Source organism: Hypomesus transpacificus, unplaced genomic scaffold, assembly GCF_021917145.1.
Source record: "Hypomesus transpacificus isolate Combined female unplaced genomic scaffold, fHypTra1 scaffold_227, whole genome shotgun sequence".
Lineage (NCBI taxonomy): Eukaryota > Metazoa > Chordata > Actinopteri > Osmeriformes > Osmeridae > Hypomesus > Hypomesus transpacificus.
Genome location: NW_025813762.1, coordinates 138287 through 206766, shown reverse-complemented (window position 1 = coordinate 206766; position 68480 = coordinate 138287). Strand labels below are relative to the sequence as shown.

At 46.1% G+C, this 68480-nt stretch overlaps 6 protein-coding genes across 11 annotated transcripts in view; 2 read left to right on the top strand and 4 right to left on the bottom strand.

The window, feature by feature from the left end:
- The first annotated feature begins 16644 nt into the window (after positions 1–16644).
- LOC124462601 (aquaporin-3-like) lies at positions 16645–21385 on the top strand. The gene is made up of 6 exons (XM_047014231.1): positions 16645–16782; positions 17959–18085; positions 18866–19003; positions 19151–19269; positions 19436–19653; positions 19877–21385. Exons 1-6 carry the CDS (start codon positions 16675–16677, stop codon positions 20067–20069), a joined length of 903 nt encoding a protein of 300 aa, XP_046870187.1. The 5' UTR covers positions 16645–16674; the 3' UTR covers positions 20070–21385.
- A 995-nt stretch (positions 21386–22380) lies between these two features.
- LOC124462600 (uncharacterized protein C2orf81 homolog) lies at positions 22381–28955 on the bottom strand. The gene is made up of 4 exons (XM_047014229.1): positions 28784–28955; positions 24253–24511; positions 23941–24150; positions 22381–23822 (listed from the first exon to the last, which is right to left on the bottom strand). The coding sequence occupies exons 2-4, from the start codon at positions 24490–24492 to the stop codon at positions 23031–23033; spliced, it is 1242 nt and encodes a 413-aa protein (XP_046870185.1). The 5' UTR covers positions 24493–24511; positions 28784–28955; the 3' UTR covers positions 22381–23030.
- On the top strand, positions 28811–33437 carry arid6 (AT-rich interaction domain 6). Of its 2 annotated transcripts, none has more exons than XM_047014225.1 (6): positions 28811–28959; positions 29976–30125; positions 30231–30283; positions 30826–30923; positions 31152–31308; positions 31394–33437. In XM_047014225.1, exons 2-6 carry the CDS (start codon positions 29981–29983, stop codon positions 32747–32749), a joined length of 1809 nt encoding a protein of 602 aa, XP_046870181.1. In that variant the 5' UTR covers positions 28811–28959; positions 29976–29980; the 3' UTR covers positions 32750–33437. The 2 variants fall into 2 exon arrangements, with proteins under 2 accessions (XP_046870181.1, XP_046870180.1); XM_047014224.1 differs by having other exon boundaries at positions 29973–30125.
- A 95-nt stretch (positions 33438–33532) lies between these two features.
- On the bottom strand, positions 33533–46485 carry rtkna (rhotekin a). 4 transcript variants are annotated; one of them, XM_047014228.1, is made up of 13 exons: positions 46301–46480; positions 44874–45073; positions 44577–44638; positions 44425–44478; positions 44089–44206; positions 43477–43731; positions 43236–43330; positions 42803–42909; positions 42576–42704; positions 41805–41970; positions 38658–38762; positions 37836–37950; positions 33533–36262 (listed from the first exon to the last, which is right to left on the bottom strand). In XM_047014228.1, the coding sequence occupies exons 1-12, from the start codon at positions 46322–46324 to the stop codon at positions 37856–37858; spliced, it is 1410 nt and encodes a 469-aa protein (XP_046870184.1). In that variant the 5' UTR covers positions 46325–46480; the 3' UTR covers positions 33533–36262; positions 37836–37855. The 4 variants fall into 4 exon arrangements, 3 of the variants coding, with proteins under 3 accessions (XP_046870184.1, XP_046870183.1, XP_046870182.1); XM_047014227.1 differs by having other exon boundaries at positions 33533–36297; positions 43477–43734; positions 46301–46477; XM_047014226.1 differs by having other exon boundaries at positions 43477–43734; positions 46301–46475.
- Positions 46486–47740: 1255 nt separating this feature from the next.
- On the bottom strand, positions 47741–59941 carry zgc:162472 (uncharacterized protein LOC553495 homolog). Its single transcript, XM_047014217.1, has 26 exons — positions 59845–59941; positions 59057–59274; positions 58274–58970; positions 57770–57873; positions 57592–57657; positions 56993–57169; positions 56649–56782; positions 56179–56273; positions 56023–56077; positions 55772–55903; positions 55410–55613; positions 55211–55274; positions 54919–55123; positions 54659–54786; positions 54091–54490; positions 53641–53775; positions 53422–53458; positions 53243–53335; positions 51032–53137; positions 50717–50919; positions 50086–50137; positions 49855–50002; positions 49470–49672; positions 48872–49193; positions 48244–48652; positions 47741–48100 (listed from the first exon to the last, which is right to left on the bottom strand). The coding sequence occupies exons 2-26, from the start codon at positions 59266–59268 to the stop codon at positions 47990–47992; spliced, it is 6492 nt and encodes a 2163-aa protein (XP_046870173.1). The 5' UTR covers positions 59269–59274; positions 59845–59941; the 3' UTR covers positions 47741–47989.
- Positions 59942–62502: 2561 nt separating this feature from the next.
- dab2 (DAB adaptor protein 2) overlaps positions 62503–68480 on the bottom strand; it is a 9659-nt gene continuing 3681 nt past the window's right edge. Inside the window, exons 2-15 of one of the 2 annotated variants that reach the window (XM_047014219.1) lie at positions 68444–68480; positions 68068–68207; positions 67512–67610; positions 67242–67373; positions 67071–67154; positions 66763–66789; positions 66628–66678; positions 66275–66337; positions 65049–65663; positions 64311–64443; positions 63591–64223; positions 63244–63422; positions 63045–63131; positions 62503–62935 (exon numbers count right to left, since the gene is read on the bottom strand). The exon at positions 68444–68480 is cut by the window's right edge and continues 234 nt beyond it. In XM_047014219.1, the coding sequence (XP_046870175.1) occupies positions 63060–63131; positions 63244–63422; positions 63591–64223; positions 64311–64443; positions 65049–65663; positions 66275–66337; positions 66628–66678; positions 66763–66789; positions 67071–67154; positions 67242–67373; positions 67512–67610; positions 68068–68207; positions 68444–68480 (2265 nt within the window). In that variant the 3' untranslated portion in view covers positions 62503–62935; positions 63045–63059. The remainder of the gene's footprint in view (positions 62936–63044; positions 63132–63243; positions 63423–63590; positions 64224–64310; positions 64444–65048; positions 65664–66274; positions 66338–66627; positions 66679–66762; positions 66790–67070; positions 67155–67241; positions 67374–67511; positions 67611–68067; positions 68208–68443) is intronic. The other variant, XM_047014220.1, reaches the window with a different exon arrangement.

Genomic DNA, 68480 nt, shown 5'->3' with positions numbered 1-68480 from the left:
CTTGTTAGAGAAATGCTTTTTCCATGGTGGGATTGTTGTCATAGTAACACATCATCCGTCAAGGGGAAGTGAGGTTTTAACTAGACCTTCATCTTCCAATTACTGTGATTTCAATCAAGAACTGTTCACCGAGTTAGAACCTCAAGACTTTAGGCTGCAATTATCCTGTTGTCTGTTAATGTTTACCAGACAACCATTTCCACAGTTGCATCTTTTCATTAAAATACCAATACAGTAGAACACATTTCTCTAGCTGTATATCCATCTACTTAGGCTCATGTTCCTATCTACAGGTACAGTCCTGCACTTTTTTGGTTCATGTTGTTTTAATTTGTAACTTGTATAACTGCATGCTCTTATGGGTCTTCCCTTTTGGCACTTGTTTAGTTTTTACACAATGTATGCTTCATGTTTTGGCTGCTTGCAATGTTTGGGACTACCTCGTTGTTATGATCAGTGACCTATGCTCTTTAGTAAAGCTCTCTCTCGGAAGTCGCTTTGGATAAAAGCGTCTGCTAAATGCATAAATGTAAATGTAGATGTATTTGTAAGCAACTCTGGAGCTTCTTCTATCTGTGGCTAGAGCCTGCAGTCAGTTCAGCCAGGGACGGGGGCCTCTGTTTCACCTCTCACTAAACCACATCCAAGTGATTTAAGTGCACTGTAAGGCTTTGTGTGTCTGGGCACTGTCTGGTGGGGCGTGAACAAAACACGGGCTGGCTGCATGAGCTAAGTGAAGTCACAAAGAGGGTTTGAGTCTGTCCTACCTGTCGAGACGGTACAGACATCCTCATTGAACACTTCAAAGAGATGCACTTTCAGAGAGAGAGAGAGAGAGAAAGAGAAAGAGAGAGACGGGGGGGGAGAGAGAGAGAGAGAGAGAGAGAGAGAGAGAGAGAGAGAGAGAGAGAGAGAGAGAGAGAGAGAGAGAGGGAGAGAGAAAGAGATAGAGAGGGGGGGGGAGAAATAAAGAAAGAGGGTTTGACTGTATGAGCGCTGAATGTGTCCATGTCAATCTCTCACTGTATGCCCCCATAGGGTAGATGAAGAGGAGATAGACCGCCTCTGAACTACTGCAGAGCTGGAAGATGGAAAGACAGAGAGAGGAACAAATGGACAGTCCACACTGTCTATCTGCCATAAAATGCGACAAGAAACCGCAAGGGAATCATTTTTGACAAAAGAAAATATAGCCATTTATAGTGCACGTTATTTCGCATTAATTAGGTGTTTTGCTCTTGTAAGGCACCTTGTTGTTATCTCACATATATATTCATCATTAACTAAGCCCCCCCAAAAATCTTAGTCTTTGTTATATAGCTGCTAGTTGCCTAGCTAGCTGGTTGAACTGCTACTGTGGTCTAGGCTAGCTTCACAACAAAAAAGGCCACAGGCACAAGCCAGTGTGATAGTATGTAACTATCATAGCTTGATATGCTTTCCTGTGATATCAGCTCCCTGTATTTCTGGCAGTTTTAGCTAAAAGTGCAGCTAGAGCTGCAGTGGCCACAAGCACCCTTCACAATACCCCCAGAAATTGTACCGACTCAAGTTAATAATTATTTAGTACAGTAAACATCCCGTCAAGACTGTCACTGTGTTAAAATATATTTAAAACGGAAATATTCACATCAGTTTTATCTTAATAATATGTCTGTTGGTGATATGGTGTTCATGGTCAAAGCAAGAAGAGTTTTATTGTTATGTTACTTTAGATGCATTTACAATAGAGGATTGTCAGGGCCAATCTTACACAATTCTAAACTAACTCGGAGCGGTGGGTGGATAGGTCCTCCTGGGCATCCTTGTGGGGGGGGGGGGGAAGTATGCAACAAGGTTTTGTTTCTCTCGCTCGTAGTTTTCTTCAGAGTGTTTTAAGGTCAGATGACACAGAATGGCTCAAGGCAGCTTCTGCGATGTGTTGCACATGTGAGAAGAGGGAGGCTTTCTATACAAAACGAAAATGAGCAAATCACACTCGCAGCACACGGTATACGTCGTCAGTCGTTTCTTGATGGACTTTCTAGATGATGAACGGTGCCTTTGCGTAGTCATACATTCCAAAATTACAGCTACATACACCGATATTGTGTCTACATCCGTTTGATAAACTGTCTGTTATCATCACCTTGTTCTTCTGGTGGAAGCAGCTGATGTGTCTGTTCGGTACACATAACGTTTAATGAGAAGGTCAAGTCTGGTGTCAAACCTGTACTACCCATCCTCCAAAGGCAAAGGTATCTTCAAGTATTTATTCTGGTTTCTGAAAATCTTTTCCTTGACCCATGTATTGTGGAAATGTTGAAGACTGCAGTGGTTATTCTAAAGCCAGGGTGATTCAGACCTCAGCAGCTACAAGGAGAGCAGTACAGTCAGCCACATGAGAACAACACTCATTATCAAGAAAAACAGAAATAGATGCTATCGTCTATGACGCCGATAATGAGGCATCAGATTGACTGCAAAGAGAAAAAAAACAATTTGGTAAACTCAAAAAACGTTAAGGATTTTGTTTGAAATACATCAACAGTGACACTAATGGTTTGGGTGCCAAAAAGTTCATTTAAACGCATCTTACATGACAAGAGCAGTTAGGGATCGGGAATGTTCACAGCAATTTACACCCACCTGGACCAACTTCATAGATCTGTAATTACTGTCTACCATGTCTGGTAAATTCTTGCCTAGTCATAATAATACTCATTACCCCAAGCCACAGTCATCAAGACTGCATTTGCGATACCAATAGGCTTTCAGAGACAACTCTTTATACATCTATGAACATGCCCTGATAGGCTAGTGAAGTAAACATCGGCAATGGATGGAAACTGATTGTGCCCCAGCAGGCCTTGAACCGTATTTCTGCTCATGGGTCTAACATTTCCATCTACGCCAAGCTGACCTCATTGAGATATAACGACAGCGTTTGTGTCAAGCATGGTTACTTCATCTCAAGAGCTTAGTTTCAACCCACCTCCACACCATCCACATAAAAGCGGTCATGTGGGAAAGGAGCATGCCTCCTTCTCCAGAGGGGATCCATCCCTGTAGCAAACACAGCCCCCAGAGAGCAGATGTCCTTCAGAGGGGCTGAAAGGATTCCAAGGCCCCTGCAGATATGAAGCTATAGGCCCTCTCTTTCAGTGCGGGCTGTTCAGTCATGCTGTCAGTTTGAATGGAGCTCCTTTAGCCTGAGAATGAATGTGTGCCCAGAGTGCAGGAGCCCAATTAGTGTCCGTGGGGCCCCGTTTGAGAGATGGATGCCTCCTCAGTGAGCTGTTCCCCAGTCTCCCCCGCACCAGCTACATCACCACACCACCCACCGCCACCTTCTCTGTGGAGGACAGTCATTACTTAACAGGGCCATGGAGAGACACTATAGCCTTCTTGCCTGGGATAAGCAACCTGCAGGACTCACCGTGGGTGGGGATGGAGAGAGAGAAAGAGCGAGAGCGAGAGCGAGAGCGAGCGAGGTGAAAGAGAGCAAGGTGAAAGAGCGAGGTGAGAGAGAGAGAGCGAGGTGAGAGACAGAGAGCGAGGTGTGAGAGAGAGAGAGCGAGGTGAGAGAGAAAGAGAGGGAGAGAGAGAGAGAGGGAGAGAGAGAGAGAGAGGGAGGATTGTGTATTTGATAACATGGAGCCATTATTTATTTATTTGATATGTGACAGGTCTGAGCTAGATCACCTGAGTGATTGGCTGCTGTGGACCGGTGGAAGTGGAGAGGGTGAACCTAGTCAGGAACCCCCACACGAAGGAGGGACAGCCAGGTGAGACACCTGAGGGACAGTTCAATCTCCCCCTTAGGTCCCACCCTCCAGCCTGCCTCAGAAACCCCCCAGACAGCCACCAGGCCAGCCAGACCACCAGGCTGGGCCAGACCACCAGGCTGGGCCAGACCATCGGGCCAGGCAGAGCCCCCTGTGGGAGCTTAGCTAGGTCTGTCTCAGCAGCTTAGCTCTGGCTGGCACATCGCCCTGGTGGCTCCATTACAACTGCAGAGTTATCCTCCATTCACCAACCCCCCACCCCTCAACACACACACACACATCCTCCTTGAAAAATCCCTTTCAAAATGCACCCTCTTATTTCACGAGATCAATGCTCCAAAGTAGCAGGACATCCTCCTCCAAAAACTATATCTTCCCTCCTGTCGCCAAGCCCAAGTGGCAGTGGCCACCCCACCCCACACTTCCTATCCCCCGCCCCCCCCCCCCACCCACCACCACCATCTCAAAAGGTCTCCCAATAACCCCCGTTTGCCTGAGCCATCAGTCGTTCTAATCCGGAGAGATACGGCCCCCAGATCTATAAGAGGCAGATCGAATGATGCAGATTTCAGTGAAGAGGACTCGGGACAGAGATAAAATGACAACACAAGCTCTTTCCATCGACCTTGGGCTCTGTAAGCAGACGAGAGACTGTGAGGAACAAGAGTGTCATGTGGCACGTGATAAGACATTTGATGTAATCCAACCGAGAGATGAGGACATCTCCCAGCGTCCCGAAAATTCAGGAAAAAAGATAGGACATTGGGGACAAAGTTCTAAATCGCGAAAGATTTTGGTTATGTAACATAATAATAAGGCTGTGAGATTCAGGGGTGATATGATCGTTTGATATCATGCTATGGATGACAACTGTAATGTGACATTGGAATACTGTGTGCATTGCTGCATGAGGGATATGTGATTTGAGGAGGGAATCAGACAGAAAAGTTTTACACAGAAAGGCTGATCCTTTTCAAAGAGACAGAGACGATTGAGTGGTGGTATTTGAGGTGAGAACTCTGAAGGCGTTGGTTTTTAGATATCCCACATGCTAGAGAAGGTCATGTTGGTATGAGGAGGTGGAGCTTGCTGTACTGACCCACTGACCACTACACAACAACTTTTCCACAAATACAGGCAAGCAACAAATCACTAAACTAGTAGAATATCACTTCCAAAAAAGTTCTGGACAGGGTTGGAGAAAGGAACACACAGGGCAGTACCTACGATGGCTTAATGAGGATGCAAGATGCAGTAAAAACATGCCTTTCAATGGGATTGTGACTGTTAACACTAGGAATGTTATGGCTTTACACTGGTACCTCAGCTCCAACCAATTCAATTATATTCTGACTGTTCTGATACTATCTGGGGCACATAAGACGGCTCAAACTTTCTTTTTATACACAAAATCAACTTCCTGTCTGGTGGCTGATTTGATTTGTGCTCGACTCCTATCTGCACACTGAATTCCTGCCACAGGAAAAAAAGGATGTCCTTGTCTTGTTTTTCCTTTAAACATATCTACTTTCCGCATAATAAATAGATATAAAAGATCTATTATGTTCGTGTATCTATACACTCCTATACAATTCAGCAGGGACCAGTGATGGTTTTCTGTTTTCATTCAGCAAGGTGAATGGTAAGCAAGCGTTTCAGCCAGGTATGAACACGCATGCTGGAGCTCTGCAATAGGCTAATGTGGTGGGAGGAAAATGCCCAGCTGTACAGTAAGGTTACATTCAGATCCTACATGTGACTACAGTAAGCTTGCAATAAAAGTGAGAGAGGACAATCATTACAGAATAATTGTTGTCTGTATACAGTAAGTGTTTTTCTTCATCATAAACTTTGTTTTCAGGAAATGTTGATAGGAAAATGACTATTCCCCATGTTGAAAATGTACACTATGACAATGGCAATTTAATCATCAGTACTGGTTTGCGACGTGTTTTACTGTTTTTGGTGTGCAACGGGCAAAGTCATTACAGTGGGTGTATCCAGAGGTCAGCTGTACACGATAAAGCCAAGTCTATGACTGAGGCCAATCACAGAGGAGTTCTCTACGACTGAGGCCAATCACAGTGGAGCTCTCTACGACTGAGGCCAATCACAGAGGAGTTCTCCATGACTGAGGCCAATCACAGAAGGGCTCTGTGCGACTGAGGCCAATCACAGTCCTGTGTCTGCAGCCAACGAGACATGACCATCGGTGTGATGAGTGAGATTATCAAATCAATCGTTATTTACATGGCCCTCTATACAGGCAATGTCACAGAGGGCGTCACACATGCTTATAGAAATGCACCACCCGACCTGCCTGAGACCCTCGTAGAAGACAAGGAAAAACTGTCCGGAAAAACTCGTAGAGATAAACAATTCAAAAGTGTAAATCGATGGTGAAACATAGACTTCAAGACTTGGAGTGAGATTATGAGCGAGATTTATAAAGCAGGATTGTAGCTCGAGTCTGCAACGAGTCAAGCCACTCCCCCCAAGCAACTCCTTCAAAACTTATGCAGGTTGTTTATATAGCGTCAGTGCAACATCACGTACAAGTTATTTGAATGTCGAAATCATGTCAAAATAATAATCATTTGAGGCCTGTTAACAAGTCTGTCCGCACTGTTTCATCCCAGAGGAGGTACAGCCGGAGAAGAGTTGTTGAAGGTGAGGCAGATTTTTTGACGACCGACCATATCCCCCTCACTGTTAACCGTAGACCCCTATTTGAATGCAGACAAAGGCCTTCAATAACCACCTGCCCCCTCCCTCTCTCATCCCCCTGCCCCCCCCCCCCCCACACACACACACACCCTTCTCTCTCTCTCTCTCTCTCTCTCTCTCTCTGTTTCTCTCCCTCTGATCTGTAATGAATTGCTCTCATATCTGGTGCACCTGCCGTTGGCCCAGCTATCTAGGAATCCCATTACACACGGCTCTGCTATATTAGAGTGAGTCAGGGTCTTGTGATCCTGTATGCAGGTCAGGGCTCGAAATCCCCTCAGAATGACCAACATCTTTACTGGATTACTTTGCTCCTCTGCAGTGAAAACTCTGATGTGATCTATTGTTTTGGGGGGTTGTTTAAAGGCAGATTATGAGCTGGGAAAATGGGAAAACTAAAAATATATATTGTTTGATAAGATAACTTGCCGGGTTAACACTTTCATACTGTAACATTAAGTGTAGTTGTTTTGAAAGTATTTTTTTATCAGGCAACTCTCACTAAGTAAATACATTGAGTACATTGTGTTGATTGTCAAGATGACAAAATGGTATTGTATAAGTATATAATAACTGACTATTATACAGTATGAGACCTTTCATTTTCATGAACCTTTGCAGAAATCATGTCCAGATACTATTGTAAATGTGTTATCTAAAGTAAACAACCTTTTTTTTTTTTTTTTTTTACTTTTTATTATTTTCCTTAACGTCAGATATTCCCACAAGGGGATGAAAGATGAGCTGGTGTGCACTTGTTTTTTCAGCATTGGCATTGTTTATCTCCAGTCAGGAGAAAGTCCAGCTGGCGCCAGAGCAGTCTGATGGCAAAAGCAACCCTGAGGTGACGACGGGCTGTTTTCATTTTCACCATCAATATTCTATCCCCGAGGACAGCTGAAGGGTTATCTGTGCTGGGTCACTCTGTATATATGAGTGAGTATGCATAGCTCATCATGAACTCTATGTCTGTATTGTAGTATGTAAAGCACAAGCCCTTTCCAAAGTGGTACTGGTTGGGAAACAAGTACAACGTTCAGAATCATAAAACACGAGACGAGATGTTAAAACTGTCCATTGTGCCAATAGATGGTATGCACTCACATGAGATTTGCCGGGATGTTGACAGAGTGGCATGGGAAGTTTATTTCTTAGACTGGGTTATGATGTCAATTTTGGGACACATCCTTAGTAGTGTGCCTTCGAATCAGTGGGGTGTTTCGGCCTTTAATCACTAAACACCCTCATCAAAGGTGGCCAGCTAAAGGGTGATCAAGCCTTAGCTTGTGTCCCATGCCCAATTCAGATTTCCCACGGGACTATGCAAGGCAGGGGCGTCCACTTCCTTGAGCCAGCCCTACAGCTGACCACTGGGTCAGTCTAACCATTTGAGTGAGTATGCATATCTCACCGTGAACTCTGTCTGTATTGTAGTATGTACAGTACAGGCCCTGTCTAAAGTAGTACTGGTTGGAAGACAAGTACAACGTTAAGGGCTAAGTTCAATCATTTAGCCACAGAGCGATATTTAGCCCTCAAAATAGTCTCTCATCACACTCTTTCAGAAGTCAAAGTGTTGATGGTCCTTCCTTCATAAAACATATCATGTCCTACACAGCGTCTGATTGGACAGTGGGATAAAAACACTTCCTGACAGGACTATGGGAGCCCTTACCTTACTGGGCTCTGTGGGGATCTCTCACTTCCAGCACTAGCATCCAACTCTAGTCAAAAGGAGTTGGTTTTTCTTCCAAAATGGAAGAAAGCGGCAATAAACATGCAAGCTATATCTTAACAGACTTGATTAACACTGAAAACCTGGTGGGGAGTTTTGAGAAATCTTTGCGATCCTCTCAGAACATTAAGTCCAGTGCAATGTAGCCTTGCATTGTCATGTTCACAAAGAGAAAGCAGTTCCATTATGTTTATTATTATTATTGTATGTTATATCAAGGTTGAACTGAAGTGCAATTCCCCGTTTCCTTTAGACGTTCAATATCAGAAACACTGTTAAGAAAATAAATAAAAAACAGCAGTAGCACTTTATGGACTGCTTGTTGCCTAAGAAACCACGGCAAGTTCCATTGCTGGCCGTTCCCATAAAGAGAGAGTCACAGTGGGTGCCTCAATTCACAAGTTAAAAAACAATTACGTTCAGTCATTGCGTATAAGGAGCCAGTCCACAGCATTTAAGATCAAATAAGTCAATGTTTTCAGTGACATTCACAGTGGTGAAATAATGTCATGTTACTAAGCCAGGTTAGGTATGGACTTGGAAAATCAGTCGAGTAGCAGCAAGCTATTCCAAAGATCATTTAATCAGAATGACTATGATAAACAGAATAACTAAATCCCGCCTCACGTTGCCTCCCTCCAGTCAATTGCAGAGAAAATAAGACGTAGTCCAATATCAATTAGGACCAACAGTCACTTCCTGTTCCACAAAGATGCATGTATTCCCCTGACCACTGATCAATAACTACATACATATTATGAACGTGTCATTAAATATAAACGTGGGATTTAATTCCACCAGTATATTGGCGTAGAATGCAAAACTGTGACACGGTCTAGTGAAAAGGGGGCATCCTGTATTTCACGCTTGGAGCTGTTTCCCGTTTCTTGCATCTTACAAAAGTTAGCAATTTAGCAAAAAACTGTTACTGTGGTGAATGTGCATGTGTAGGTCATTGCGTGCATAACGACTGTCAGGTCATTACACATGGGGAAGTCCCATATATGGTACCTTAGGCTAACATCTCAGATATGTTTTTTTGCAGTACCACATTTGATTTCATCTAGGCCAATGGACAACAGATACCTGTCCTGGAGCTATGAAACCACAAGCACTCTTTTCAAATTTACATCTCATCACCTACAATCATGCCAGTACCTTGAGGAGGGGGGGGGGGGGGGGGGGGGGGGGGGGGGGGCAGGCATAGTCAGGCATAGGCCCTGTTGGCTAGTCTACTGACAGTATCATTATTGGTCCCTTGATGAGAAAATAATGTCTGATAGCCTGTGGCACTTATTCATCTCTTTTACAATCACCACCAAGGTATTGGTTACAGAGTTGTCATAAACAGAGGTTGTGGAGTAGCCTAGCGCAAACAAAAACACTATGAAACAGGGACAGTCTACTATGTTGGTTTCCCTCGCTTCCTTGATCTACATATCGATTAAGGGCTGGGTTCGCAGGTTAATTAAAAGTGAATCGTAAGCCAGGAACATAGTATTGAGTAGTGGAGAGGATGGTGTGCACGAAAGGACGGCTTTGCTTCAGATGTTGGCCCTTAGCGATCAATGAAGCATAACAAGGGAGTATCTGTCAACACACCGGCCAGCGGACGGCTCGTCCCTCACCGGATTAAAGAAAGGCGCTCCGACATGCAGCAGGTCAATAGAAAACTGTAATTCCTGCATCCATAATGAGACTCAGGTGTCTGGGCACCCGTAGATGAAGAGGCTACTTGCTGTTGTTTTACTGAAGAGCTGCGCGCTTGGAGACGTTAATTAGCTGAAGCGCACTTGACCTCCAGGAGGGGTTAAGAGAGGGATCAGGGACTGTTCTGCCCAACGTTGATAATGATGCGATTCGTTATTAAAACGAATACAGCTTGAACAGCAAGTAGCCACTGTACATCTGAACAGTAAGTATAGACGATGGTGAAAACAGGACTGGATCCCAGTATTGCCGTCCTATGTCCGTCGCCCTATGGAACGCAGAGGTTAAACAAAACCATATGCTCAATACTTTTATTTACTTTCTACCCACCGCTTTTTTTATGTGAGCTATGCATAACCTAAAACCTAAAATCCACTAAACTAAGAAATACAAAGACTTGAATTGATTCTGTCTCATATGAAGTGGTGTTCAACCAAAACTATTACCCTAAGTGGAGTTAAAACAAATCAAATGTAGGCTACGTGCCGTATTAGTCGTCTTGTTCTGTACGCTGTGCTTCTGTCCTAAACTCGGGCGCTACTAAGCCTACATTTATCTTCAGTAAATTACCGCAGCTCTTAATAGCTTCTCGACCAAATGGGAAAATCCAGTGATGATGCAGAGGGGAATAACAGCATGCACAATCAGGCTTGGATATGTGACAACCACCAAGCAAATAAACAATTACAGTAGGGCTTAAATGTGGGCGCAGTGCCCCATCACTTAAACTGCACAATGGCCATAAACATTCAGACACTTAGCCTTTCACCAGCAGGATCGCTCTTGACAAGCAAGGCTACATAGACCCTTAGCTGGGAGTGTATTAATTACAATAACTAAATATACAAGATCATCTAGAACTGCGAAGTTAGCGCTCATTGACCAGACAACATTGCTAGTGTTAGTGGTCAGGAAAGAGATCTGTTTTCTTCCACATCCACCTTTTAGCAGCATAGGTCGCTGTCAGGATGAAGTACTTGTGATAATCCTTACTGTGTGTATATATGCTATGGGAGTAAGCCACAGTCATTCTAGTAGAGGCATATCTTCCGTTGTTGGCTCAGCTATCCTTGTGTGGGAGGATCTGCAGAAAACAAACTCCAACTTTCTTGGAGTCTTGGGGTCCAGAACAGGAATCCCATCACAGTCTACACAATACAAACACTGTTTATATATACACCTGTATGCATTCTGTGCATATATTTATATTTATATATACACATATATGAAACATAGCATACACCTGCTACACAAGTTGCTGTGCAGTATACTGTGGATGTAATAGTGCATGCTTAAACCTGAGCAGAACTGCACCCTTTAGCATTTCCAAACAATGTCGAAATAACTGCCTATCCTGATTGACGATGGGGTTATCAACCCACCGACCTCACTTCCTGTCATCTGCCATTGAATTCTGATATCGTCCTGGGACCCATACCACAGAAGAAGTGCTACACTGCCAATAACGTACGAGCGAAAGCACCAGTGCGTGTCAGGAACGTACAGAGCTCGAAGGTTGGTCAATATTCAGCTACCTACCATCTCTTCCACTAGAACCTGCACATTAGTTAGTATCACAAGATGATTTGCCATGCAATCAAATAACCGAGAGTAGACTCTCCTTTACTTAGATATTGATGTGTGGGTATTGGCCATGAGAAATGCAAACCACCAAGAATTCCCTAACGAAAAGGTTATAGTGGTCGAGTTGTCAGTATTATGTTTAGACAAATGTATATCATTTAGGAATATGAGAATACATCATTAAAGGGTTATTCACTGGCTACTAAGGAGAGGAATAACTATTGCACATGGAAATCAGATTAGGTACTACACAAGAAACTCTCTGATTATTACTCAAGAAAATCATAAATACAAAGTTCGTAAAAGTACAGAAAGTACATACAAACAAACTTGTAATTCAATAAAAACAATTACAAGCATTACATGGAATTAACAGAGAAATAAGTGGTATAACTCTGCATTATTAAAAGCCGCCTTTGTCACCTGAGAATACACGGGATAAGTGAAAATGTATGTGCTCTAATTAGCACTGAAATAACTGCTTAACTATTAGCAAACTATTCTCGAAAAACCCAACACAGAGTTCAGGCCTTCTTACCACGGTCTTACACAGCTGTGTTGCCTCACTGTGTGACACTGCGAGACACGGAGTTCGGTTTCATATTGCGATTGACAGCAGTGCACATAAACTCACGTTTGAGTGCTGGGAGTCAGACAAACAGAGAGGAGGAGGAGGGGAGGTGGAGAGCTGACCTTTTGTGCTTCCATTTATTAGGCTACACTTTATTCTGAACAACGTGACAAGCACGACACATTCTGTGTTCTAGATGGAGAATTCAGAAAACAGAAAAGAAAGATCGATAGGATTTTTTCCCCCTTCATGAGCCCCTTTCCAATTATCTCTAAAGCCGGAATTTTCAAAGAAACTAAAGGTAACATGTTATCTCTGAGGAGTCAGTAATGCTTTCATCAACGGTACCTGTGGCTTTCAAAGGTCTTGAGGAAATAGCACATGGTTTATGACTGAATACAAGTTTCATGGTTAATAATTGTGAATTCATGGTAATTGTTTCCTTCCATTTTGCTATGGTCTTTAAATTGATGTCTTTCTCCTCAACATCATGCAGCAAGTCCCTTCCTAAAGATGACAAAGCATGTGCTGTCCAACTTATTTTTGTGTAGTTACAGGAACTGGCAATGAAAACGTCAGACAATTCGCAGAACAAACAGCGGCGCCGAGTTAATTCAATGAGGGAATCGTTTCTCAACTTAACTAAGGCCGTTAGGGTTGACGATGATGAATTTCAATGTGTGAGTCTCAAGGAGAGCGGGTGAGCTACGCGGCCGTGCGCAGGGTGGAGAGTGGATCCCGCGTGGGACCAGATGGCTTACCTCAGAACCACAGGCAGGGTCCTCACGCATCACCTGCCCCGCTCGACACTCCCCTAGGGACAGCTTGCCATGCCTGCATTCAAAAACCCCAGTCGCTGGATTGTTGTACATACCATGCTTCAGGCAGACGCAGAGAGAAGCTGTGGTCAAATACTGCCTTCTACTGGTCACCACCAGCCAGAACAAAGCTAAGGATGAGAGAAATTATTATTTTTAAACCCACAAACTATTATATAATATAATAATAATGATAATAATATATAACAATTTTAGCAGTTAAGCTACCAGTAGATAACTCATAGTTAGACGTTGTCCACCTTGTACTTTGTTAGTGACCAGGACTAGAATTGCAATAAATTGCAAAGATTAAAAGTATCCTGCTGTAGGGCTAATCAGTAGGTGCTATGGGATACAGTAATGTTGCTAAAACACTGCCATACCATAGGAGCATGGCCTGAATCTGAAGCTCACTGTACAAAAGCAAGCCATTTTAAATGGCCTCTCTACAGCTATACGGGCTCACAAAATGACAGATGAAAATAGAATTCAAGAAAATGTGTTGTGCCCGTGTGTGTATGTTTGTGACTGTTGGTGTGTGTGTTTTCTTTTTACGATGGTAATCCAGTCAGAGTGGGGCTCATATTCAGGATCACACCTTCCATATCCAACAGAGAGAATAGACTGAGATTGGAAAGCTGATATCCTATAACTACTCCGGCTCCCAGGGGGCTTAGAGGCAGTGCTTGAATGAGGATCAGGTCTGAACAGGGTCTGTCTGCTTGGCATTGCCAGGCCAGGACAGGAAGTCACAGCATACAGGTGTGAGCAAGTGCATTTTCAGTGCATTTTGTTCTGCATCGCCTTCCATCAAGGCACCCGATTTGTCTCCCTGTTTTGTATTTATTAGTTGGCCTCTGTGGTCTGCATTTTATTTCATGTAGAAAAGGAACCTGGCACGCTCAGGAATGTTCTAGAAGGTGTGTGTATGAGTGTTGGAGATGGGTTTGCTTCACTGTTGAAATGTGTGTACGTGCACTGTGTATGATTGCAAAATAAATTGTAGAACCTATGAACACATAACTTCTGATGTTTTAGCAATGATGAGCCATGTATCAGTGTGTGAGGGGGATGAACCCAAGTGCAGAGAGACAGGGAGAGACAGGGAGACAGGGAGACGGACAGAGACAGACAGAGAGAAAGGGGGACAGGGAGACACAGAGAGGGAGACACAGAGACAGAGACACAGACAGAGACACAGAGATACAGCCCTTACTGGTCAAAACAAGAACGACAGGGATACTCACAGAAACCCATCTGTACAGACACAACAACCAACAAAGATTGGACACAAAACATAACCTTAAGTATCGAACCAAACAAGACACAGGTGACAACACTCAGAACGAATTAGCAAACTGACACAGGTGACAACCCTCAGAACTAATCAGAAAACGACACACACAAGGGCAGGGAAAACCAAGAACCCAATCAAAACATCTAACGGGCACGGCCATAGCCGTGACACAAAGCGAGCACAAGCATGATACCGTGACATCGAGAAATTGACTAAGTCTGACAATGAGAACATATGCATCTCAGTTGTTACATGATTTCCCATCCTATCTGAAGTAAATGCTTGTAGCCGAAGGCTATTTTCACCCAAAAGCAAAATCTCAAGACAAGCGATGGGAACATTTTTATAAGAAGCTGGTTCTGTCGGCGGACAATCAGTGAGTGAAACCCAGAGTCTGTGATTCACAGTGGAATCAAGTAGAATGCCACATTATTCATAAGTCCATTAGCATACAGGCAGGGGAAACATTTGATGGTTACGCCAATGAGCTTTTAGCCCTATCCCTCTCAGAGCTCATTAGCTACTCCTCCTCTGCGTCAGACAGGGACCTCATTCCTCACCTGCACAAAATCTCTCTGGGGTGCTACCCTGTGCTACTGAATTATTGAAGTTCCCTCCAACAAATGTGTCCAACATGCCATTAAGCTTTGTCTAAATGTTCTGAGATTTTCTGTTATAATGTCTCATTTGAGCTGTGCGTGTGTGTGTGTTTGTTTGTGGGAGAGAGATAGAGAGGCAGTGAGAGATCTTTGACATTAGACAGGTTCTTGTATGTAAAAGAGGGGTGAGGACCCTGTTGCAGCACGGACAATTTGAAAGGTAAAACCTGACAGGCCGCAAGAAGAATCTCGCTTCGAATGTCAAACCGGCATCAGTTAGGCGCTAGTGATAAGGGAAAGAGACCGTTTCTTTCATTCTGGGCTGCCGTCTGACAAGCTGGTATGTCTGGATAAAAGCTTAAGGAAAATGGAACTAACCAGGTCTCAAAACTTGGACAGGCAGCCAGGAAACTGGTACAGATGGGGTCAGTCAGCAGCAAACCAAGTGTAGGCTATTGTTCTGTCAGCTCTTTATTGACGGGTCACCAGTGAAGGAAGGGTTACTCTTCAGTGTGAAATGTATGAATGTCTTCCTAAACATGCAGACGGATGTTTCCACTGGCTTTTCGATTCATTAAAAGAACAACGTGGGCCTAGGCCTTTTTGTGTCCAGTTTGCATGTTCTCCCTGCGCTCACCTGGGGTTTCCTCTGTTAAAAACAATCCCCAATATAGATGATTGCTCTCCTGCTGGTGTCCCTGGCCAGAACATGGGTGAGCACTTGGACCTGCCTGAGCAGTGCTGTTGTGAGGGCCCACTGCTCTTGGCTGCCCTAAGAGGACGGACGGCAGGATGGGACAGATGCAGAGACTCATTTCTCCGGTGCCACTCCCCCGGCGCAAGCGTGTGTGTTTGTGTTCCTTGCACGTGGTGTGTGTGTGTGTGTGTGTTCCCAACAGCGGTTTTCAAGTCACTTTTGTACTTGAACCCAGCCATATTGCTCACCTTGCTATGTCATACTGGAGGAATGGCCCATGGACAAAAAACTCCCTTTGACAAGGGGCGGTGTGCTACTTTTTTGCTGGGACAAAAGCCCTTAATTCCTGCCTCCTTGAAAATTTGCTGTGTTCCTTTTGAAGAGAAGGACAAAAGTCCTTGATCCAGGGCACAAACTCAGCCATGCCATATCAGTTACAACCTGTTCTATCACATTTACCCGAGGCGGGATATAGAACAGCCAGCAGATTTAGAACAGCCGCAGTGAGGACAGGGAACAAGCTGTTAAGCTAATCGCACTAGTAGACCACCGTGTCCATCCATCAAGTCCAATATCTGACTCAAGATCTCCAGGAATCCCACAGTGGTCTCATCTGGCTCTAAAACACAGTTTCCTATTATTCTGAATCTGTGTGGTTTTAGTCAAACTGGTGATTGCTGTTGCCTGAAAAATGTCCAGTTACCAGTGAGAAGAATTCACTTGGTAACTTCTCAGAAAATGGTTTCACATGTGGAATAGGTAACGATTCTATCATGTTTGACATGTCCTACTTTTAATAGTCAGCAAACTTACAAGACAACTGACACGTGTTGAAATTCAGGTTTTGTACTACCTTTTTCTGTGACAACAGTTCACTTTAATACGATGCTGCCCTGGACTGCCACAGAGCTGTCGCACCAAATCCGAGCAGCAAGCTGAAAACAAAGCAGGGAGGTCAGGTAAAACAAATGGAAGGACTGGAGTCTTGAGACAGGAGAGTGTGGGAAAGAGATATGGGTGGAGGTATAGAGGGAGGGGAAGAATATCCAGGAGGACTGTGTACTCGTTTTTTTCTGGATGTGGGAGGGATCCATGTTATGCTTAAAGAGAGGATGCACAGTCCTCCCTGAATTAGACGCTGGACTGGACGACCCTGACACAGCTGCATCATGGGAAGACAGAAGACTATTTTGGACAAGCTGGCGCGGAGCTTCCAGATTCGTCACATGCTTCTCCGACAGGCCTTGGCTGAATGTTTGGGAACCCTGATCCTGGTGGTGAGTAGGAGCCGAAGTTTGGCCTGGACCGGAATTCCAGAGAGACATCATGTGGATTCCCCAGTATCAACTGTTATTGACAAGAGTGGGATATGTGAATTTGTGTGGAAAACCTTTTTTGCTGAAGGATTGTACTTGCAAACAATGGCTATATTGTTGTCTGTCTATACATTGACGATTTTCTCATTTTGGAAAGCTCACACTGGTGTGAATGTGTGCAACAAAAGTGTTTACGCATTATTGTGTTGTATATGAGAACATAAATGAATGCCTATTTTTTTTTTTTTACACCAAAAAATCAAGGTCTTTGTAATTATTCTCCACACAGCAATACATTTATTCTGATGAAGAGAGAAAACAGTTATCTCTAGCATCTAGAGTCACATATTGTACAGAGATTTTTTCCTCATCTGTAAAATGAGAAGCCCTGATATGGTCGGTTGTAATTCATCCAGTACATTCACCTGCATACTCCCCCAAAAAACAGAGAAGTCGAAACGTAATCAACAACTCCACTCGGCCCTCCCTGGCATGCATCGTCTTTGAAATAAAAGCCAGGTGAAGTTCAACCAGACACAGCTACCTTGGTTCGTCTGTTTTCCACGGTACAGTAACTCAAAAAACAGTATCTGCGGCTTGACCAGCTGAGAGGGGCTGGCCATCTGTTATTCTCCTGGAGCGCAGTCAGAGGTCTAGGTGCCTGAGACAGTGTTTGGCTACGCTACTGAGTGAAACCTCATAGCCCACTGGCATACAGTCTCTCTGTTGGGCTTGGGCCAGCTGTCCACTGAGAGCTCCACAGGTGCAGCCAGGAAACTCAGACCGTCAATAAGCTCCGCAATACCACCCATAACTCGGGGTGTGATTTCCCAGGTCCGAGGCAGCCTCGCCCTGGGTGAAGGTTGCAGGCACGGTGCGAGGCCAGACCCTGGGGGGGAGCTGCTGACGGTGGTATCGTGGGTGGTCTGTTTTTTTTACCTGTCGGGTTTGTCTGCGCATAGCAACAGGCCTCTTAAATAGTCTTTACTCACTCGGTTCGTTTCAGTCCTTTAGAAGGAAGAAAAATGAAAGCCCCGTCGAGGAGATTCAGGAGTGGGTTTTTTGAGACTGCACATTGTAACCGTTCAGCTGTGTGTGATGGATGGTCTCTCACTTGTGTTGGTCTCTTCTCTGTAGATGTTTGGCTGTGGAGCCGTTGCACAGCTGGTGTTGAGCGGGGGCTCTCATGGCATGTTCCTCACTGTCAACTTTGCGTTTGGATTCGCCGCCACTTTAGGTATCCTCGTGAGTGGCCAGGTTTCAGGTGAGAGTTCACGCATTCACCGGCATCCTGTGAGTATTAGAGACCGTAGAGAATGACTCAAATAGGAGTCTTCAGTAGAAGCATCTTGAGTAAAACATTTACAGTTGGAGAAATTAAAAGGCTAATCAACGGCGAGGATTCAGCAAGACACCAATTCCAAATGGAGGAAGACACTTTCTCGTTCTCTTTGCAAAGCTATTTGGTTTGACAATGGACATTTTTATCACTAGTATCCACTGTCTAACAAGGGAGGGAGAATGCTGCAGTTTCAGTGGTTTCATAATGAGACCGTCACCCACTAATACGTGTGTGGCGGAGAAAGTAAGAATCTTATAATTAGGTACCTCCTACCACGCCACAAAAAAGCTCAACGTATGAGGTGGAGACACTCACCCACATGAATGTACCATCCGAGCAGCACTTCATCAGATTCCCCCTCCTTCAAAGCATATATAGCATATAGTAGAGAGAAAAAACACAAGCTTTATGGAATAACATCTCTGAGTCTTTTCACTCCCTTCTATTCCCGTGTCACAGAGACATCCCAACCCGACAGGCGTTTTACTCCCATTAGTAAGGATAGTCTGGGGGCCTGTTCCTCTCTCTCTCTCTCTCTCTCTCTCTCTCTCTCTCTCTCTCTCTCTCCCTCTAAGAAAAGAAAGTGATTTTTAGAGGCGAGTTTCATATTGGCTTCGGTCTGTCTTTAAATTGAGTGTAAGCGGGCTGCGGTTCAACACATAATGGGCTTTTTTGTTGTTGTTCTTCTTCTTCTTTTCCCAGGCGGCCACCTAAACCCAACTGTGACCTTTGCCCTGTGTTTGCTGGGGAGAGAGCCTTGGAGGAAGTTCCCAGTGTTCTTTTTCTTCCAGACTCTCGGTGCTTTTTTAGGATCGGGAATCATATTTGGCATGTATTTTGGTGAGTGAGCTACCAGAGTCCAAAAACAAAACCACACGAAACCTCAGACGGCCAAGAGCTCGACCCAATCGATGTGGTTCTTCAAAGATGTCGTGACGTTTACGTCTTTCGACATACCACACTGTGTGATACCTTCGTTTTCTACAGATGCATTGTGGGACTACGCCCAAGGCACACTCATCGTGGTGGGGAAAAACGCGACAGCCGGCATTTTTGCCACCTACCCCTCAAAACATCTCACCCTTCTTAACGGATTCTTTGATCAGGTAAGGCTAAACAGTCATACAAGCCCAATGATTCTCTGTGTTATCTTAACATACTGACAGTAGCCCCTATCTGAAAACCCAGTTCCACATTTAACCCTGATACCTGAAGTCGTGGAATCCCAACAGCGCAACCACTGACGACACTGATCCAGACTATGCGTTGCAGATGATTGGCACCGCAGCCCTGATTGTGTGCATCCTGGCCATAGTGGATCCCTATAACAACCCTATCCCCAGAGGACTTGAGGCCTTCACCGTGGGCTTTGTGGTGCTGGTCATCGGCCTATCGATGGGCTTCAACTCGGGCTATGCTGTGAACCCGGCCAGGGACTTTGGCCCGCGCCTCTTCACCGCGTTGGCAGGCTGGGGGGGTGAGGTTTTCACGTGAGTGCCTTTCCCTTTAACCGTTTCTCTCCCTCCCTCTTCTTCTTTTGCTGCGTTCGTTTGCGTCCGCACACAAAAGCATTTGTCTCAAAGGCCACGTTTCGTCCTTCGTGTCAAATTGTTGTGACGCACGGGCCATTTCCTGTACTCATGGTCTATGACAGGAGATATGAGCGAAAAGGAGTCCAAATTTACACAAGCGTCTGTGCTCCAAAATCCACAGAGCCTGCAGCTATTGGTTCTTCGTGCCTATCTTTGCCCCCTTCCTGGGTGCCGTGGTGGGGGTGATGGTGTATCAGCTGATGGTGGGCTACCACGTGGAAGGGGAAGCCCGGGAGAGGATGGAGGAGGAGGAGAAGGGTGAGAGAGAGGAGAGGCTTAAACTATCCAGCCTCACCGCCAAGGAGTGTGCATGAGTTTTCATCTTTCCCCAGGTCCATATGTTGACCTGTCGGCTGTTATCCACATGTGGACATTTTACAATTCAGTTATATTCATTTTCTCAGTTATATCGTGTTTTATATCCCGCCTATGATACAGTTGAACCTCTCTTTCGATATAAAGTATGAATCCATCAAATGATAAGATCATACCATGCTCAAAACATTCGGATCATGGTACTAATGCCTGTCTAGAACAGTATGTTCTCTCCACATTTCCGAGCATGAGTCGCCATTCTCCTTCAAACCCGATTCATGTATATGAACACATACAAAAAGGGTAGGGAAGATTTGCCAGCAGTATTTACATGTCCCTTGATTTTCAATTGACTATGAAGCTTATGTTTCAGTTATAGTGTCAGCAACTTCTTCAAACTAGGCAAAGAACCGGAAATGTTCCTCCTTCATGCTTTCTATCTGATACAACTGTCACAACCCTGCTTTAGCACAAAAAACACCAAACAACAAAGTCAAAAGATGAAGGATCTCCTCACAAGTATTTGAAATCTGTTGTTTGCTGTTGAATTCATGTCTGGATCCCAGAGAGTAGAGGGGCTGAGATAAAACCATGTAAAGGCATTTTATGACTCCTTTTGAGGGATTCCCTATTTTTTCCATGATATTGACATATTTTGGTGCTGGGCAGGTGTAGCAGATATTTCAGATGATATATTATTTAGTTGGTGGTATGCACTCATAAGTTATATTCAGCTGCACCAAAGTCCATCAGAATCAAAGATAACAACATATAATAATAGAAGTACAGGTGATCTATGATAAACCCAGAGAGCTGTTGCTAGACGTGAATTCGCACCGACTACTTATAAATCTGTAGGATCTGGTACTGGCAACAGCACCAGGTGTTGTTGTGCAAGGATAGTTTTTTCCACCCGATAAGTTTCACCAGATGTGGAGCATATGTGCTTGTGGGTTTGGGAAAGGAGCCAAATGTAGCTGTGGACCACATGCTGTGCAACGTGAGCAACACAACGGTACCAGGAAGATAAACCTACAGTAACCTAATAAAACATGCATGTCAGAAAACAGCCCGCCCCCAAAAAAGGTTAACGGGTGGTTGAAGGATCAAACATGAAACCATACATGCATAAACAATACTGTTCAGAATGAGAGCGAGAGAGAGACTGAATGTAACAGCTCCAAACGAACAGCGGTGGTCCGTCGAAGGGTGTCTGGCCCTTAGGTTAACTGTTGCAAACTTGTTACTTGTCTTTCTTTCATGTACTACTCTTTCCTATTTTATGTATAAAAACAATAAAATGATATAGCACTTATCTCTGACAAATGTGTATTGTGTTTATTTAAACTTTTCTTCAACAACTCTTCATGATAGATAGTGAGGGGCGGGACCGATATATGGTCCTGTGAAGCTCCTGGGCAAATATATTTTTGGAAGCCTCCCACGCTTTCCTAAATTGGTGTCTTTCTTGCCTTCCTCGTCTGTGTAGCTGTCAGACAAGGTCTGACTCAATTGAAAGGGCGTAGGTTTGATTTCAGCTTTGGTAGGGCCATAAATATTAAACTTCTCCTTCCCCTCAAGAGTCACACCTGGCTCCGAGCTCTCATCTGCAAATGGTCAGCTTGTGCCGTGCGCACAAAGAGCCTTGGCGTTTAATTTCCTCAGAGGAAATTGACCTGAGGTCTTGGACCTGAGACTCGGAGTCCCTCTGGCAGCCCGAGGCCCAGGGCACTGCCCCGCTCCATAATCCGGTCTTGCTGAGATAGACAGACGTGTAAGATGGCAAAAACATTTTGGCGGCCATTTTGAAACGCTATTTGCAGAGCGTTCATCTGAAACCGAGGTGCGTCTCGTTTCCTGAGTCATTTGAATTCCGAAAACCACTAAACGCTGGATTGTTGTCTGCCGAGAAAATGGAGGGGGGGGGGAAAGAAAGGAAATTTCTGTGGGACACTAAATGTCATCTGTGAAATGTTCAGCTTTGGAACGAATATCAATGGCAGAGATCTGGCCCCAGAGCAGTCTGAATCCTCTAAGCTTCAGAAAGGGCCTGGTGACCTTTGGAATCACTCTGTGGTGTGACCTTTGCTGGTGGGAGATCAACACACACATCTGGTGTCAATCATTGCCTCTGAAATTACCTGTTTTATCTGTACACCCGACCATGGCTTTAAGGAGAAAAGAACTACAAAGTTTGAGCTCATAGGTTATGTATCTACAAATACACTGTTCCCAATATGTCCATAGTACATAAATTATAAATCAGTCAATATCTTCATCTTTAATTAAGGACTTTGTCTGATGCTTGAAGGTTCATATTTACTTTCTGCATGAAATCAAATATTTACATTCAGATCACTAGGTCTGGTAGAATAAAATACAACACAGGGTGAACGGAACATTATTTACCAACAACACAGTTGCAGTCACATGCCAGTGACTAGGATGTAGGCTATGACAAAGGCGTTCCACCTTCTGGCTCAGTTCCAATAGACAAACACTCAATAATACAGATTTCCTTCTGTATCTTCATGTCACTTCCTGTGGTCAAAGCATGAGTTGGTTTAACTCAGCGTGTAGCATCTTCGTCTTCTGATTCGGGTTCTCATGGTGAAAAAAACTGAAAATAGGATCCACAGCACAGCTATGTGGTCACATACTGAACATCAATATTCAACCCACAGAACCACTACGGCAGCATGTTACGATCTTCCCAGGAATGAAGATTGCTTTAGCGTCAAAAGCAATTATGTAAACAGCTCGCATGTGTCATATAATGATCAGATGTTGACCTTTTTTACGAACGCAAAAGGATTGTTATTAAATTGCAACGCAAGGTCACAAGGGAACATATTTTTTTGAATCAAAATGAGCAAACATAATTTTAAAGTATACTAGTCCATGTGTTGTATTTCAGCGATAGACCTTGCAGTGGGTGGCAGTATGTTCCAGCTAGTCCTTCAGCTAGTGGGAGGGCTGACCCCTGCTGAGTGCCCTGTCACTACCTCATCCAGGGACCACAACAAAGGTGGCAGGCTGCTTCTGATTGGCTTCAACTCCAACAGGCTGCTTCTGATTGGCTTCATCGGGGGCAGCCAGGCTGTGTCCTCCCCTTCAGGGCCTGACTGGCCCACGGTCGGGTCCCTAAAGCTCACTCCAGGGCCAAGCTCCATGGTGTCCAGAGAGAGCCCGGCGAACAGAGGGGTGAAGCCCAGCTTGAAGCTGTTCTGCTGGGCACCAGCGTGGAAGATCGGCCGCTGAGGCTTATGGATGACGCTCCTTCTCCGGACACTAGGTAACCCTTGGTGGTGGGCACGGGGGGGTACGGAGGCCGATGTGCCCCTGTTGCAGTGCTGCTGGTTGGGCTGGAACTGGGCAGTGAGCCCCCCATTTCTCTGCAGCGAGGGGCAAGGCTCCAGGACTTCCACCTCGGGCCAGTAACAGCTCACAGGGAAAAGGGACGGATCGAGTTTCTTATGAAGGGAGCCAGTTCTCCTTCTATGGTGAGGTGGTTGGGTTAGCAGGTTGTCTTTTGAGATGCCTGGGCTCCGGCTCACATTTGTGGGAGCGCGCGGCAGCCGGCCCTGCCATGTCCTCCTCTGTGTGGTTTCAGATGTTGCCGTGTGGACTGGAGGCCTCTCTGGGTCACTCTCCTCTGTCGCGGCAGGTTCCCCGGTGCCCCGAGGCGTTGTTGGGGTCGGAACCCGCCGGAACCTGTTGAGATCTTGTCTCATCGGCGACCAAGACTTGCGCTGTAAATCCCGTAAATCTGTCGATTTAACTGAATTGAAATCCAGTAGCTTCTGCAGAGGGCATATAGACAGCATGTGAGGAGGTGTGTGTGTGTGTGTGTCATCTGTATGGAGCTACCTGGAGTAGAGGTGTGTGTGAGCTGACCCGGGAGTAGTGCACTGGCACACAGCCTTCAGCCCATGAGTCACAGGGCGAAGTGACAGCCTCGGAGTCCTCCGCCCACAAGGGGGCGCTCTCTGCCATCTCCCCCTCATCCCTTGCCAGGAACAGCCAGTCCACTGTTTCAACCAGGCTGCTGCAAGCCCAGAAGGCAGTGTATGGTACCAGCTTGATGCCAGAGTTAGAGGAGAGAATGAAAGCAAGTCAAACATTCTTATTAGACAGCGTTTAAACGGGATGCCAGTCAATCTTCTTCATTAAGTCACGTACCTGTTTTTCGATGTACTGTTCATAGCATTTGTCCAAGACGGTAGACTTCAGATCTGCTATGATCTCTGCCACCACCTCTTCCCCCTCCTCCTGTGTCGTCATAGCAACCCAGGCGTTCTCTGTGAGGCGACCGGGAATTATGTCCACTGCTTCCAGAGCCGAAGGGGGTGGAGGAGGGGGTACGGGTACCGAGCCTGCCCTAGGCTTTTCCCCTCGTGACTTGGCTGCCGAGCGGGACATGCTCGCACGAATACGACACCTGCAGGTTTTTCAATGTCCGTTTATATCAATGCAAGTGTACTTCCACGTGCCTATGCTTATTCATCAGCCACTACTGTACGTGGCTACTCAAAACTCGAAAGGGCACGATATGTGTTCAAAGATAATAGAGAGATGACTAACGGAAAATATAGCGTTAAGTGAGCTTGATTATGTTTAGGATAACTGACTGTATAGATCTGTATTTTCAGAATTTTGTGAATCACAAACCATTTTTTCATATACCAACGTTTGCAATAAAGAGTAGCATACTTACCGGCGGGCAACAAATATTGTGTAGAGCTAATGTTCTAGAACGCCAACGTAACTCCGCTTTTGCCATAAGTGTATCTCTCGGTTGCTCAGCAACCGGAGCATAAATAGCTGTGACATGGTTAACCAACCAGATGATGGCGCCAAAATTGCTTCGGTACGGTGTTTCGACTGTGACGAAAGGATTAAGACATTTTGGTCTAATTTTACAAGCAATAGTGGAATGCTATACACAGCAACATTTACCAAAGGGTCACCACCCCAAAAAAATTACTGACAACTACAATGAAAAAAAAAAAAGAAAACTAGCAGAGGATGGTTTCGATCCATCGACCTCTGGGTTATGGGCCCAGCACGCTTCCGCTGCGCCACTCTGCTACCATGCAAGTTACCACGTACAGTTGCGTAAAGATAGTTGAATTAACACGTGGAGGGGAGGAGATTGAACCAGCGACAAGAAGCCTTGGTTTAAGTTAAATTTATCAAGCTAATCTAGAAACTTAACTGACAATGTGAGGCAATTAAAGTAATGCTGTCAACATCAGATTTTGGGCTAATGTCCTTGTGTTGTGCAAACTCAAAAAGACATAATCCAATATGGTATTGTCTTTTTCTGTCACAATTTGTTAACCTTTCCTGTTACGAAACCCACCCACGCACTATGAAATTGAACAAATGTGTTGTGTGATTCATATCATAAGTCAGCACAGATAATGACGGGTTACCATCATCCTATAATAAACAGCATATTTTAAATGGTGAAAACAAACACTACACCTCAGATAATAACAGGTTATAGAACAGCAAGTGCATTTAACGGAACACAAAGTCCTCCAAAGTCATCTGTCACGACCAGCATAAAGCTAGGAATGTTATTATCTTGAGCAACAGGCCTAGCATCATAGTGATGTCCAACTGACAGCAGAATACCAAAACTGTGAAAGAAGTGATGGTTCTCCTGCACACCAGATATTACAGGGAAACGTGTTCATCATATATGTTATTAGGAGGTGTCAGCACGTTGATTGACACCGTTTTTTAGATGTGCTTAATAAATAAATGGAATTAAGTGATTGATTGTAAAAAGCAGATCATGTGTATTCTGTTAAACAACGTGACCAGAGAGATTGAGGGTTAACGGCCATGTCTACAGCCTTAATGTCGATGCACTCACAATGTATTTTCAGTAATGAGTTAAAATGTGTTCAATTTGTCCATCCCTGTTTAGCACAGTAACTAGCCAGAACCTGGAGACTAACTTGAACTAGTTGCATCATTGTGACAAATCAGGAATGAACCACCTTTAATGTTTGTCCCCAAAGACTATAAAGATGTCATGGACAGCCTGTGTTAAATACTGTAGATTGCAGGACAAAATGTCCATTGAAGGTAGTGGATTGTAACAAGACGTTACAGAAGATACGTATGCCCCTACTCTTATGCCCCGTATTGTATGCCCCTACTCTTCTTTGTTTTGGTCCATGTCTGTTTAAAAAGAAAAACCTACAAATGGGTTTTAACAGTGATTTAGACTCTGAACCTGAACTACTGGTACCCTATTTTAGCCCCTCAGGGTTGCAGCTTTCAAGCACGTTATTCTTATTAAGCATCTGAACATTGAGTTTAGACTTGAAACACATTCGTATCATACCTCATGAGTGATTTATGAGATATTCTTATCTTATAAATCACTAATGAGGTAGGCCTATGATACAAATTGTGATGTTTTGTGACGTTAGACTTTATCATCACACATTTTTTAATGATATTATTTAAATGTAGTTATTTCTCACGAATGAAGGTTGCCTAAAAAAACGTGTGTGTCCGGGTCTTTGAATGCTTGCAGTATTCAAGTCCTCGGAAGGGGAAGGCATGGACCTTCAATTAGCACACACCTTCAATTACTAACTAAATGCAGCCTATTTGTTTGAACAGTGACTGAATGATAAACACACAGCCGTTGGAGCACTGTCACTATCAGGAAGTATTGGGCCTTAATACTGTCCTGAACCACAAATTAGTAATACTGATTGGAATGTGATTCCATCAAGGAACCATGTTTTTCGTTTCAACCGTCATGGCTCATAGGAAACCGCCATGGTCACACCCAGACATCTGAAACAGCACTGTCTGTATGACACTTTCCATCTCTGTCACTCACCAACCTGCCATGCAATGAAAACATGGTATTGGTCTGCACACAAGCATTACTGAGCAGATTACCTATAGGAACATTTCTAAATATCATACTGGGATATGAAGACCCTCATTGATTCTCTGATTCTGAGTATATCTGCAGCTCATTGGCATGGTCCTTTTTAGCTTGTATTTTATTTCATAATTACATTATAAAATGCATTTTTTACTTTATAATATCCAACTGACTTGACTTTTTAAAAGGTGTAATCATCATTCCATTCTGACAACAACACAATGGTTCTACTTCAAAATGACATTTGTATGAATTTTAGATTTGCTAAATTGAGAAGTCACAGAGTTATAATAGATGAGTTCAATTTTAGACACATCAACAGTTTAAGAGGAAAAACCAGTTGACACAGACATCGTAATCCACAATAATAACAACTGGCCAAGTGTAACATTTTCTTTGTCCTGACTACAGAAGAAACTTAGGCGTCTGAACGGCAAATTTTTCAAATGTTGACACACAAGCCTGTCTGGGTATCTCTCCAATAATAGCAGGAATGTGTGTGTGTGCGTGTGTTTGTTTGTGTGTCCCACATTAGTTTTTCAACAATTATCTGAATAACTGGGCACAGAATTCAAAATATCACAGGTGTCCTCTTAATAATCCAACGGAGTTGATTTTTTAAAACAATCCCCATCTTTCATGTGCCTTCACGGGCATCATGGGAAATCCTCCCAGACCCTTCACTCTGATCACAGGCACTGTGCCAGGGGCGGATCTAGAGATTTTCATTCGGGGTGGCAATGGGGTGACAGAAGGAAGTTGTTGAGTGGCTTCCTGGAGGTGAATCAAACCCAGAGGTGGGGGTACAGTACTCCCTATGGTAAATGATTAGGCTACATTATTGTAGTTTAAATTAAACAGTAATATTAATATTATTTTTTGAAATATTCTGTAATGTACAAATAATATTTTTTGTTGTTTAATTGTAACTTGTTTTACTACATAGTCTTTTATCCAAAGTCGCTTTGGATAAAAGCGTCTGCTAAATGCATTAAAAAAATATATATAATATTCATATTATATAATATTAATATTTTTTATTGGGGTGGCATCTGCCACCCCTTGCCACCCCTTAGATCCGCCACTGCACTGTGCCCTATCTATAATTCCAGGAATCTGTGTGTGCCACCAGTTTTATCACAGGCACTATGCACTATCTATAGTACAAATTCTATATATCTATAGAATTTGTGTGATTCACTGACATCTTAATCACCGACTGCATCACGGGCACTATTACACTAGTTATTTGTTAATTCTATGTCACTGCAAATGAGTGATTTGCAGCACAGGCAATATATACCAACCGTCTCTGGAGGAGCGGAAATGCCTCGCTGAAATGTTTTCTCCTCTAGTGAGTTTTTCTGGGAGTTTTTCCTTGTTTTCCTTGAGGGTTTGGGTTGCTTGAGGGGAGTTCTATAAGCGTATGTGAAGCCCTTTGTGACATGCTTGCGTGTAAAAAGGGCTATACAAATACATTGTTATTTGATTAGATATGGTTACTGTACAGTACACTTAAATCTGTTACTGAATATTTATGATAAGTGGAAGGTTTTAGCACGTTTCTAAGGCAAAAGCAACGAAAATTCTGTAATCCTATGCTAAGCGAAAATTAATAAATGTAATCCACAGGAAGCAAGCAATTCTCCAGTTATTAAGTATATGTGTGAATTTGATATAATTATATGGAACAAAATAGCTTTTGTCATACAGCCACAAGCTGGTTGGACTGGTCCGACTTCAACATCCCGGCAACAATCCTCAGGGTTTACACCTCTTTGTACATACCTGTGATGTAGATCTGTGTGTTCCTTTGAGACTGAGGTGATAGCAGTCTTGTCGTGGGACCATAAGGTGCAGTGTGAAAAAGAGCCTTGAGAAGTCTTTGAGCCAGTCTGGAAAACCTCACCTGTGGAGTACCTGGAGGCCTGAGATTGGTTCCGCTTGTCAGTGTGGGTGCACAGGTAAGCTGTTCCTACACGCACACCAGGGTATAGAAGGGATGTGGAGTGTTATTAAGCAGATTTATTTTCTCTGCTGGTGGTGAGAATTACACATTTTATGTTACAGAAGAAATGACGGAAACCAGATAGTCAGTTGTGAGATACAACGTTTGGTTTATCTGCTGGTTTTAAACTAGCACTGATTTTTTTAATTGTTACATACACTGTACATAGAAAACTAAATGCACTGACATATACAGTAAACATAAAACGATATCAGTCATCAACATCAGGAAACGTACTTACATTTCATGTATGTAAGTACATAATAAATCTGTCAGAAATTGCTGAGAGATTTTGATTTGCATGACTCTAAATGTCAACGAAGACAGAAACCTCATTATGGGCTGTACAGGCTGTACAACCTCAACTGTAATTCGGTATGGACTGTAAATAACTTGATTGATGCTTGGTTTGACTGTTCAAAATGTCCCTGTCCCAAATGGAACAAAAGAGTGGAGTATAAGCTTTGAAATGGCCTACAGGCTTAGAAAACAGTCCGTCCTATGAAACATTTCAGTGGCATGTTTGTCGGTGTGACGAGCGTGGTTGACACTAGTGGACAAACATCAAACACGGACTGTGATCAAACATGAACTTCCATCAATAGCCAATCATGTGGTCATGTTTAACACCCATCTGTCACCCTGGATGGAGAACACAGGCTTTTCTTGTTAGAAAGGTCTATGTTGGTTCTATTTGGGGAACATGAAGGATCTGACAAATTAGGATCATGATGAAAAGAGTCAAACAGACAATCGGTCTATTTGTTACAATCGGCAAGGCAAGAGTCGAGATTGTGAACATGGCTTGAACATGCTGTACGTGTCGTGCATCCCTATTTCAATTATTCATAAAAACATGTGCAATATACAATATTGTCTACACCACAGAAAATGGCTGAAACAGGATGTAAATATTGGAGCTTTAGTAATGCAGTGAAGTGACACGTATGTGCGTGTTGTTCGCTCCAGCAGCCACCATGTCGTTCAGGGAGACAGAGGACGAGATGACTGTTGACCCGGAAGAGGAGATGAGGGAAGAGACCTTTCTCAAAGACCTCTACCAGTTCATGACGAAGAGAGATTCACCTATAGAAAGAATTCCCCACCTCGGCTTCAAGCAAAGTTAGTATATCTATCTCAATCTCCAACACACACACACACACATGTATCGCATATATTGATGTAAGAAAATTCTAAAACTTTCTGATTTGTGTTTTGTGTTTATAGTTGACCTGTTTTTGATGTACAAGACTGTGGCAAAAATGGGTGGCTACCACAAGGTAAAAATGCATGGTTATGTCCCCAAATTCCCTAGTAATAATTGTTCTGAAACATTTGGCAAACAGATATGGCAACTTCTTAGAAAATGTTGCCAAATTCAGTGTTTACGTAATTTAATAATTTACTCAGAAACGGTGGACTGTTAACAACCGAATTATTTGCGTTTCTAAAGAAGTTTCCATATCTGTTTGCCAAATGCTTCAGTTATTATTTGTTATTCTTCCCACTTTCAAGGGAATACAAGGAAGTGGAAAGTGACAGATATATCACAATTATGTGCGGGTATATGTGGGTATATACTGTATGGTATACCTATAAAGCATATCAACTGCTAATTCAAAACAATTCTAGGTTTTAAGTTGACTTCTAAAAAAATAAAAAATAAAGTTTATATTTTTTATTTTGCTAGACACTTAGACTGTAAGGTAAAAAAAAAGGTGAATCATTTGAACAACAGAAACGACTTCACCTGTAAAACTTCAGGACTTCATTCTGATAAACGGTTTGAGAGCAGCGTTTGACAGTGTTCCATCCTCTCCAGGTGACATCCCAGCAGCTGTGGAAGCAGGTGTACAGCACCCTGGGAGGGAACCCTCGCAGCACCAGCGCAGCCACCTGCACCCGCAGACACTACGAGAAGTGAGCCCGAACACGCACCCACATCCAACACACACTGACACAAGACGAATGGCTCTTGCTACGACCCCACGTTTGGGGTCGCTGAAGGAGAGAGAGACACAGAAGGGGGTGTCGAGGGATGGCCGCCGAACAATGTTCTGTTGTGTTAAGTCTCGATGTGTCTTGATGCGCATTCCTTGGCACGGTGAGGATGGGTTTCACTCACAACTGTGCTTTGTGTCGCTCCAGACTCATCCTGCCATATGAATGTCATATCAAAGGCAAGGACTACATTGAAGTCTTACCACCCCGTCCCAACAAGCGTTTCTACTACAACAGCCAGAGTGCGGATGAGGACTGTCCCAGGGAGAAGATGAAGACGAATCACTCACCCCTCTTGAAGCGGGTACAATGACAAGCATACACAAATGCACACCTACACTCACACAAACACCAATTCTGGCCGCTAACTCTTGGTCTTCTCTTTGCAGACCTACCCGATGGACTCCACTGTGAGGGTCATGCCTGTAAGCTACCAGCAATACTATCCCTCCAGCCATCTAACTCTGCCTTCCTATGTGCCCTTGCTGCCACCCAATATCTCCCATTCAGTGCTCCAAACTGCCCCTCAGGCTCCACTGCCCTACCCACCCCCTCTGGGCCCCACAGAGACTGTTCAACAGCCCCTGGAACACCTACGCTACCTGGCAGAAAGATACAACCGACATATCTCCCAGCCCCTTGACCTGAGGCGCAAGAACTCCAGTCCAGATCCCTGCAACAACCCAGTTTCGTCCTTCACCCCGACCTCCGCCATGAAGCCTCCAAAGTTTCTAAACAAAGTCTCGCCTCTCTATCAGGCCAAGGTTCTGGCTCGAGAGGAGGGCTGTGAGAGTCCCAAGACACAGGCGGGCAAGAGCTCTCCGGTCTCTTTCACGTACCCGCCGATAAACAGTGATGGCTGCGTCATTGACCTCACTTCCAACAGGTCTTCCCAAAGCCCCCCCCATGCCCCCACCACCCCATCCCAATCTGGGAGCCCCATCCCCCAGCTCAAGGACGGGCCCTGCGATCCCTCTATGGTTCACCCGCTCAAGCCACTCAAACCCCAGGTGCGTCCAGAATTGCGAACACAGGTGAAAGAAGAGAACGCCCAAACCAGTTCAGGGCCTCTTAATCTCAGCCGTTCTCACCCCAGCCCCCTCAGAGAGTCTGGAGGTAGGATGGAGATCCAGATCCCTCTTGCGTTACTCCAGGACTGGATTAAGGAAGGCCTGCTGTGTGGTCCCACAGCCTCCAGGGTTGGCAATCTGGCCTTTCAAACATCCACAGGCCCAAACTCTCCTCGCACTCCAGGCCCAAAGCATGGAGAGTGGGCACTGGCCAGGCCAGACATCCCCTCCTCTAGGTCTGACCCCACCAACCCGCCCTTTCACCACCCTTATGTCGCCCAACAAATGGCGAATTGGAGCCCAAGGGAGAAGAGCATAGATAGGGACCGAAACATGCAAAGCCACACCGCCACAAACGGTGACCTGCCCCTAACACCCGCCTACAGTCCCCACAGCTACAAGCCAATCCCATCCCAGCGCACTTGGGATGTTCGCAGCTGGGATGTATATGGCTGGGAGGAGCAGGAAGCCACAAGGCCATACCATGCCAAGACCATGCAGCATCAGACTCCACAAGACAGAAATCCCAGAAAAGACCAGTCTAAGAGTCACTCTAGCCCCCAACCTCTGGAGCAGGATGACCAAGACCCCAGATCCCCAGTGTCCTCTTGCTCTCTGGGGACTCTAACTCCTGAGGAGTTTGTGAAGCTAAAGAGACTCATCTCCAGCTCTTGAGTGACGAGCAAGCAACACTGCAACTCTGCAGCTCACCAGAAGAAGACCAGCGACTGTGCAGCTCACCAGAAGAAGACAAGCAACTGTGCAGCTCACCAGAAGAAGACAAGCAACTCTGCAGCTCACCAGAAGAAGACAAGCAACTCTGCAGCTCACCAGAAGAAGACAAGCAACTCTGCAGCTCACCAGAAGAAGACAAGCAACTCTGCAGCTCACCAGAAGAAGACAAGCAACTGTGCAGCTCACCAGAAGAAGACAAGCAACTGTGCAGCTCACCAGAAGAAGACAAGCAACTCTGCAGCTCACCAGAAGAAGACAAGTAACTGTGCAGCCAGTGCCGGCCCTAGCACATTTGGCGCCCTAGGCAAGGTTTGTCTCTCCCACCCCCCCACCCGTCCCCCCCACCTCCCTGCTAGTAGTGCATTTGAAACAGCGGGAAGATTAATTTCATTGTATGCACTCGGGAATTTGCCGCCCCCTCTTCATGCCACCCTTGGCTGTCTATGTCGCCTGTAGTAAGGACCGTCACTGTCTGCAGCTCATCAAAAGAAGTATACACCCTCACGGAATATCTTAAATGTTCACACTGGAAACCGGACAGTCTTGTTCAAATCTACTTCTGACTCGTATCAGAGTATCAAATCAAATGAATTTTTATAGCTCTTTTTTTTTTTTTTTTTTTTTTTTTACAAACAATGTCAAGGAGTGCTTCACATAGGACTGCACCTAAACCAACCTCAACCCTCAAGTGTGGCCTGTCTATTTTTAGGTATTGAGAGGACATTTTTGTTTCTAAATTGAAGGTCTTTTTTTTAATACTCAGGGTTCTAAACATGTGAAGCAGTAAAACGTTAAAACTGGTAGCATTTATATACTATATGAAAGATGAATGAGAAAGTCTCTAGTCTATTGAGCATTGTACATATTGTTATAAATGTATTGGGGTTCATACAGCAACCTTTTAAGCTATATTTGTATAACTAATAAGCATGTTTTTGGAAAACTGGTTATGTATTTGGTTTCACAAGGACCAGGATCAGCTTTTACATTCTTGAACTGAAACAAACTGTAAAAGTTGAATTGTGATTCAAGATTCATATTGGGAATGGCTTTTCTATTGTTATAGTCAGCAACATATTGTGGCAAGTTTGTAAATATGAACAATTACGTTTTTTGATACTTTTTACAATGTAATGATCCAGCGTTTAATTAAAGTTTTGGAAATATATTCCAAAAAATGATGAATGAAAAGACAGTATCAGACATGTCATTACAGCAAACATCACCAGACCATTGTTTGAAGATCACTCAGAGAAACACACAGTCACAAACTAGTGGTAAAACCTCATGTAAATAAGATTATTTCCTTATTAATCAGGAATCAATTCTGAACCTTTCTTTTGAGACAAGATACTGCATGCTTGTTTTATTGTGTCAAGATGTGAGGGCTATCTTAAGGATGTACAGAACACCATCGCATGACTGACATCATTAGGCTCTTCAAACAATCTGTTGCCCTACAGTTTGCAGGAAGGAATGTCTTTTGAACAGGTGGGTACAATTGACAGAATGCAACCAGGAAGATAATTGTTTATCCACCTGTTGGTTTTGTTATCTTTAAATGTCAACGTGTGTTAACCTACAAAGATATCTGCAGTGTGAAGGAAATAATTTTTGATATTTTAGACACTGAGGTTTCAGGAAAAAAAGGCTTTTTGCTTCCTTGTTCCCTGGGCGTATTCCGAGCAGTGTTGATGATCCATCTTCAAATCATCAGCTCATTGATGCACAGTGTACTGATGCTTCCTTATTGGGAATGGGCAAACATATAAGGACAGACCATTTCTTGAAGTAATACCACACATATAATGTATGTCATAAAGTATGACAGCCTGCAAGATGCCTTGCTTGTTTATACACACTAAGCATTTATGCTGGTTTAGTTGACAGTAATTTCAGAGTACGACACTAATCTTTTAAGATCACATTTTTATCCAATCAACTGTGGCAATTTGCCAGGAAGGTAGGACACATTGTAATTCAAACAAATTCTAAAATGTGCATGCATATAGCAGGTACTGGATTGTTGTTTGTTATTTTGTACTGGATATTTAGATAATGTCCCACAGATGGATTTGCGAAAAGAACTTTCTAATTTAAGTAAATGTGTATTTAGTGTAACTCTGGAGACTGTGTACACAGTACTAACTATTTTGACATGCCACCTGCCTAATAATTTAATCCAGTTTTTTCCGAGTTCATCCCACACATAATATTTGCTATATTGTTGTCAACTTCCTAAGACATGTTTTCTTAAATTGGAAATGTATCCATGCAAACCCAAAAGGTGAGGGAAAAGTAAGAATAAAGCAACAAAAGATCAATTACAATATAAAGTTCTTCACCTGACATATGTGCCATTTTTGTTTCCCAATACAGATCATTTTGGGGGTAAAGGACACATTTATTATTTATAGTTTTGCAACATTACAGAATAGTGGATACTAACACATATTTATGGATTATATTTTTGTAATGTGAAAGTATTTCACACTCAATTATGATTCCAGTCTGTGCCATTTCAAGTTCCAGCATGTATTTTTGGGGAAAATTATACTTGATGAGTTTTCTTTTCATACAGTGAATACTTTACATTTTGTTTCTGAAAGTGTATTGGGTTCTGTAGTAAATGTACATGTCATCCTGGAGAGTGGACTAACCTACCACTAGGACACACCTCACAAGTGTAGTATTGTTTGATGGATTTATTGAAGGATTATCTCCTATTGAGACCCAAACAATGAAGATAATGCACTTACCTAATAGAAAACTGATTTGTGCAAACATTTGTGTCACTGTGTAAATCCACAATCCTTCACCTTCATGTACAAAGCTACGGTCACATAACTAAGTATGTTTATATTGACATTCCAGGTGTTACAGGTTGCTTATGAAAGTGTTCTACATGTTCATTTAGTCAAAATAACCCCCTATCAAAAATAATACAATAACAGAAGAAAAATATGTCATGAAATGGTAAATTGTCATTACACTACTGATTAAATTATACAGTAAACTGTGTGCAAGTAAACAAATGTGTAATTCCTCTTTACACTAACTATGTCTAGAAAGATCAGAAAATGCCAAAGTCATTTGGATCCGTTTGGTGGTTCTTCTAGAAAGGCCTCAAGCCCAAGTATGTGAAATTCACACCGACATAAAAAAAGAAGCTTTCTTTGAATGCAGTCTTTCTACCTCTCTTTTCTCACTCTGGGAATTCATTATGAAATGGCACAATGGGAGTAAGTTGATCCGTAAGACAAAATCCATCTCATGGCTCCAGCACAACCATTATTAGGAACAGGAGGTTATAAATCCAATATAGACTTGGCCTGCAAGCTATTACCAAAGTCACCTCCAGCCTCTTACTTGCTCTTGGCATGGATGTTAGAGGAGGCATCATGGCGGAAATGTTTTGATGATGAAACCATCATTCGAAGCCAGGGAGGAGTCCTTGTCATTGTGCCACCAGACCAGCAATTAGTAACCAGATGGAGAAAAAGAGAAAAGAGTATGAACGATTGTCTGTCACCAAAATAACACAGACAGGTGGAATGCATTTTCAAGCACCAGGCTTCAAACCTTTTGGTTCACGGCTGCCGGATGTTGAAGTTGTGGTGTCTATGTTTAACAATTAATGACAATGTGCCACAAAGTAGTCCACAAACATAACCCAATATTTAGTTCATCATGTGAATGTTCATCTCTGTTATGAGAATTTCACAGCCAACATGCCACCGGTTTATGCAACCTGGTGGATTATAGAAAATTGAGTTGATTGAGGTCCCCACTAATTTCCCCTGTCAACACACAAATCCTGCTTAGCTCAAAGACAATAATCACACACCTGCATATCACCATATAGATCACTCGAACACATACACGCAAACACTCTTTCTACAGGTTTTACCACCTGAGGCAGCAACAATGGTGCGTCTGTGTAGAATTACAGACAAGCAACATTCCGCAACTGTCATTCAACCATGGCAGAATTGTTTGCTACGGGTTGTGATTACTGAACTTAAGAGGCTGCCAAACTTACAAGCCACAGGGGTTTAAGCAGAAGGAACATATTTTTCTGATCATGTGCAAATAAGTAGCCTTAAACGGTCAGTGTTGTGTTCTCTAGTCTACCCTCCATGTTGTCTTGCCCCTGGAAACCTACCGACTGCATCCCATAATCAGCAATTTCTCTTGGCAAATTTCCCTAAGCTAAACATGTTCACCAAACAATGATTAATGATGTATAGGTCTATACATTGTTAAATTATTAATCGGGATTGATAAATGGAGGTAATGATATAGAACGTTTTCCTTTTTTCACAATAATTCTTTGAAGAATTCACCACGCTATCCACAACATTATAGTATTGAGTTGGGCAATATGAAATCTCCTACAAGTGAATTAACATGAACTCTAATAACTGAACCTATTGAAGCATGTACAGCAATAGGTACCTATTAAAACATAATCTGTACTGTAACACAGGGGCGTAGCCCGAAAAATATTTTTGGGTAGGCCTAGAAAAATATGAATAGGCATCTTTTAAATGTTTTCCTTTTTACTTATTTACTTAGCGATGTGCACCCGGTGCATAATTTTTCTGAGATATTTTCGTTTTGGGATAGGCCTTAGAACAAATTGGGTAGGTCTGTGCCTACCCAGGCCTACCCGTGGCTACGCCCTGGTGTTCGTCATGCCTAAAACCATGGCACTTGAATCAAAACAGGTTTGTTAAACTTCATTTTCCTAGACTGCACCGACAGGATATTGCATTCAAGGATTACTGTCGGTCTGAAACTCTAGGTAAATAGATGGGTAGGTGACCCATGTAAACATAACATTTACACCTGGAATGTGAGACTCAAAAGTATGTGTTGTTTGAGGGCCCTAGCTTTACATCCCAGCCACTCTACCGGACTGGCTGATTGAGAGACTCACTTTATGGATCGGTAGTCGAAGATGACCTAAGCGGATAGGCAGTGAGTGAGGTCACTGACTGGGTATGTAGGTATGCATGTTTACCTGTGTTGATGCTGATACTCTCACCTGTTGTCGTTGTAATAGGACGACAACAGAGAACGCATCTCAGCAGACACATCCGGAGTCACATGACCCTCACAGTGAGACGGGGATGTCACTGCCAAACGCGAGGAGAGATGGCGGGAGGAGGGATGGGAGGTGAAGAGGAGAGATTAACTAAGGGAAGGCAGAGGCTATGAAGAACAAACGTAACTATAACATTTTGTGAATGGCAGAACATTTGACATCTTACAGGGAAGTAGAGAGTTATGGAAGTAGAACATCAAAAGAAAAGCCAGAAAATGATATATAGACACATGCAGAAGTACTTTCAATTTGGTGTACATTCGCTACAGTACAACTTTTTTAGATCATTGTGTTCCCTTCTCCTCCATTTCTCTCATCTGACTGTTATGGCATCGAAAATGTCGCAACATAACCATGTTCTCATCATTCAGCTCTCGTCTTCAGACGACTTGCCACCAAACACACCTACATAATGGGTGCTGTTGTATTCCGTTTCCCCCTTATTCAGAGATTGTGTTACAAACAGCAGGTGCAGAGATCGGGTGTCTGAAATGCCCAAACCGTCCACACCCACGTTGCCTGTGATCCGTTTAGTTCTTTTTATGTCATTTATCAGGAATTATATCACTTTATTCACTCATACGTTATCATTTTTGCGGACATTTGTCTCTCATGAACACAACTCTACATGGTGTGAAGGAGTATCTAAACCAGCATACAGATTTAGGTCGTGTTTTTACAACCTGCAATTTCAGTCAACAATAAGACAAAACGCTCCCAGTGGCGATGACAAGGTACCTATTTCATGGTAGAGGGAGCCTTGCTTAGTGGTCACCAGCAGGGGCTTCCTGGGAGTTGGCGGTTCTATCTTCATGAGGTCATCGCAACACTGTTGCCACTGGCCTGCGAGAAGACAAACAATTTCTTTGATGAGAGTTTACTTAAACTTTCCTCGGGAAGTTCTTTTCAGCTAAACAAACAGCAGGGCCAACGGACTGGACCAAACATGATGCCATCCAGCACCAACCAGAACACTCCTTACCAATGATCTGCACATCATTACTTTGTGTGGTGTGTGTGTGTATGGTGACATAACCAAAAAAATCTAATTCCAATTTGCAATATGACAAACAACTAGCAGACAGACACGTATTTGAAACAAGGTCATAAAAAGCAAGCTGTTTGGAATGTCTGATGCCTGTTTACTTCTTTGGCTCACTCACCTATCTGCAATTAGAATCGCAGACATCACCACAATAATATGCTTGTGCTTATTGCACTGATGATGACGATTACGCTCAAACCCTTTAGTCATGAGTCGGGTGATTTCATTTCACACCTAGATGTATCACGAGAAAGACTGGAACTTCAATTAAACTATACTTCAGTATGGTCAAATATGTATTTACTGTATTAAAGTCGTATGTCCCTAGCCTGTCTTTATGCCATTTTTAAAAGCAGAGCTTGTCAGAAACATTGTATACTCGGAAACTATTTAAAGTGGCAGTTGGTCAGACCAAGACGGAGACGGGTTTACACTTACCTCGTATCTGTTGGGTGGTATCTATTTGAGCACATCTACAGATAATGCAGTGATTCTAATTTTTATTTTGTTCTTGAATAATTTCCCAGAATTTTTTATAAATCTCTACAGACTTAAAGAAGTAATTTTTGTATTTGAACTATGCTGGGATAATCTTGACGAACAGGTTTTTTTTATGAGCGATTCTGGGCACAGTTGGAATTAGTTTAACGTTAAAACTGCACCCACAGTACCATCAACCGTGCCCCTACCAGTGCACTGACAAAGTGAAGGCCTGTTCAATTACTCCACCTGTCATAGTGCCCATTCAAACACAACATCACAAAACGTCTGGTTTGTGCATGGGTAGAGTTTGAGTTGTGAGGAAATTCCCTTTCTTTTGACTAAATAAATGAGCTGTTTTAGCTATTAAATGAATAACAATACCAAGAGGGATGAAAACTTTGTTTTAAACCGACCCTAGATGAGGAAGCTTGACGCAGCTAACTAGCCTATCAGAACATGTCATTTCAGACCCGGTTCAGTGATATTACCTAATGATCTTTCCCACCTTTCTCAGTTATGCTGCTAAACAATGAGTATGTTGTGCCAAGTGGCTTGCACTCCTATTGTGATTTGGCTTCACAATAGCTGGCACTTGATAGCATTGTATTCCCTGGAAAAATCTGAAGAACTGGTTCCTTCTTGTCAAACATTGAAATCTCGCTGACAGTTTATTTTCATAGGATACCACCAACTTCCGTTAGTGACTGAAGTTGTCAAACGTACAATTTGCATTAAGAGCTTTCAAATACCGCAATGCACTTAAATTGTTGTTTAGATTTTTGATCAAATGAAACCGTCTTGAATTAGGAAGAGGTTATTGGAAAGATTGAAGCTTTACTTTCAAAGAATGAAAGTTATGAGATGGTTCTTCATGACTCACATTCTAATCGTTTTAAGACATTCCATGCCAACTGTCGTGAATGAATGATAGCACAGCTATATGGGTAACTAAACAGTCACATTATACTGTGAAGTATTAAACAACTTCCTTCACACCAAACACAGAGCAAACATATACACAGACCTTCACATTATAGCAGGAACTTTAATTGAGAGGATTATTTCTGAGAAATTGATTTCTTGTCAAACGATTGAAAAAACATTCACATTACTTAGTCAAAAACACTACATATTAGGTTGAGTTAAGGAAATCACTGTATACTATGCACCCACTCATTGAATATTTGAACATCATCAAGCAACCAGTCCAGTATTTGAAGTATTCATTTCAAACAATGTTGAAAATCAGATTAAAAACATAATACTCTATTGTATCATTTCACTGTACCGAACATGGCAAACCTCCATAATGTCACCTTTTATTTAAACAATGGTGCCATGGTGTTCCATTTTGAGTGGTTGCTGGAGACCAGCTTGTTATAACAGGACCAGATATGCCTGCTGAGCTGGCTTGGTCGGCTGACCTGGAGATTGACTTCAGTTCAAAGATAAAGTGTGTTTCTTTACGCTTAAGACGCAGTAGCTTAAATAAGCTAAGCAGCATACAAAAGATTAGAACATGTGTCAGGCTGTGCACTCACAGTCATTCTGAAGATTAATAAGAGTGCCAGCATGAAAACTGTTACATTACAGGGCAAGCATATGTCTGTGTCTTTGTTCATGCCTGCCTGTCATGCCTGCCTGTCATGTCTGTCTCTTTCTCTCCCTCTTTCTCTCCCTCTTTCTCTCCCTCTTTCTCTTTCTCTCCCTCTCCCTCTCCCTCCCTCTCTCTCTCTCTCTCTCTCTCTCAGTAATTACTCAAAACAGAAGACCCAGGCAGGAATGACAGAAGCCTCCGTCTCCAAATGTTTGCACACAAAGTTACACATTAAGTAACAGAGAGCACAAACATCTGCAGTTCGACTTTGTTTTTTTTGTGTACAAGAGGATATCTCACCCGAAACTTCAATGTACTCTCTGTGGATTGACATCCACCTCAGGAGTCAGGTGGGTGTGATATCATGCTTTGTTTATGGAGTGTGTCAGGTGTGTCTGCTTGACATTGAAATGCTTCAGTCATGATGTTAACATTGTCAACCAGCCATGGTTGCTTGCTTGGCAACTAGGATAAATACCAATACATGAGGCATCCAGCCATTTGATACCAGCTGTGATTACCTGCACAGCCAACATAAAGCCAACAGCAACATGATCGTGATGTGTAAACATTTGATCTGTAATGTTATGGCGTAAATCTGTGTGACAATGTCTGCGGTTTCAGTCATACAGTCGAAACGGTCAGTGGAGGTGGATGGGCCCTCAGAATTTATGAAGAAGAACAAATGTGAGTGAAGCATTCTCACAACTCAGGGTTGTGTGTGCGTGTGTGTGTGTGTTCTACGGTCCTCGGAACTCACTCATGTCGTAGAAATGCTGCCCAAAGGCCTCCATCCACTGCTGTGTGCCCTGGGGGGTGTGTGTGGCCAGGGTGTGTGTCCTCTCCTCTCCACGCTGGTTTGTGTTGATGCAGATGTTCTGGGTGTGATGTCGTGAGCCTCTCTCTGACACGCAAATGCTGGTATCCTGATGAAGACACACAAACACACACACACACGTGTTGCTTTCATGTTTTTAGAATGAGCATGATTCAGCAAAACCTATACCTGGTAACCCTAATATTTTGTCATAAGCGTAACATGTCAGATGGGGAGTCAGATGGCTGAGCCGGTTTGATTACAAGCCGTGATAAAAATGACGTTGTGTCCTTTGGCAAGGCACTTCACCCTACTTGCCTCGGGGGAATGTCCCTGTACTTACTGTAAGTCGCTCTGGACAAGAGTGTCTGCTAAATGACTAATTGTAAATGTCTATTTGAATTATAAGAGTGGGATGGAGTGCAGACATGGGTCCACATTCCTGATGTGCTGAGCCGATAATGACAGCAAAGACATCTGATATCTTATGTGGGAAATATTTGAGAACGTGCGTTAAAAAACGTTGGAAGGCAGTCGAACTGGATTCCTCTCACAGTTTATTGCCACCTATTTAACACCTATTGTCCTTGTGGAAAAGAACAGCAGCAAAGTGAACCCCCTAGTGAAACAAGCATGCGTCTGCAGCGTCCTTCCCATTTGGCTATGTGGAAAGTCTTGTGTTCGTGTCCTTGCATGTCTGCACCGGTCGTCAACCTTGTTGATGGTGATGGTGAATAACCCTTTCTCTCCAGCCTCCATATCCTCTTGACTTTGGAAAAGCACGAGATGTGTTCCTTTGAGGACACCGTAGACATCGGTCCAACATTCGGGCTCATTTTCAAGCTGGAATAAGAAACAAATGCAATGATGATAATGATGATGACAGTGAGCACGATAAGAAGTAGGATGAGCGGGAAAAGGAGGTGAAGTGAACGCTTCACCTTGACTTTCAGAGTGCCGCAGATGACCTGCTGGGTCATACAGCGCGGCTGGGCGACCAGGCGACAGCACATACTGCCGTAGAGAGGCAGCCAGTAAGAGCTGTCCTCTGGAACAGCAAACAAGGTAGCGCTGATGAGAGGAGAGGACAAGGAAGGAGGAGAAGAGGAGAGGAGGGGAGTGGAAAGGAGAGGTGGAGGAGAGGGGGTGACGAGAGAAGGAGAGTAGAAAGGAGAGGTGGAGGAGAGGGATTGAGGAGAGGAGGGGAGTAGAATGGAGAGGTGGAAGAGAGGGGGTGAAGAGAGGAAAGGAGGAGAGGAGAGGTGGAGGAGAGGGGGTGAGGAGAGGAAAGGAGGAGAGGAGAGGTGGAGGAGAGGGGGTGAGGAGAGGAAAGGAGGAGAGGAGAGGTGGAGGAAGACAGGAGAGGACACTCACCTGTCGTTGAAATAGACAAATCATGTGTTCTGAAGCTGTCCTGTACATGGGCCAGCTTTAGTGTAGTGTGGGCCAACAGGTGGTACTTGGGCCCTCTAAGGATGACAACATACAGTCAAAAGCCAATTTTAGGTTCACAAATCAGAAAAAAACACAACTGTCTATGGAATCTGGAATGTTATGTATGTTATGTATGTTTTGCATTGCCGTACATTCTCTGGTCGTATGCTACCACACTTACTGCGGATTAAGAGCAGGCACCTGGGGCGTGGTCCCTCCTCCTGCTCCCCCTTCTCCCCCTGGCCCTCCTCCATTGGCCCCACAGCCCGCAGCAGTCTCCAGGGCGGCCCGCAGTTTCCTTCCAGAGGAGCGTCCCAGTGACCCGCTGAGGCCCAGGCGGCTCAGTCTCCTGGGTCCTGCTGCCCCGGGGGCAAAGTCCTCCTCCACACAGCTGCTGTATAACTCCACTCGCAGTTCAAACTCCGGGCCCACCTCGCTACTGGCCTCACAAAACACAGGCAGACAGGCAGACAGACAGACAGACAGACAGACAGACAGAGAGAAAGATAGGCAAGCAGACAGGCAGACAGGCAAACAGGCAGGCAGACAGACAGACAGACAGACAGACAGACAGACAGAGAGAAAGATAGGCAAGCAGACAGGCAGACAGGCAGACAGGCAGACAGACAGGCAGACAGTGGATAAAAATGTTTTTGTTTCCAGAATGACGTCCGTAAAATGAGACTTCCTTCAAGGAAGTCATTTAACGGACGTCATTCTGTACCTATGTACATCTACGTATGTAGGTGAAAGAAAATAAAAGGATTGTGAAGTCATGAGAAATAAAACCTACAACAAGATGGCCTCCTCAAAGCAGATGTCTGTCAGTGTCCTGTCCACCATCACCAGGTCTGTGTCGTAAATCTCTCTGCCACATTGCAGGAGGCAGAAAACCGCACAGCGATGCAGCTCTGAGATTAGGAGATAGCAGAAGAGATAGCAGAGCACAGACTATTCAGAATCAACAATCACACCCTCGCTGCCCAGGATTCACTTTCAATGTGACATGAATTGAAATAATAAAATATGAGTTATTGTAATATTATTCATGTAATACTTTCATTTAACATTTAATTGAAAATGCTCATTCATGTCACCCCTAGTGATATGTACTTGGATATAAACTCACCTCCTTTATTCTTGAAATACTCAGAATCTTTCCACATGAGTGGAATTCTCAAGTCTGTAGAAAAGCAATGTTCCATCAGTCCAGGTCGTCAGATGGCAGATATGAGACATGCTATGCACGGGAATGTTGTGCTTATGGGTGTGTTCACTCACCTGAGATTGATACTCGGCCTGTACAAGGCAGCCTGGAATCCAGTGACCTACCATCTGATGGCCTTGTGCCCCCCCCCCAAAAAAAAAAAAAAGGTTTAGTTCATCCCTTCCTTCCTCCTAGCTTCCCTGCATCTATTCCTTCATCCACCCATCATCCACTCCATCTGCCCACTCCTTGTGCCCTCTCTTCCTTCCTTCTCTCTATCTCTCTCTCGCTTTCTCTCTCTTCTCTCCTTCTCTCCAACTCTCTTCCTTCCCCCCTGCCTCCCTCTCTCTCCCCCCTCCCGCCCCCCTCACCTGCGTCCAGCCCTCTGGAGGACCTGCGCCTCCTTCACCCTCTGAAGCTGGCTGAGGAGGCCCAGGATGCGGGCGTTGCAGGTCAGCAGGCTCTTGGAGGCCTCCAGGGCCTGTTCCCTCTGGGAGCAGGCTGCCAGAAGCTTGCTGGCCCCCTCACGCATGCGCACCTCCCGGTCAATCTGCCTCTGCACCTCGCCGTCCTGAGAGACCGAAGGAAGGGCAGAGGGGAGAGAGAGAGAGAGAGAGAGAGAGAGAGAGAGAGAGAGAGAGAGAGAGAGAGAGAGAGAGAGAGAGAGAGCGAGAGAGAGAGGGAGAGGGAGGGAGACAGAGAGAGGGAGGGAGGGAGGGAGAAAGAGAGAGGGAGTGAGAGTGAGTGAGAGAGAGAAAGAGAGAGAGAGAGAGAGAGAGAGAGAGAGAGAGAGAGAGAGAGAGAGAGAGAGAGAGAGAGAGAGAGAGAGAGAGAGAGAGAGAGAGGGGAAATGCCTTAGACAAACGTGACCACATTTGAACTAGGGCCTTGGAACTCAGGTTTCTGGGAACCTAACGTGTCATATCCTGTGCCAACCAGGTGAGACACAGTGGAGAGACCCGATCTATGTGTTGTCACATGCAGTCTTCTGGCACTTCAACTAAAAAGACAAAACCGATTTAAGCTAATCTGTTGTTTGGTTATAAGGGTTAGGCTAGGTTAGCTTTGTCAAGTTGGGTCATGGATGCCAGGTTCCGTCAATCATCAGCCTTTGTCAAACTTCACACATGTCGCTGATCTCTAACTCTGACAAGCCTGGATTTACACACTGATGTTTGATTGGGGTGGTATGGGGTTCGGGATATGCATCATGCTAAACAACAGAGGAATGTTTTACTGTCACGTGAAGGTCAGGTGACAGTTTTATTTTTTTCACTGTAGACCTTTTATTTAGAATTTGATGTATTGTATAAAGGGTTTGACATCCATACATCGACTACAGGTTTAAGTGAAGGTAAAGGATTAAGAATGAATGATCTGAGTTCTTTGATTCATTATTTGTAGTGCTTCTGTTATGTCACTGAAGTCTCCTGATTCATAAGCTTCTCAGGAATGCATGGCTGTGCTTGTGAAAGCACGAATCAAGGTCCCACAAAAGATTTAGCTTAGCTAATACAAAGATAATACACTTAGCTAATGTTGTCAATCTCTGCAATAAAACACACAGACACACAAACCATTCAGACCTCTATGATAAACATTTGGTTTCATGATAAAGTCAATGGAAAATAACACACTTTGATGAAACCTGAAGATAGTTCCAAAATCACAATCCAATGACGAATTCCCGACATCAATCGACTCAACTGACATCAGTACAGCTATTACACAACCGTAAACAACCTCCACAACGACATCGACTGTTAAACGTACACTGTACATTTAAGTGAACACTCACCAGGTCATTTTCCAACATGTTCATGATTCTTTATGCCCTCCTCCACCCAAGTCCAATCACTCTGAAGGGTGACGGTTTTCTAAAATGCTTTCATATCGATTTAACAGACAGTATAGTCCGACTATTGAATGGGTTACTGCTCCAGTCACGGTGAACTCCAAGCATGGTAGCTGTCTCATGGTGCCTCCCCAACAAAAGATCAAAATAGTTCTAAATCCCATAATAGGGACGTGGTGTAAGGGATTAACTGTGTGGATTACCAATCGGATTAAATGAAGTCTGTTATTTCAATTCCTTGATCCACTCACTCAGAAGTAAAAAACAAAATACATAGGTCATAAGAAAAATATATATTTGCCATCAACTGCAACACATTATGAAGTGCTTAAAATGAGCTTATCAAGTTTTGTGAAGACCCACTTCAACTAAAGTGTTAACTAAATTACCACACCGTAACTTGCATTGAAGATTTGGGGCAAAAAGCATTTTTTTCATTTGACATTTCCATGACAAAATCTTTTACAACTTTATTTGTGTATTTTATTTTATTTTTAAAACACCTGCAGAGGTTGTGGGTGAGAACAAATTGAAAATCTCAAATCATGATCTGTACACTTGCCCTGCAACACAAATCTATTATATATAAACATAACATAACTGCCATTTCAATAAAAAACTATTTCGAAATAACTCTTCCTGGAGGCGACATTCCAAAGACTAAAATTAGACATGAACATTCCCACCACAAACCAATGGGAGAGCAAGGCTTGTTTAGGCAATAACATTAAGGAATTTAGGTGATGAGTGTGTGTTAATAAGACTAATGGAAATCTTTGTATATTGAGTTTATAGACACCGGTTTCCACAATAAACGTGACCATCGACAACTCTTAAAATCAACACTCAGTAATGATGAACCAAATAAACCTGTGTTACTCAAGAGGCAGAAAAGGTCATTATATCACCCTGAGCACTGACAACTGTAAGCATTGTACTGTTGCATTATTGTATAATTATTTCAAGTATTCTGATAACATTTAACATGGAGAGCAAACAAAACTCATTGTTTAGTGCTTCCTATGTCACATTACAATTCCAAGATCCCATATGGGGGTTTATAAAACAAAATAAATACGTAATACTGACAAAAATAAGGGGAATTGTTTTTCAGCTTGATATCATAAGTTTTCACTATATCCTATTCAGTCACTGACTGAGACTCCGTGAGGTGATGAACTAGTGGGGGGGGGGAACAATAGTTAAAGCAACATCCACATGAAGTGGCACCTCAAATGATTCGATTTGAAAACATGAACTAAATCTCTGTACAAATACCAACCATATTTCATAAAAAGTATGAGCCAATATATATATATATATATATATATATAGGCTCGTACTTTTTATGAAATAAAAATAAAATATATTTTATATATATATATATATATATAACACTTAGGCGGTTGGCAACCTTGGGTGAAATATATTCTCGGATCCCTCAATAGTATGACTGTAACTGGAAATGTCATATTAGTGTCACGAAAAAAACCGTGAGCAACCTAATCAGTGAGACAGCTGTCACTGAAGTGCCTCCTAAAGCCTTGACCTGTGACATCACTCAGCAGGCATCACCGCTGCGTCACCGCGAGTGCTGTCTTGTTCTCCCCGTAACCCCGTCCAGTTCTCCGGTCATCCCTCATTCTCCACTTCGGTGAAGATGTCACTGAAGAAGTACTGTGACACGCTGATGTCCTCCTCTTCAGCTGCTGAGGACACCTCGCTCTGCTGCCAGCCTTCCACCTAGGACCAGAACACACGCGCACACACACTTAACTAGGACTTCTGAACTTGTGTGTGTGTGTGTGTGCGCGTGTCTGAGAGAGAGAGAGAGAGACAGAGAGAGAGAGAGGGCTATGGACACAGTGATATTTCCTTCTCTTTACCTCAGCAGTAGAGGAACACTGGAAGGTGCTCAGTCCTGGTTGGCTGGAGACTCCAGGTTCAGGGTGGGCCAGGTGGGCCCACGCACAGCTGACATCAGGGGGCCCCGAGGCCTCGACCTCTGCTGGTGATGTGAGGGCAGGGGCACTTGATCCGAAGGCAGGGGCGCTCGATGTGAGGGCAGGGGCGCTTGATGTGAGGGCAGGGGCGCTCGATGTGAGGGTTTGGGTGCTTGATGTGAGGGCAGGGGCGCGTGATGTGAGGGCAGGGGCGCCCGCTTTCCTCCCCGGTCGTGAGGTGCCGAGCTGGGGCTTCCGGGAGGCAGCTTTGGTACCTCGGGGGCCCCCGGTGGGGCTCGGGTTGCTCTTGTCAGCCATGAAGGACAGAAATCCCCTGGGTCTCCTACCAGGTCTGGAGAAAACAAATATCACAGCAGTGAAGTGAGGAACACCACAGTTCACTGACAATAACACTTCAATAAAGACTCAGGGCCTTTTAAATCAATACAGACTTTCTAAGAATGTGCAGTTTATTAAAGACTAGATCCTTTCACAGACCCCCCGAGTCCTATTTAGAGTCGAGGCCGATGGCGGGTTATTACAGGTCTGGGGTGAGACCTCTCTCCCGTACCTGCTGAGAGGGCTACTCGCGGCCAACGGCGTGATACCGTGAACATCCTGAGACTCCAAAGTCAAACCGCCGTCCTCCGCCACTCCCTGCCTTCCGGAGCTTTCCGTCGGTCCCACAGATCCTCCCCGTGTCTCCGCGGGGGAGGCCTGGGTGTGGGCTAGGGGGCGGGTGGACGCGGGGGAGGGGACAGGGGCAAGGTCAGGTTCTGAGGGGGCCGGTTCCTGCGGCTGGGTTGAGGGAGAGGCGGCTGATGTCGGGCGTGCAGAGGTGGCGTGATCGGCTCGTTCCTTCCTTGTGGCGGTTGATTTAACCTCCGGTTTGGCTGCCGGGAAAAAACACACGGAGGAACAAGAAAGACGATTATGAAATAGTTGTCAGATTGCCAGGGCTGCCAGGGTGCCTGAGATTGTGGGTCGCGACCTAGGGACGTCTGGCTTGTCATTGTTTTCTTAACAGGCACGATTGATTTCAGTCAAGAGGCGTGGTGTTTCTGTAGGCGTCTTTGCCCGTGAATAGATATTTTTCTATTCGCACAAAACCGCAGGGAGAAATGTTGATCTCGTCCCACCTCCTAAATCTGATTGGACGTGTGCCATACCTCTCCTGCTCTTGATTGGGAGTTTGCGTTTTTTACGGGGAGGGTCCGCCTCCTCGTCCTCGTTCACTGCCGGCTCTTCGCACACGTCAGTCCTGGCCTCCTCGCTCCTGACCATGCCCTCCGGCTCGACTGTGGGTTCCGGAACATTCCGCAGCACTCCGTCACTTCCCGAGGTCACCTTTCCCCCAAGGACAGCCGTCGTACTGCTCAGAGCGAGAGAGACAAGTGGGAGGAAGAAGAGAGCATGTGCGAGAGCGAGAAAAGGTTGTTTACGGCCCCGACCCCTCCCAATAACCTAAAGGTTATGCATGTAACAGCGGGGTTTGACGGCCTGCATGGCTGGGGGGGGGGGTTTGGTTTTAACCGAGCGCAGCCAGCCACTGACCTTTGTGCTTGAGGGCAGGCTGGCTCTGGGGCCTGGAGGAAGGGCAGGGGTGCGGGAGCCATCTCCTCCCCTGAGAGGAGGACTGGGATCTCGGTCAGAGACAGGATGAAGAAGGGCTCCTCTGGGTCTGAGGGGGCCAGGTCCACTGCTTAGGGAGGGAGGGATTAAATAAACTGAAAACTGTGACAAACACATAAGAACGTATGGTGATGTCTGGCTGGAGTAAAATACCTTCCGAGTTTGTCCTGGTGACGGGAGAGCTTGGATCCTCGACACATGGAGTCTGGGAAGAAACACAGGCCGGCAAAGACCACCTCTTACAACTGATCTGAAATAACACTCTTGGGAAAGTGCAGTCTGCCTTTGCCTTCTTGTTGAATGCATGCATTTTTTTGGTACTTAAACATTGCAATGCATCATGCGGTTCCGGTTTCTGTCTCAAATGAGTCACCCTGCTCATCATTTCAAAATAAAAGCCACAATAGAGCCATCTGAACATGTTGGCTGCAGACTCTTTGCCTGGTCAGGGACATTTCCCCGAGGCAAGTAGGGTGAAGTGCCTTTCCCAAGGACACAACGTCATTTGGCACAGCCGGGAATCGAACCAGCAACTTTCTGATTCATAGCCCGATTCCCTAACCGCTCAGCCATTTGACCCCCCCCCCGTATATATGAGTGTAACTGAGGTAGCTTGACCCCTTCAGGCTAAGCTGGACAGTCCCGCAATCCTGTTAGCATAGCCAGACAACTGAGGGTGGTACTAGATGGGAGATGGGAGTTGCTGGAACAGAGAGTTGCCCTTGGTGCCGGTAAAAGGCTCGAGGCTCTGCTAGAAGCGTCATGACGTCAACAGTGTTCTCACCTGGATGACATCCACAGCAGCTGCAGTCGAGACGAGAGAAGCGCTGACGTCTTCGGCAGGGAGCTGCCAGCGAGTCTGTGCTGTCGTTTCAGGGCGAGGAGCGCCACCTAGTGGTCTTTTGGCTGTTCTTCGGCTTGGGGGTTTGCTGATGTCTAAGATCTGGGCGGCCAGCTGCCCAAGAGTAGACTTTTTAACACTGGGGCCTGGGGAAATAAATAGCCTTATTAATGCCTACCAAATTAGACAAAGAATAGAAGTAAAATACCTGAATTGGTTTGGGAGTACCCCCATAGTCATGGTCTTGTATATTCTCACCTGGTTTTGATGGCGTAGCGCTCCAACTGGAGTGGGAGAGCATGGCTTGGCCACCACAGGCCAGGCTGGGTTTGAGCTTGGGTAAGCGGGCTGTGCGAGATCCCTTCGGTGGGTCGGGGGCCGGGTCAGGAAGTCTCCTCGCCTCCACCTTAGACGTCTCCATCTCCATGCACGACAGCTGCTTGAGACCCTCCTCCATCTCACCGGGGGGCGACCTGTGCGGCATGAGGACAGGAGCGGAGGTCTCTGGTGGCCCAGACAGCTGGAGATCTCCTCCGGGCTGGTCTGCAGAGGGTCTGAGGCACGGAGAAGACCCTGGAGAGGAGATGGTGTTGCCGGGAGTATCGCTGCCGGGTTGGCGTTCCGAGGGAGCCGTCACGCCATCGGCGGGTGGGGATTTCGAGGTTGCCGTCGAAGTCTCCTCGGCAGGCTGTGGTTTAGACTGGGCGGTTCTGGAGGCACGGCCCAGGTTGGGTTTGGGCTTGGGGAAGCGGGTCCTTCTGGGCTGGGGGACAGTCGGATCGGAACTGTCGGAGCCCGACTCGGTTCTGGAGACGGACCCAACGGCACTCACCGTCTCCTGAACGGCGGGTTGCGAGCCCGGCTTCACCAGAAGGGACGGTCCAATTTGGCCTTCCCGCTCCTTGTCGGGATGTGTGGAGTGCGTGCTAGTGTCTGTGGGCGGGACTAGAGACGGTTTGTCCTCCGCAGGGAGTGGTTTGGAGACTGGGATGCTGCTGGGAAGACTTTCGGCGTCTTTCTGGCCAGGCCGTGCTTCCGAAAACGCAGCCACGATCGAGGAACTCTCAACAGGCTTCAGCTGAACGGACGTTTCCGCCGCAAGCTGCGGTTTAGGCTGGGTCGTCCTGGAGGCCCTGCCCAGGTTGGGTTTGGGCTTGAGTTTGGGGAAACGGCTTCTTTTGGCCTGGGAGGCGGTCTGCTCTGAACTCTCTGAGCCCGACTCCTCAGGAGGGGCGGGTACCACTTTGCATCCCGTCCCCTGATTGGTGGATGCCACCTCGGTGGGTTGGAAATCAGCAGGGGGTCTGTCACTGGTCTCTGGCGTCTGTGGGACCGAGTCTGGTCTTGCGATCGTCTCCGAGGCTTCAGTGGCCTTCGACGTTTCGGTAACTACAGACGGAGACGCCAGGTTCTCCATAGAAGGAGTCGCTCCTTCCGGAACCGCAAGGAAGGTCGATTCAGGGGAGGGTGGAGCGTATGAAGGCAGACGATTTGGATGTGGCGTGAGCTGGGTGGCTTGTGGTGGTTCGGAGTGTGAGGCGGCGGGGGTGGTCTGAGGTGAGGGGGCAGCGGTGGTCTGAGGTGAGAGGGTGGTCTGAGGTGAGGGGGGGGCGGTGATCTGAGGTGAGGGGGCGGCGGTGGTCTGAGGAGAAGGGGTGGCGGTGGTCTGAGGTGAGGGGGTGGTGATCTGAGGTGAGGGGGCAGCGGTGGTCTGAGGTGAGGGGGCAGCGGTGGTCTGAGGTGAGGGGGCGGCGGTGGTCTGAGGAGAGGGGGCAGCGGTGGTCTGAGGTGAGAGGGTGGTCTGAGGTGAGGGGGCGGCGGTGGTCTGAGGTGAGGCGGTGGTCTGAGGTGAGGGGGCGGCGGTGGTCTGAGGTGAGGCGGTGGTCTGAGGTGAGGGGGAGGCGGTGGTCTGAGGAGAGGGGGCGGCTGTGCCCACCCCAGACTGTGCTTCTGAAGATGCGGTCAGGGTCAAGGGCATCTCCACAGGCTTCAGAGGAGCGAGCGTCTTGTCTGCCGGCTGTGGTTTCGACGGGGCGCTTCTGGCGATTCGGCCCAGGTTGGGTTTGGGCTTGGGGAAGCGGGTTCTCCGGGTGTGGGAGGAGGCGAGTTCCGAACCGTCCGAGCCCGTCTCTGCCTGGGAGGGGGGTCCGGGTTTGCTCTCGTTGGTCGATTCCCCCTGTGTGGGCGGGGCGTCGCTGCCCTGTCGCGCGGGGACAGAGTCCGCTGTCGTCACAGACGGATCGGGGGACGGCCGCGGCGCCACAGCGACTACGGGGTCAGGGGTCGCGGGTGGACCTGTTTCGCTTTGTGATTGGTCGGTGGGTGGTTGATGTTGGGGTTCGTCCTCGATGAGAACACTAGTTTCTGCAATGGGAAAACAGGCCGTTCCAAAACGCGGTTCTAGGGAGTTCTTAGGGGGAGAGGCAGCCTGGAGGTGTAGTGAATGTGCCCATGCTGAGGGGGGGTTACCTGTGCAGCAGTCCTGGGGGTCCTGGGACAGAAGCGTCTGGTTGCTTATCGTAAGCAGGGTCCGAGCTGCCTCGTTGTAGCTCTCCTCAGATTCTGAAGAAAAAAAAAAATGAAACAAAGAAAAGGTGTCTCAAAACATTCGTCCTTTTCAAGGTGCTCAAGTGTCGTGATCGACCTACCTTCCATGGGCTCTGGAGACAGGAAGTCGATGACATCCTGAAAGAAAGAAGAAGACGCCAGATGTGAGCTTCCCGCAGACCGAACACACCAGGCTGCCACGCCGCAACCCAAAGAAACCCACGGCTGAGGATTCCGGACGGCTAAACGACGTGACACACCTGTGTGGACCGCCCCCCCCCCCCCCCCCCCCCCCCGCGATGGCGGCGAGGGCGACTTACAACCAGCAGGTCCAGCTGATGTTCGCAGGGCACCTCGCCCCCCGCCCCCCCCTCCCCCCGCTCGCACGAGGCGTCGGGGCAGAGGGCGCCGTCGGGGATGCCCAGGACGTCAGGCATGTTGATGGAGATGTCGAGCTGAGGGCACGATGGCGGGGGGGAGGATGGAGGAGGAGATGGGGGGGAGGCGAGACATGTCAAACAAAAACAGACGCAAAAGCAAATTAGGACACGAAAGAAACGACACGGGATATGTTTCTGAACAACAACAAAAAAGCGCTGCACGGAAAAGGAAGCGTTTGGCCACATGGCAACGTTGTGAGTCGATGGTTGGCGTGGGACAACAAAACAGAATGTCGCTGACACACGCGTGAAACTGGAAAGAAATGGGGGGGGACGTGATTGGATGATGGTGTTAATGGAAATTGCACTTCCCCACACACACACACACACCTCCTCCATGGTCTCTTCTAGCTCTGAGACCACCGGTTGTGGAGAGCGGAGAGCGTAGGGGACGAACACGGGTGCTTGGCTCTCCATCGCGGGGCTGGTGGGAAGGTGCAGATCTTCCTCCTCCAGAAGCCCCTCCCCCAGCGCCTCCTCTCCCTCTTCTTCACTCTCCTCTGACAGGGACGCCCGGAGGGTCACCAGCTTGGGCTTCCTGGGACTGGCTTTGCTCTTGTTCTGGGGCAGGGAGGGGCCAGACCGGACTTTGCCCCTCCTAGCGGTGGGTTTGGCTTTGGAGGAGGCGGGGCCGCTGGGTCCCTCCGAAGCAGCATCGCAGGCGGGGGCGGGGCCATCGTCCTTGGCAGGGTAGTTCAAATGCTGTGTGGGCTTGGGTGTCCTGCCGTACCTAAAACCCAGCCAATCAACATCCACAGGGTCAGCCGGGCAGTTGTTCCCAGGCGAAAGGTCTGATCCAATCAGATGGAAGCAAATACGTGTGTGACTGAAAGCGGTTTGGTTTTGTGCAGATGCAGTTGTTTTGTGCAGATGCAGTTGGCAGATCTGAACGCTGTACCGTGTAGGTTTGGCAGGTGCAACCGTGGTCTCCTCCTCTTCGTCAGAGGAATGAACCTCCTCGGTCTGCCTCGCGTCCTGCCTCGCCTCCTGCCTCCGACCCTGCGCCTCGGAAGGAGACGCGACCTCCTGAGGGGGATTACATGAGTCACGTCTCTAAACAGTTGCATATCAAATGAAATCAAACATGAGTTTGTTTATCTTGAAAAAAAAAAAATGTGTGATTCTTGTCACAAGAATATCAACTGTTTGAAGGCCCACCTGTTCTTGAGGGGTTGAGTCCTCCGTGCTCTGGTCCCCGGCTGTAGACGTGGCTCCCCTGGGGCCGGTGCTGGGAGCTGGGCTCTTCTGACCCCACCTTCGGCCCAGGATAGGGATGGGTCTGGGGGCTCGGCCCCGGGACAGCTGGGCTGGCTTGATCACAGGGCCCTTGGGTGCTGGAACGGCCTCGTCTGCCTTCTGAGAGCTGAACACAAGAACCAATCAGGAGGGTGGCTGATGAAACCACACACAGATGACACACACACACACAGAGACAGAGAGACATAACTACCTCTCCAGAGGTGACTGGTCCTCGGGCAAAGCAGCTTCGGAATCTTCAGGGACACCAGCCTCATCTGGATAGAAGGGATCAGAAAAAAAAATGGTCTCGTCGGAAACCTATATACATAGACATGCTACTTTATCCAATCTTGTATTCGTTAACAACTGTTGGGTCATTTCCACAGTGGATGTTTTCTGTTCTGACAAACCTTCACTGAGCGATTTGCCCTTTTTCTTCTTCTTGGATTTTGCGGGGGAAGACGCTCCGTCGTCGGCGCTTCTTCTGCGTTTCTTTTTCGGCGTGGCGCCGGCCGTCCCGTCCTCGTTCAGGACGGCCTCGTTCTCCTTCTCTCCTTCCAGCTCCGCGCCCTCCTCGTCCTCCTCCTCTTCCTCCACGTCGCTCAGCTTCTTGGCTACGTTCGATGAAAAGACATGTCAGGAGTGGCGAAGAATGAGTTTGAGAGGCAGTGACCTCACGTCGCGTTTTTCGAAACGGGCGTCAAAGCGATCCCGTCTGTCACAGGAGTTTGACATGGGCGCGTCATTGGCAGCGTACGAAGCCGCTCCTTACCTTTCGGTTTGCTCTGGCGTGCCTTCCTGACCTTCTTCTCTGTCGGAGACTTCACTTTCTTCTTCTTCCCTATGGCCAGGATCTTTTCCAGGAGGTTGCTGAAGAACTCCACGTCCATCTTACGTCGCTCTTCTATGGGTGGGCAAAATCAGGCCCGGTTAGATTCCCACAGACCGGCCCTTAAAGCGCACACACACAGACACACACACACACAGAGACACACGCACACAAAGACACGTAGAGACACTTACTGAAAGCTTTGTCTATTCTCCAGCCGTTTTCTCGCTCCTCCCTCTTGAACTTGTTCTGTGTCGGGTAAAGGTCAAAGGTTAGGGTGGCCCGACCCAAGCGAACGCACGGCCCATCGAAGGAGGTTGGTCTTCACCCCCCCCCGTGCTTCCTCTCACCTTGATCTCTATTCGAGCTCGATGAGGAAACAGTTGGCCGATCATGGAGAAGTCAGTGCCCACCATGCTGATGGCCAGGTAAAACATGTCTGTCTCTGGAGGAACAAACACAAGTTCAACCAAAATAGTCCTCGAGTACTTCGAGCATGTTTGTGCTTTTCATACACCCCAGGGTGCTAAATAGACATGTCTCACCCATGGATTTCCAGAACTTGCAACATAACTCCCTTGACCAAAATGTTTCACTTCCATTACTTTATAGATGCACATTCTTAGGACATGTTACTCAGTGTTCACATTTGTCAGCCTAAGTATTTTCACAAATGTCCATATTTCCAAGCCTTTTAGCATTGTGTTAATGACAACTGCCTTATCTAGTCTGGAAAATGACCACGTTTTAAATCCCCAGACTTTTTCAGGGTTTTCCATAACCATAGCAACCGTGTGAGTGGCAGTTGATTCGCTCAGACCTTGGCTGGACCAAGGCTTGGAGTAGGTGGGCTTCCTGAAGCTGGAGTAGGTGGTGGTGGAGCCCCGCTCAAAGATAGGGTCTCTGTCCTCCATGGGGTTAGGGCCTTTCGCCCTAAGGACCTCCACTGTCAAACTGGAACACAAGACACGGAACGGCCTTCTCAAAACAGACCAGGTGACCCCGAGATTCAGCTCAGCGAGATACCAGACACGAAACGGTGGCTAAACGCACTGCGTTCACAGTCATATTCCCGTATCGCGTTCATAGCTCAAGTGACGTAAAAACTCGAATCTACTGGACACACGACTGCCTTTTTCCCCCCCCTCACGGAACGACACCAACCTCTCCTCGTCGATGATGAGCGAGCCGTCCTCCGCCACCTTTACCCTGGGCACCATCAGCTGGTCGTCCTGCCCTGCGTCCGAGTCCCCCTCGTCTTCGTCGGCGTCGCCCTCCTCTTCCTCTCTCTGGCTCGCCGGTTCCGGAAGCTTCTCCCGTTCCGGAAGTCTCTCTGGAGATCTGGAGAGGGAAGGTGACAGCATGCGTGTGAGAGCGGGTTCTACAGGAAAGCTGCACGACGAGGGGCGGGAATCATCATCACGTTCGTTTTCTTTCCTGTTGTCTTGACTTGTATTATTATCATCGTAACTATTATTGTTACTTTGTGTCTTTTTAGGAATCGAAGCGTTTCGTCATTCATGTATTTTTTTTTTCAATCTTTCGTGGCTTTGGCAACAATGCTCAAACGACCATGCCAATAAAGCAGTGAAATTGAGTGATGGATAACAACAAGAGCAGCATGCCACAATCCAGCTAAACTAGTAGTCCTATATCAACCCTCTCTAAGGACACAATGAAACTTGAGTCAGCATTGGCTTCGTCTTAACACCTTATTGCATCAGCCGCACACCACTTCAAACAGACACAACAGGAAGTCTTACTCTTCCCTCGATGGAGAGTTCGGGATCACAATCTCGGACTCCGCACGTTTATCTTCTACAAAGGACCTGGACAAAAGAACATGGCACCCATAAGGAAGACCGCTGGCAAACTGGATGTCGAAGGCAAAGAATCCAGGACATGATGTGGAAACTGGAAGAGACAAGACAGCTCTCTTACGTCATTGGGTTTGAATCCGGCAGGTAGTAGATAAGATCTCTCATGGTCATCTTGGAAGGATCCACTGTGTACTCCTTCGCGCACACCTTGGCCTTCTTCGATTTCTGCATGTCGAGACATCAAACTCACAGTAAGCCTCACACGCACACTCGGCACAGAAGCTTGGAAGCAGTGAAAAGGTATTTGCCCAGAGTTTACATTTACATTTAGTCATTTAGCAGACGCTCTTATCCAGAGCGACTTACAATCAGTACAGGGATATTCCCCCCGAGGCAAGTAGGGTGAAGTGCCTTGCCCAAGGACACAACGTAATTTGGCACGGCTGGGAATCGATCCAGCAACCTTCTGATTACTAGCCCGATTCCCTAACCGCTCAGCCACTGGAAACCCCAGAGGCCCATTTGGCGATAAGAACAGACATGTCAACGCTACATCTCGTAGAATTCATCTCAGCAAATACAACCCCCCATCCCCCCCGTGCGTGTGAAGAATTCGCAAGCTCACCCTCTCTTTGTTCATCTCCTGTTTGAGCAGCTCGCGGAGCTTGCGAGCCTTGGCCAGCCTCTGCAGGTCTGTCGGGTCATTCAGCAGCCTGCTCAGCCTAGACTTCCCCGGTGCTAGAGACAGGCCGCATTTCACAGACCTGGACACCAGGGTCCTGGCTCTCTCGGACAGCTCCGAGGCCTCTCTGCTCGGCAGGGAAGGCGTGGCCTTCTCCAGAACGGGGGGAGGAGCATCCTTGGTCTGACTTGTGGACGGGCCGTCTGATTGGCTGTTGGCGAGCTGGCATTCTGCCGGATGTTCGGAGGGCGGGCCTTGCTGCGGCCCGCCTTCCTCCCGCTCGGACTGGTCCGCTGGAGAAGGGTCTGGGGAGCCTGGGGAGGTGGGCTTGGCCTGGATAGGCTGTCTGGCCCCACCTGAGGGCCTGCGCCTGCGAGGGGAACGGACTCCCTGCGGGACTGTGGCGAGAGTCTGGTCGGAGGGCCCTGGAACCTCTGAGTCCGGGGCCGAGGCTGGAACTCGGGTCTCCTGGGTAGCTTTCACAGGGGACCTGGAGGTCCGGTTGGTGGAGCGGGTGAGGGCAGGGGTCACCCGGGGCTTGGCGAGGTTGGGCATGACTGAGTAACGCTTCCTCCTCTGAGATCCTGCAGAGCAGGGGGGGGCGCTGGAGGAAGCCTCGCCATTCTTTTCCTTCCCATCACTGCATTTGAGGACAGGACGGTCAGAGACACAAAACAACAAACAGTCCCATGCCAGAACTCATTCTAGTCGTTTAATTCAACTTACTCTCCAAGTGTGGGTGGTTCGGAAGGATTCTCAGTTTCTTCAGGAGTAGAAGGGTCTTTCCCCTCCTGTGACCCTGCCTTGGCCAGATCGCCTGTGTCCTGGAGGTCCGTGGCAGGAGCCTCTTGGCTAGGTTCCTGTGAAGACCTGGGGGCAGGGCCTCTCCCTGCCGGCCTGACATTCGGCCGAACACTTATCCTTGATCTGCGGAGCATGTTGTTCTGCAAGATGACACATGCATATGGTGATCGTTACAATTATAATGCCGCCTATCGATTTACTTGGCCGTAATTATTGTCAAGTGACCATAATTATAATGAGAAGATTGCGTTAATAAAACATATTAATACTAACATACCGCAAATATGACATGAAACGCTATATTGTTGTGAACCTACTAGTGGCAACTAGATGCCGCAGGCAACTGGCTATCTATTGTGTCACTTAGGTTATGTCAAAGTTCTAGCATTAGCTTTTGTTAGCAGCTTAGATGACTGGCTTGCCTGTACAATAATTATGAGCACAATAGTTCGCTGGTTAGCTAGCTAGGGGAGACTGCGTTGTAGCTCTAAAACGTTTTTACTATTCGATGTAGCTCTACCGACAGATGTAATAATTCTCCAATCGCTTGCTATCATAATAGCTAGTTAGCTAGCTGTCCGGTACTTCAGCAAAGTCAGTCCTGTGGACACTGGTAGCCTAGCTAGCTAGTAGTAGCGCGCTAGCACACGCTTTAACCCAAATAATGCATTTCGACACTAAATAGATTGATAGGACAAGATATGGCATACCTTTTCTTTTAATCATCTGTCGAAATTAAGCTAATCCATAGTCAACTTTTATTTATTTCGCCTGCCACTCCATGCTCATACTACTACCCCACCATGATAGTTTTGGTGACGTCAGAGCCACATGAGGAGCAATATGGGCAGATTTCTTTGCTTACGTTGTCCCCAGCCCTTCTTGGTTAGCAAAAATGCACATAGAACTACATAACTATTCTGTTCATAGAAGATTTGTTGCAGATCAAATCATTTTTATAACAAATAAGTCTATCAGGTAAACTAACATTTTTGATAAAGTCGCTCATGGCCAAGCCGGTGACGGGTTAAAGGTTTTGTCAGGTCTTTGTAAGGTATTTAAAACTGGCAATAGGTTTTAGTAAATAAAACATGCATTTAAACTATTTCATAACAATGATATTGACAAGTGTAATTCAAGCATGGTAGCCTAATTTGGCATTCAGTCTGTGCTTATTTTCATCAGGGCTAAGGCTACACACATTTCCATAAACTGATAGTTTGGTTTAGCTGCTGTGTTGGTGAACACCCATCTGCCGCCAAGAATCATAGCCTAATTGGGAGAGGCAGCTAAATCTTTTGACGGCGATGGCTGCTGATCTTTGCATGGATGGACGGACGGCGATGCTGTTCAGAGTGCCGTCCATAGAGGGAGCATATATTTTGGACGGCGTCATAGCCGTCCATATGGACGGCGATGCTGTTCAGAGTGCCGTCCATAGAGGGAGCATATATTTTGGCATATATTTTGGACGGCGTCATAGCCGTCCATATGGACGGCGATGCTGTTCAGAGTGCCGTCCATAGAGGGAGCAGATATTTTGGACGGCGATGGATTAGCAGGGACGTCCCTCGTGCCGTCCATAGAGGGAGCAGATATTTTGGACGGCGTCATAGCCGTCCATATGGACGGCGATGCTGTTCAGAGTGCCGTCCATAGAGGGAGCATATATTTTGGACGGCGATGGATTGAATGTTTAGCAGGCTGTTGAGCTAACAGAACTGCCGAAGGCTACCATAGCATGTAGCTAGCTACATTAACTTTGGATGACTCAATCTTTTGTCAAGTTAATTTGTATGAATTGCATGTTAGTGCAATATTTACGCCTTTATTCTGTTTTTTTTTACATAATCAGCAGTATGATCTCATGACAATATAGACTTGAAAAACAATATGTTATGGTTTGGGTTTGCCTATAGGCTACATATATTTTAATTATTTCGAGAATTGTTAATAAAGACTCATTTAAAATTTTAAAATTTGGAGTGTTAGGCCCATAGGCTATTACGTTTTGCATTTGTCTCCGCTCAAAGTGGTTCGTGCGCAACATTGGAGCTACTGACTGGTGGCTCCAAATCCACCCATAAAACACTTTAAACTGACGGCTTCAAAGACCTAAAGGGCAATGTATTTCATAGGGTCATAACACAATGTTAAAATCTTAATTGAGTCTTTATTAACAATTCTCGAAATATTTAAAATATATGTAGCCTATATCTAGGCAAACCCTAACCATAACATATTGTTTTTCAAGTCTGTATTGTCATGAGATTATATTGTTGATTGGCCTACTTTTGTATGTTAAAAATAAAATAAAGGCGTAAATATATAGCCTTCACTTAAATGCAATTAATACAAAATAACGTGACAAAACTTATTGAGTCATCCACGGTTGCTGTAGCTACATTCATGGTAGCCTTTGACGGCTTTGGTTTGGCTCAACACATCGTATTGTGTTTTGCATTGGTCTCCGCTCCAAGCGAGTGTTTGTTGTTTTGCGTTTGTCTCCGTGCGCAAAGTTCGTGCGCAAGATTGGAGCTACTGACTGGTGGCTTCAAATCCACCCATAAAACACTTTAAACTGACGGTTTAAAAGACCTAAATGGCAATGTATTTCATAGGGTCATAACACAATGTTAACATTTTAAATGAGTCTTTATTAACAATTCTCGAAATAATTAAAATAAATGTAGCCTATAGGCAAACCCAAACCATAACATATTGTTTTTCAAGTCTATATTGTCATGAGATCATACTGCTGATTATGTAAAAAAAACAGAATAAAGGCGTAAATATTGCACTAACATGCAATTCATACAAATTAACTTGACAAAAGATTGAGTCATCCAAAGTTAATGTAGCTAGCTACATGCTATGGTAGCCTTCGGCAGTTCTGTTAGCTCAACAGCCTGCTAAACATTCAATCCATCGCCGTCCAAAATATATGCTCCCTCTATGGACAGCACTCTGAACAGCATCGCCGTCCATATGGACGGCTATGACGCCGTCCAAAATATCTGCTCCCTCTATGGACGGCACTCTGAACAGCATCGCCGTCCGTCCATCCATGCAAAGATCAGCAGCCATCGCCGTCAGTCTATGGACGTCCATATGGACGTCCAAAACGCAAAAAAAGATTTAGCTCCTACTGCTAATTGGTGCGTAATTATTTCTGATTGTTAAAACAATCTCTCACAAGTGTCCCATTAAAGAGTTAACTTTTGTACATCCATGAAAGAAAGTGACATGAACGAATTCACGGGTGATCACATTCATGAAGCGTCTTTGTGGATGAAATGGCGCCATCGAAACCCAAAGGATTTTCCTAAGAAGTGCAATATTTAGAGAAAACCAGAACAACATGGTAATAATTTCATTATTTTCCGTTTAATACAAGTGTCAATATTTCCAACATTTCATCAATTCCAATTTGATCCCTTTTAAATTTATTAAGCTAAATCAGGAGGACTTACATTTCTTAGAAAAGTGTTTACATTTTTAGTTTTTTTTACATTTATTTTCCCCCTCTTTACATTTAATTTGGATTTACAAAAAAAGTCTGAAAAGTATTGATTGGATAGAACACAAAATATCAAGAATGAGTGAAGACAGGGAAACAATAGAATAAAGAATGTTCTCCTATAAGTAGGTTAACATTAGAAGGCAGTTGTGAAGTTGACAGATGAGGGTTGAAAGTTTTAGATCATCTGGATTGTCTTGTGCTGGTTGTGGGAGCCCTTTCAGGTAATCGTGACCATGAGCTGTTTTAGATCACGGCTTCTTCTCAGGTGGACACTAAATCTGTTGAGAGAGAGATTTATTTTTAAAATATCTTATCCCTCACACCAACATTGAACATGAGTCTCCTCATAACTGTGAATCAGAAGGCATTTGGAAGTCAACGACTCACAGGGTATGGCTACATTTAGGCAAAAGGGTTTCCAAAGGGGTCCGCAAAGGGATCTGAAGCACCAGACATTTGTCCCACAGGAGCCGCCTGGTCGTTTCAGGAACAGAAAGGGGGTGGGGGGATTAAGAAAATATTTACTTAAAAAAAAAAAAGATTCAGAACGTGGAGCACTACGGTATGTGGTTTGGTGTGTACATACCATAGTCAGGGGAGGTGCTCCAAAGAGGTTGGGAGGCCCAAATGCATCATCAAAGTTATTGTTCCCTGAGGCTGGAGTTGGGGAGAAGGCAGAATCCAGGAGGCCCAGGTTGGTGGTTGGTACAGGGGCAGCAGAAGGAGCCATGGGAGCAGCCTGCCGCGGGGCAGGTTTTGGAGCATCTTAAGTGGGAGGAACAAAATGGAGGACGGAATGATTACAGTGCAGGATCCCAATAATATCTCACCACAAGTAAAAAATAAAATAAACTGCTGAACTTTTCAACCCCCACTGATATTTACTCAAATACTTCTATTAAATGATTTTTTTTAGTGTTGTTGGGACTTTACCGTTGCTGGCAGGTGACAGTTGGTTGATGTCAAAGTCATCGTGATCCGCGACGTCCTGAGGCAGCCCCACCTTGCTGGAAAAGTACTGGGCGAATGCTCCGTCCCCATTGGTGCTCGGCGTAGGCCCCGGAGGCTCCCCCTTCCGGGCGGGGATGGCGGGGGGCTTGGCCAGCTGGAAGTCCTTGAACATGTCCTTCCCGCTCTTCTTTTCCCTCTCTCCCAGGGGGTCTAGGGCTGTGAAGGCACTGTTCTCCACCTTGGGGGGAGCTTCCTTGACAGGGGGCCGGGGAGGGGGCCTCGGGGGCCCCTGCTGCCCGCCCATCATGGGGAAAGGGCCGGGCTGGAAGGGGTTGACCATAGGGGGCTGGCCCCAACCTGGCGCACCCATGTGGACTGCAGGTGGAGGCTGGCCCCAGGCTTGGGGCTGGGTGACAGGTGGAGCTCCAAAACAGGCTTGCCCAGGCTGGCCCCAGGCTTGAGGTGGTATAGGCAGGGCCCCAAAGGCTGATGGCTGGGGGAAGTGGGCCTGGGGACCTGGGAGTGGTACTTGAGGCATCCCTCCTGGCATTGAGAACATAGGGCCAGGAGCCCCCCAAGGTGATGGGGCTGTAGGTTGACCCAGGTTCAGATTGCCTACAAGACAGTATATACAAGTTAAAATGTTAGCCAATGGGTTTACTTCGGCAGGTTCATTATATGTAGCAATGGGTTTGGTCTTGCCTAGTGCTGCTATGGAGTTGCTGGTGTTGGCGTTGACTGGGGGGCTGTTAAACAGATCCGATGGGTCACCCGGTGTTTCAGGCTGACTGGGAGAGGCAAAAAGGTCCGTCCCAAACAGGTTGTTGGCAGGAGACTGTTCATGGAGAGTCAAATTTAAGCATGAATCATATTATACCTCTGCTAGAATGATACTATTAGAGCTCCCTTCCTATTATTCAAAAGGAAGGGAGACGATAGTGATAAAACATTTGAATAGATCCTAGATATCTTAGTAGATTATAAATATTAATCTCTACACAAATCTTGTATGACTTTCTGACAAAGACTCAATAGGATTACTTACCTTATTTACTGAAGCATGAATGTTAGACACAAAAAAAAGCATCATTGTGATGGCAAACAGAACAAAGTTAGATAGGGGGTGATAAACCGCCTGGTGACAAGCAGGGTTAGACAGGCGGAAGTGCACAAGTGTAGTTATGCTGTATAGAAATCCAGACGAGTTAGTGAAAATAACCACCACACACACACACTCAGTCATCCTGCAAGCGTCAATCTTCCTCAAATACGAGCCTATGACTGGTCAGTGGCAACCCAGTAAAAACCACACTACAAAAGGATCCCAGTGCGAGGAAAGGGAGACGGTTAAGCAAACCAATCAAGGCTTGGGAAGCTGTGCAAACAGAATCCACTCATTCCCAGGCATGCAACATCACAAGGCTCGTCTGGAGCGTTCACCTTGGTGCTTCTTCGACCTCGTCCGGTCTTAATGCTTTGTGGAGGCGGGCTGATTACAACTGAATCCTTGCCGCGAGACCCGGGGGGCGGCGGGCTCGCATCGTTAGGCGGGTCTGTGCTTTTCACTGCCCCCCCGAGGAAAGGGTTTTGGGTTGAGAGGACCAGTCCAAAATTGCAGTTTTCCTCCACAGCAATCCTGTCCTCCTGTGGCCTCATGCCCCCTAGTGGCCACTGGCCGTTACTGAGCGCTAGGATCAAGGTCTTGTTGGACAGGCAATTCAACTGCTGACCGAACTGGTCAGAGTCTCCGTTCAGACCGCCCTTCACCAGCTGCTTATTAACGAGGTGAGAGAGGGTTTCTTGGCTGTGATTGGAGGGTTTGGGTGAGATCAGAGAATCGAGCGGTGCTGATTGGGTGGGGGGGTTGGAAAGAGGATCATCTCTGAAAGGGTCAGTGTCTGGGGTTGGAAAGAAGCCAAACGTGGAGGAGAAGGGGTTTTCTGTCTGGGGGGCGGCCCAAGGGTTAGGACCACTGACAAAGGGATTCCCCTTGATACAGTTCTGATTGCTGTCAAATTCAGCAGACAAATCCAGCAACAGAATGTCATTAGTCTCCTGGTTAACAAGAGAGGAGGAGGTGGAGAAGAAGAGGAGAGATACAATAATCAGTTCTGTTCAAAATGGAACACAATGAATCACTTGACATGGGAGGAAAAAGTCATGATTTATGAGGAAACGGGATGGATCATTAAACACAGGACATTGAATCAGGATTCCCAAACTCTAATTTAGAGCGTTCAAATCCAAAAAGGTGATTGTAATGATACTCATCATTGTACAATTTAGCTGAGTTGAGTTTGAGATTCCTATTAAATGACGTGTGCAATGATTGACAAATGTAATGAGCCGGTGATTTGATGCAGGAAGGGAAGTCATAACAGTGGTTTTAAAAGAGACTTTATACCCTGATGCAATACTTCCTCGACAACAGGGCACACCCTGCGAGCTTTTCTTGGAACAATGGCACACCGGACACCAAAGAGTGTCGAGACGCACACCTGAGCGTTCTCACCACCACAGATGGAACAATCAGAAAATCCCTGTTCGAACCGAAACCCTGTTTCTACCGGATCTCCACCTCGCGTGTCACAATGCTCCTCTGTGTGTCGCGTGTCCTGCCTCCTGAGACGGAGGAAGCCGACAGAGACGCTCGGCTGGACACTTACTGTGGGGGAGTGCAGGTCCGGAGGGGTGGACATGTCCCCGAACAAGTCCAGCTGCTCCACCGGCTGAACGAGAGACGAGAGAGAGACGCAAACAGTCAAAAACAAAGAAGAGACTGAAATGACCATGTCCACGACTGCTTTGGTGTGTTTATATCAATCCGATGATCTTTTAAGTCGTCTTTTAATTGTGCGACAGTACGAGCATACCCACATACTGGACAGGTTTGAGAGCACTAATTATACATAGCCTGGGATCGGAACGCCCATGTTTGTGGACTTCTAGGTTTAAAATTAGAGTCGTGCTAAGACTTTTCATGTCCATATCATATACTTTAGTGATCAGGAACACTTACTTTGGCTGCGTTCTTCTGGCCGTCAGTACCGAGCAAGGAACCACTGCCGTTCTGAAAACATTATATAGCCAAGGGGTCAGATAGAGTTTAACCATGACCAAAACTGTTTTTGTAAAGGTGTCTTGAAACACTTACCTCAACTACTGCATTATTGCCTTCACCCTGTTGAAACGAAAATTTGGACTGGTAAACAGCATTTCATATGCTATCCTGAACAATTAATTAATAATGTATCGTAGCAGTCGCCTTGGAAGGCACAGCTTCTGGTGCACTACCACTGAGGAGCACCAGGGGGCAACATCGAGGCCCATTTCATGATATAAAGACGTACTGTCTTCCACACTCCAGCTCACAAGTCACAATGGGTATTATTGTCCTGAGCACTACAAGGAGCAACAGAGGCTTATGAACACACAGCTGGCCCCCACCACCACCCAAGTCACCTTCTGTGTGGCTTCCGCCTCCTTCTTCCTGGTGTTGAAGATGACCTGGAAGAGGTCCTTCAGGTCAATCACCAGGGGCTCAGCCTAGGACAGCGAACAGAAGCGGGCAGCGGTTAGTCCCGTAAGGATCCTCTGGTGTCACCGCGCGGCTTCCTGTGCGCGTGGCGTTACCTGTTGGCCGGTCTTGATGGCGAAGAACTGGTGCTGTCCTTCGGCACCGCAAACGTATCCAAACGCCCTGTTGTCGGTGACGTCTCGGGCGATGAAGGAGATCTTATTCACCACGTGCTCGTGTTCTATCACCTGGTGGAGGAAGGACACGCGTTCGATTTTATGGCAACAAAAAACAAGGATCGTTGAAGACTATCAGGACTGCATCTTTAACCCGTGTTACTAAAGGCTATATCGTTCTCCGACCCATTTGGCCAGAAAAAGGCTTACTCCTGTTTTCTCATCGATGATCTTTATGCCCGACATGGAAATGTTGACCCAGATCCTCTGCTTGTGCTTGCCCTGGGAACGAGCAGCTACTGCCATGCCCTGGAGAGAATCACACACACACACACACACATCAGCTCAGTGCCGGTCCTAGCACATTTGGCGCCCTAGGCAACCAGCACCCACCCCCCCGGGAGCACAAATCGGGGTGCCGCCCCAATCCCAACACAGATATGACTTGGCGCCCTCTGCTGGTGGTGCAGGAGGGTTAATTCATGGATGCACTTGGGAATTTGCCGCACCCCCCTCTTCATGCCGCCCTAGGCGGCTCCCTATGTCGCCTATGCCTAGGAGCGGCCCTGCATCAGCTACGCCACACACCGGACGCAATCACAGACACGCCCACTGGGGAAAGGCTTGTGGTCAAGTGCAACACAACCAGCTTCACGGAGAGGAGCGACCCGGGCGATGTGGATGAGCGAGCGCAGGAGAGCGCAGTGAACACCACCTGTGTGAAAGCAGTCACTCACGGGGGCCAAACCTGCCAACTAAAGGGTACCTTCAGTTTCATCATGGAGTCCTGGCTCATCTTGTCCCCTCTGGCTTCCGGGACGTCGTCGATGCCGATCAACTTGGCCTTGTACCTCACACCGTCCCCCTGAAACCTGGCCAGCAGGTACTCGTCGTTTTTCTCCGGCGCTAGACAGGAGACACGGGTAGGGAAGAGGTGGCGGGGTCAGAGTGCTTTTATGGGGGGAGGCATGGGTGTCACCGCGCGGCTGAGCCGAGCGACTTCGTCTGCGGTCGAGGGTTTGTCATTCGTCGAGTGACTTGAAATGTACGCGTTGCGCGCGTGCGAAGGGACCTCCACAACGAGCCGAGCTCGCCGTGCGGCGGCCTGTGAGCGTGGAGAGTGACGCCTGCTGCGGTCTTACCTTTCTTCTTCTCCTTCTTGAAGGGGGTTTTGGCGCC

Coding starts and splice junctions, on each gene's coding strand:
- rtkna (XM_047014227.1), bottom strand. CDS start 46,324: ATGAACATGTTGGAAAATGACCTG. Junction 44,479..44,576: donor AGGCCGAGTATCAATCTCAG/GTGAGTGAACAC, acceptor GCTTTTCTACAG/ACTTGAGAATTCCACTCATG. Junction 37,951..38,657: donor CTCCCTCTACCATGAAATAG/GTACCTTGTCAT, acceptor CGCGTTTGGCAG/TGACATCCCCGTCTCACTGT.
- arid6 (XM_047014225.1), top strand. CDS start 29,981: ATGTCGTTCAGGGAGACAGAGGACGAGATGACTGTTGACCCGGAAGAG. Junction 30,126..30,230: donor CCACCTCGGCTTCAAGCAAA/GTTAGTATATCT, acceptor TTGTGTTTATAG/TTGACCTGTTTTTGATGTAC. Junction 30,924..31,151: donor ACCCGCAGACACTACGAGAA/GTGAGCCCGAAC, acceptor GTGTCGCTCCAG/ACTCATCCTGCCATATGAAT.
- LOC124462600 (XM_047014229.1), bottom strand. CDS start 24,492: ATGTCCCGCTCGGCAGCCAAGTCACGAGGGGAAAAGCCTAGGGCAGGC. Junction 24,151..24,252: donor AACAGTACATCGAAAAACAG/GTACGTGACTTA, acceptor TCTGGCATCAAG/CTGGTACCATACACTGCCTT. Junction 23,823..23,940: donor CACACACACCTCTACTCCAG/GTAGCTCCATAC, acceptor CGGGATTTACAG/CGCAAGTCTTGGTCGCCGAT.
- zgc:162472 (XM_047014217.1), bottom strand. CDS start 59,268: ATGCTCCGCAGATCAAGGATAAGTGTTCGGCCGAATGTCAGGCCGGCA. Junction 57,170..57,591: donor AACTCTCCATCGAGGGAAGA/GTAAGACTTCCT, acceptor TTCCCTCTCCAG/ATCTCCAGAGAGACTTCCGG. Junction 53,459..53,640: donor ATCAGCTGGACCTGCTGGTT/GTAAGTCGCCCT, acceptor TCTTTCTTTCAG/GATGTCATCGACTTCCTGTC.
- LOC124462601 (XM_047014231.1), top strand. CDS start 16,675: ATGGGAAGACAGAAGACTATTTTGGACAAGCTGGCGCGGAGCTTCCAG. Junction 16,783..17,958: donor TGGGAACCCTGATCCTGGTG/GTGAGTAGGAGC, acceptor TCTTCTCTGTAG/ATGTTTGGCTGTGGAGCCGT. Junction 19,270..19,435: donor TTAACGGATTCTTTGATCAG/GTAAGGCTAAAC, acceptor TATGCGTTGCAG/ATGATTGGCACCGCAGCCCT.